Consider the following 65648-nt stretch of genomic DNA (forward strand, 5'->3'; position numbering starts at 1 on the left):
CACATCAAACACCCATCATACTCTACTGTGTTTACACATTGCCTCGGCTGACACATCAAACACCCATCATACTCTACTGTGTTTACACATTGTCTTGGCTGACACATCAAACACTAATTTATACTCTATTGTGTTTACCCATTACAGGTTCCCTCGCATGATACATAAAACACCCATTATTCTTCACTGTGTTTACACGTAACATTTTTCATATCCTGAAACATAAAACATTAACAATACTCGATTGTATTAAGTAAGAGACAAAATTACGCCATGACCAGCAAGCTTGGAGCATTTGTCCAAGAGCCCACACTCGAAAAGAGTTGTTCAATGGGTATCTAAATGATATTTAAAGTAGCATGATTTAATTTACACGATCCGTCAGAGCTTTGTTAAAACAGAAATAATTCGTTGATTGAAATTTAAAATAATAACATTTCTTACAAACTGTCTAATATGTAAGACATACCTTCACATTTTACGTATCCGTCGCCATGGTAACCAGTGAAACAGACGCATTCATCCTGTTGACATATTGCATTATCCACACACTTGCTTTTCCCACAAAGCTCTAAATGAATTGTTCATTTGTAGTTCATTCAATATATTTCATATATAAATTGTTCATGTACAGTACACATTGACATTTTTGAGTGTTAACGCGTCAAAACATTCGCAGTGAGACTGTTTTCGAATTGACAATGCTTCTGTAATAATGGTTTTCTAATTGGCAATGCTTCTGTAATAAATGCTTTTTAATTGGCAATGCTTCTGTAATAAATGTTTTCTAATTGGCAATGCTCCTGTAATAAATGTTTTCTAATTGGCAATACTTCTGTAAACAATGTTTTCTAATTGGCAATGCTTCTGTAATAATGGTTTTCTAATTGACAATGCTTCTGTTATAAGGGTTTTCTAATTGGCAATACTTCTGTAATAAATGTTTTCTAATTGGCAATGCTCCTGTAATAAATGTTTTCTAATTGGCAATACTTCTGTAAACAATGTTTTCTAATTGGCAATGCTTCTGTAATAATGGTTTTCTAATTGGCTATGGTTCTGTTATAATGGTTTTCTAATTGGCAATGCTCCTGTAATAAATGTTTCCTAATTGGCAATGCTCCTGTAATAAATGTTTTCTAATTGGCAATACTTCTGTAATAAATGTTTTCTAATTGGCAATGCTTCTGTAATAATGGTTTTCTAATTGGCAATGCTCCTGTTATAAATGTTTTCTAATTGGAAATGCTTCTGTAATAATGGTTTTCTAATTGGCAATGCTTCTGTAATAATGTTTTTCTAATTGACAATGCTTCTGTTATAAGGGTTTTCTAATTGGCAATGCTTGTGTTATAATGGTTTTCTAATTGGCAATGCTTCTGTATTAATGGTTTTCTAATTGGCAATGCTTCTGTAATAATGGGTTTCTAATTGGCAATGCTTCTGTTATAATGGTTTTCTAATTGGCAATGCCCCTGTAATAAATGTTTTCTAATTGGAAATGCTTCTGTAATAATGGTATTCTAATTGGCAATGCTCCTGTAATAAATGTTTTCTAATTGGCAATGCTTCTGTAATAATGGGTTTCTAATTGGCAATGCTTCTGTTATAATGGTTTTCTAATTGGCAATGCTCCTGTAATAAATGTTTTCTAATTGGAAATGCTTCTGTAATAATGGTATTCTAATTGGCAATGCTCCTGTAATAAATGTTTTCTAATTGGCAATGCTTCTGTAATAAATGTTTTCTAATTGGCAATGCTTCTGTGATAAATTGTTTTAATATTTCATTTTTGTTAAACTTCAATAGAATTTATTTTCTGATAAAAGCTTTGAATTTTGGTTCAAGGAAAGCTATACATTTTAAAATGTATCTATTGAAAGATAAATACATTAGAAATGATAAAATTATATATTTTCCAGATTTTAAATTAGCATTGTAATTGCAGATCTGTAAGCTATCAAATAAGTTCTTATCTTCGTACTTTAAAAGCATATGTAGATACTTACTTTCACAAATATTATAACCGTCCCCTACGTAACCATGGTTACATCGACACCGGTAATTCACACACTTGGCGTACTCGTCACATACTTTGCCTCCACACACTCCCATAGCTGCATTGGCGGAGAAAAACGCATCAAAAGTTTTTCGGATGGACGATAGGTATACAAAGACATGACAAGAAAATGTCTAAGTCTTCTTTACTATTGTTTTTGCCACAGTGAATTTCTGCGTCTTTGTGAGGATACTGCTCTTGTGCATTGATACATATACCTATAAAAACTGAGCAATATAAAATGTATGAGCAATAATGTACAAAATTTGCTTATTACATGTAGGTCTTCATGATATTGATAGGGAAATTTAAAACTTTATCTATGAACTCACGTTCACATTGGATGTCTGGGTTACCATGAAAACCGCTAATACAGACACATTTCCCATCCCTACACACCGTATTGTCAGGACATTCTTTTGTGCCACACAGAGCTGTCAAACAAGATATTGAACATATTATGAGTATAACTATAAAATAAAAACTACCGGCTTGAACAAATAAGTATCAATTAAATAAATATGCCTTTTGATAGATTAAAAAGGAATTCCATTATAATATTCAATCAATATTCATTCCTTCAACAAGATAGTTATACATATATAGGAATTCCTCGGGTATTTTTTTTTATATCTATATGTGTGCTCCATTACACACAAAAACACCCATGGATAATTTCGCGGAAGCGATGAATACGTATATATGAATAAAGTGTTTAAAATCTTGCATTTTCAGTTTATTGATTTTAATTCCGTCAAGCATTGTCTTATTTCATTAACACGCAGCTTATATTACCATTGATTCCGATAGTAGTAATGAGTCACACATGATGAGTTAATAATTTATTTTATTTTTCATTCCTTAGACGTCACCTGAAATACTTACCTTTACAACGTCTGTATCCGTCTCCTAGGTAACCTGATCGACACACACATTGATAGTTTTTACACTCTGCGTAGGGTGCACACAGTCTACCGTCACACGTGCTTTCATCTGCAGTGAAGTATTACGTCATGAAAAACAAATTATCTTATAGCATGATCTTTCTTGAGAATATTTGTCCATTTCGTATCTTTGAAATATTTACTTGTTATTTCTTGAAAACCTTTACAACTTAATTAAAAATTATTTATTTATGAAAACATTAAATTTCGTAAAAACAATTATTGCTGACAAACTTATTATAATGTGCTATTCTGATTTTAATATCAAAGTTGTCAATTTAAAATGTATATCAAATTGATACATACGTTCGCACTTAATATATGGGTTGCCATGGTAACCATTCTGACAGGCACATTCGTTGTTTTCACAGTAGGCATATTGAGCGCATTTCCGGTCATCACATAAAACTGAAAAATATCAAATTTTGCTTTTACAAATATTGGAGTTGATGATAAATTTCTTTTTAAATGTGTAGTCCTGCTCCTAACAGGACCTCCTGAAAACGAACAAAACAGAGAAATTTAGATACATAATTACATGTCTTGTTTCATAAAATTATACTCACTATGGCATTTTTCATATCCGTTTCCCGTATAGCCTTCGTCACAAACACATTGGTAATTGTAACAGTGAGCGTACTGGCAGCATCGCTTTCCTCCACACGTACCAAGGGCTTCACGAGAAAGTTACAAATGTTATATTTTTCAAGCAGAATTTATGATGATGTTTCATATTGTGTAAATCATTTATGTCAAAATGTTATAGACATATTGTGATATGAATATTGTATTAACTTTTGAATGGAAATGAAAAGAAACAGCATGATTTTTATTTCAGAACTTAATTTTCAATATGGTGCAAGTAACGGATGTGGAAACATAAAGAACATATTTATCTTTGTACCTTCAGTATGAAATACATGCAACTCTCGTGCTTCTATAATTTGGCGGTAAACATCGTAGAATGTGCCGAAAGTGTTTAGAAAACATCGAAGATTATATCCTAACATATCTCATTCTAATAAATACGTTTTTCTTTAAACCGATGACATGGATATGTGTTTTATTTGAAGTTAGGAATCTGCTATGTGTTCTTACGTTCACATCTGATGGAACCATCTCCGTGTAAACCCCCACTGCAAGTGCATACATCATTTTTGCAGTAGGCATTCGGCTTACACAACTTCCCGTCACAAAGCTCTGCAAAGTAACAAAACGTACAGGTATCTTTCCTTTTAATTAGTAACTTACATGTTTAAGCATAAAAAAAACACAATTGACAAAATTAACGCAGTATTAAGCACACATTATATACATGTATGTATTTTTGTAATAGTTCTATGTAATTTTTTCCTACATATTTGACGTTTTTATATTTGTTATGTTACATTGTAACTGTTAACAATGTAATACATGCAATTCCTGCTATGGACATTATTCTTTGTGTATAGGTTCCAACCTCCAACCCCATTTGACGCTGATGCTGAGACAAGTGTATGCCCAACTTTCACAAACGTAAGTTTCTGATGTTGTGACAATGTATGCATATAAACCTTCCCAAACGTACGTCCCTGATGTTGTGACAACTGTATATAAACCTTACCAAACGTACGTCCCTGATGTTATGACAACTGTATATAAACCTTCCCAAACGTAAGTCCCTGATGTTGTGACAACTATATATAAACCTTCCCAAACGTACGTCCCTGATCTTGTGACAACTATATATAAACCTTCCCAAACGTACGTCCCTGATGTTGTGACAACTGCATATAAACCTTCCCAAACGTAAGTCCCTGATCTTGTGACAACTATATATAAACCTTCCCAAACGTACGTCCCTGATGTTGTGACAACTATATATAAACCTTCCCAAACGTAAGTCCCTGATGTTGAAACAATTGTTAACATATAAACCTTCTCAAACGCAAGTCCCTGATGTTGTGACAACTATATATACGTACCTTTGTACACATTTGATATGACAACTTTAACTATATATCTAACCCCACATTTAACGCTGTTGTATCGTCAACAGTATAAAAGTACCTATCGATGTATTTGACGGTGTTGTTGTAACAACAATATAAAAGTACCTACCTACACATGTAACAGTGTTGTTATAAAAACTGTATAAAGGTACTTACCAACACATTTGACGTAACCGTTGCCAGTGTAACCTTCCTTACACGTGCAGTGATAATTTACACAGACGGCGTCTTGAGCACAGATTTTACCACCACATTTAGTCGTTGCTATTTATTAAATAGAGCACATTTCTTTATAAATATGGTAATTTATGCCATATATTTCATGCAAATACTAGTAATCAATTTGACATGAAAACACTGCATGTTATTTTCTTCGGTGTGATTTTAGAAATAAGATAATTTTTGTTAGAAGTGCCAATAGCGTAATACAAGGTATTCATGTTCTTGATAGTTCTGCTGGTAATAGATTTAACTCTATCTATATTTATAAGATGAATCTCTTACGTTCACACTGAACCTGCGGGTTACCATGGTAACCCTCCCTGCATTTGCACACGCCATATTCACAATCAGCATCGTCGGCGCACTTCTTGCCATTGCAAAGAGCTGTGGAAATACATCTTTAACTCAATACATGCTAAAAAGGTATTAACTAGAAAGCTAACATGTTAGCACGTCAACAGTTTCAAACGTTTACCTGATGTTCAGAATTATTAATGTAAAGTACTTAATCAAACATCAAAGGAAAGAAGATATGAACTGTTCATTTAATTTGGTTTTCATCTATTGTTCGAGTTTCGAAAATCAGCTGATATATTAAATAAACGTACGGTAGCACCGGCTGTATCCGTTACCATAGTGACCGTCTTTACACCCACATTGATAATTACGGCACTCGGCGTTGACAGCACACCTCCTCGAACCACAGAAATACACAGCTGATAAAAAGAATGGAGTATGTGGAGAGACAGAATACCACAATGAAACGATTTTACAGTAACTCTTCATTGTCATTATGCTCTTATTACTGGTAAAAAATGTCAAAACAATTATCTATAAATTTCCCAACAGGTTTCCATTAAATAGTGGTGGTTAACCGTAGTATTGCAAACGAAAATGAATAAAAGTATTAGCTAAGCTTGTTGTAAACATCTTAACTAAGAATGTTTCTTCACTTGATGTCCTTAGGGGAGGCATTCCATAAAGTAATGAAACGTTGAACTTACCTTGAAAATGTTCATAAGACCGGCCCTGAGGAACGACATAATTATTGCAACTAATAATTACTGTTCAGAAACCAAACAAAACGTTTAATATAAAAAATAAGGTATCAAATCATACATACGCTCGCATTTTATGTAGCCGTTTCCATGGTAACCACTTAGGCATTTACAAACATCCCCCTGACATCTCGCGAACTCGGCACACGGTTTACCGTTACACAATGCTGTGAAGGGAAATCCATGGACATTATCATATATACGTTGTTGATTTAGAACAATAATGTAACAAGTTTTTCCAACTTATATTAATCACACTTGCTGACAAGGATGGAAGCGTGCAGAGGCTTTTAATATTAAAAGCCTCTATTATTATGTAACGTGTGAGGGAACTGGCGATATTGATGCATGTATAATTTTAACTCAAGGTTTTTCTGATAGTAATTATAGAAATATACAAAACAGAGAACCATTAGTAAATCAAAATTAACGCATGATAAAGATCAAGCGTTTTTGCGATATAACAAACATAACTGAAAATAGATCATTTGACAGCGTTTTTTCGTGGGAAAAATAGCTTCTACTGCAGCAGGTCTTTGTTGTACTTTACAGTGATAAATGAATATGTATTTGTGACGACATGAGCGACATACGTACATTCACACTCCCTGTATCCGTCCCCCACATAGCCCTCCTTACAGATACAGTTGAAGTTGATGCATTTGGCGTTAAGCACACATGTCCTGTTTCCACACTGTTTCAAAGCTGTGGATTTAAAATGGTTAGTTTCCATGTGTTGCCTAAAGAATACTTTATGTAATTAACAAACACCATTTTCTGTTTGACGACTTCTGTTTCAATTTTGAACATAAGTAGCCAATGAAAATTGAAATAACAGTTTTATTGTTCTTTCATTTTAAGTCAAAACAACTAAATTATCACAAATTATTTAGACGTAGAAAAAAATGAAATTGCTTAACCAATCTTAGATTAGGATGCAGCATTACTATTAAACAACCCCGTTTCTCGTATAAGAACTTGATTGTAAATAAAGCCTTGAAGTGCTTACGTTCACACTGTATGTACCCATTTCCATGGTAACTGTCCTGACAAATGCACTGGTCCCGAAAACAGTAGGAGTAATCTACACAGACGCGGCCCGCACAAAGTCCTAAAGAAGATCATGTTTATTGTAAGTCTTTATTTCTACTTCCAAATTATAAGGCTATTGACAATATGTACGATCTACCCAGTACAGAATAAGATATCTCAAAGGAAATTAATTTTATCAACACATGACACATTATTAATGAAAATTATTTTTAATATACTTTGCAACGTAGATATGATTGATATGGGCATTGTGAACAAATGGAGTATATGAAACAATTGTACAACATAAAATGCATATTTGAGATAAAATGATAGTTTGGGGATTGAAATGATTTATATAGTCAGGAAGGATTACGATAAACGTACGTTTACATCCGACGTATCCGTCGCCATAGAAACCCGGTCGGCAATGACACTGGAAGTTGATGCACACCGCGTTGGTCACACACGATTTCCCACCGCATGTTAACTCAGCTGCCAGATAGATCCACAAATAATTAGTTTTAAAAATGTCATAAATAGCTGGAGACAAAAAAACTCGCCATGAAGTTTACGATATATGCAACAAAAAATAAGACATATATAAAAAAAATTGTAATGTACTGAAACAAACAAAAACAAATCATCAAAAAAAAATCTTTATTGCAATGATATAAGGGAATTCTGTCAAAATTCTCTATATGCGTATTCAAAGAAGTAAGCAAGCTATTTATAACATTTTAAAAATATGTTCATTTATTAAAATGATAAACTCACGTTCACATTTGATGAATCCGTTGCCATGGTAACCGTCCGTACATTCACATATATCATTCTGACAGTAGGCGTTGTCTACACACTTCTTACCGTTACAAAGTTCTACAACAACAACTCCATAGTAAAACTAATTCCGAATGTTTTACATTTGAGTATATTTTAGTATGTGTTACATGCATAACTGACTGTGATATTTTATACTTGTGTTGTATTGTTGTTATCCATTCTGTTAGTGAACCCTTAGGTCTGTTGAATTGGAAATAAATAAATAAACAGATACATAAATACCACATTTACTTATAAACGTCTAAGTCATCTAGTTTCTTACATGACGTTAAAGCTAAGTCACGTATCCATAAATATAGATAGAATGGCAATAAGATACACTCATTACGTACATAAATAATCAAGATTAGAAAACAAACACTGTCTACCATACTTACCAATACAGTTATCGTATCCATCGCCGTAAAACCCAGTCTTACAAACACAGTGATAGTTTATACACTCCGCATTTTGACAGCATACTTTGTTGTCGCAGACCCCTATCCCTTTAGAAAGACGTCATTGTGGAGATCAAAGATACTATATTTTATGTAGGCAATGATGCTGTCAATGAGTTGAACACGTTTGTATACTTAGGTTCTCATTGAAAAACAAAATGATTACATTTATGTAAGAGAGATAAATAGTTCAAAGTTTGCATATACTATTTATTGTTGAAACTGATTATATAATAGCTTGTATCATATATAGTTTTACGCTATAAACAACCACTATAAATAAACAACATGGTCGTGGTGTTGAATGTAGATAGATGTTGACGTTAGTCTGGTTATAGCTCACAACGTAAAGGTATTCCTGTAGTTTGGTCCTAATTTGTTTGTGATTTTTCGTCTTGACAACAACTAATGTAATATGAAGAATACCTTAGACAGACACACGAATAGATAGGGTAGGGGAAAATATAAACATAGTACAGATCACCAGCGGTGGGGCAGCACTTCAGTATCAATGTTTTCTATGTCATTTACTTAGAAGACACCGATTTTACATTTAGCCTCAAATTAATGACCTCTTAGGTACATGTAGTGGCATATAGTAGCTGGTGTATTATTTAACGAAACCCTGGAAGTTGGTCAGATAGGGGTCGGGGTGACGGTGATTCGGGTTTGTTCTTGTTATTGATAAATGAAATTGACAGGGATACACGTTTTAAATGTGCAATTGCAAAAGTAATAAGTATAACAGATTGGGTTTTTCTTACAAATAATGTTTATGTCATATGTAATAGTCTACCAGTCTTAGTAACAATCTTATTATTTAGAATTATTCATAATTAGCAAAAATACACCCAAGGACCAATCAGAATTAAAAGTCAATAGGAAAACAACAACAGGAACTGATAGACATCAAAAAGTAACACCATTACCTGACAAGCATGCCATGTTTATAGATACGATGTAAGTCTTCAAACATCTTTATCATAATGTGAGTACTTACTGTCACATTGGTGATATCCATTGCCATGATAATCTTCCTCACATTTACATTCGCCATAACGACAAATAGCGTTGTCAACGCAACGCTTACCATCACAGAGTTCTGTGGGAATTAGTCAAGTCAAAGTGTATACATTATATCAGAAGGAATATGGATCCGAACACATTTAGATTTCAATATTTGATAATAGATTTGTTTAAATGTGGCTCGGACTAATTCTTAATATAGTTCCAAAAGTTACAGTTGTTCAGAATATTTTTTATCAACATTGTATTGCTAACCTAGGTGTTCTACAAATTAATACGCGTTTCAGAATTATGTACATCACGATAGTTTTGCTGCTTATAGTAGAATATTGCTACTATAACGAATGCTAATAACAAATCAGCTTAGCAGTCTAAGAGATTTATAAGCTAAATGCAAAGAAGATATCTTGAGAGGTTACTGGTTTTGTTTTGTATTAATATCGATATTTCACCTTGACAGTGAGTATATCCGTCTCCAAAATACCCCCTTTTACAGACACATTGGAAATTAAGGCACTCCGCACCAGCTGTACACTGCTTAGCGCCACACATTGTCAGTGCTTTATTAATAGAAGAAACGAAACCATGTCAAACCAAATGAAATTCCAAATCTTGTTGTTATCTGAATCAGCATGTATATGTCGGAGTAAAAACTTAACGTAATTAAATAACACGCAAAAACGCTTCCATATCTGCCTTTACAGAAAATTATTCATTGGCATTGTGTCATTTTCGACTATATTTGTTATGATATCGATTCCTACTATATTTTATACTTACGCTCGCATTTATAATAACCGTTCCCATGAAAACCATAGTCGCATTGGCATTTCTGATTTTGGCATGAGGCATTAGAAGAACATCGCTTTCCGTCACACAATGCTAAAAAGCAAACACCGGTACGTGCAAATGTATAGTGGTTCTGAATGGAATGACATTTTAAAGCTAAAACACACCCGTGAGGACAAAATTCGACCTCAAAGTCAATTCAAAAAGTGTACACCATCTATTACTCAGTGATTTGTCGAATATGATATTAATTTACCAATATGGATGTAGAAGAGCTTATGTGCAAACAATATTAAGAAATTGAGAAAAAAGGTTGAAATCGAAGCACAAAATTTATAGGAGAGAACAACAACTGAAGCCATATTAAATTTTATTAAATGGTGGTGAAAACTTACGTGAACAGAGCTTGTACCCGTCGCCCGTGTAGCCGTTCTTACAGATACAGTTGTAGTTAATGCAGACTGTATTGGCACAACAAGTCTTACCACCACAAACACCCAAAACTACAAAGCAAAACCAAAAATTTGTTTTGTGATGAGTCACTTATTGCGATGCTGATAAGATACTGTTCAAAGAAAATCACAACATATTAAAGTGGACATACACCTGTTTCTTCTGAAATACTTAAACATTAATATTATCAATAAGATGCGATACTTGCAGATATTTAATGGATTCAGCTTACAGGAAAGAACAGAAGCAGTTTGGGCAAATTATGCAGTATACTTGAATACAGACCATAACACAAATAACGTCATTTGATTTTTGTCTATATTTTGTCTGTGTTGACGATCTACCTTCACATTCAAGTAACCATTGACAACCTACCTTCACATTCAAGTAACCATTGACGATCTACCTTCACATTCAAGTAGCCATTGACAACTTACCTTCTCATTTTGAGTAACCATTGGCAACCTCTCTTCACATTTTGAGTAACCATTGGCAACCTACCTTCACATTCAAGTAACCATTGGCAACCTACCTTCACATTTTGAGTAACCATTGGCAACCTACCTTCACATTTTGAGTAACCATTTCCATGATACCCTGAGTCACAAACGCATCTTCCTAATACACATGCGGCGTAAACGGCACATTTCTTCCCATTACATAGAGCTGAAATGAAGATAGAGAAATATCAATAAAATTAATGTAAGAAAACGACAATACATACAATACAGTTAAATACATTTCAGGTAAAACCGCTTGGCACCGGCAAAGGTTCAGATAACTCTCTTTACCAAATAGTATAAGGGGTCAGATTCGTTCGTATGAATTTAAAAAAATCCGTGCATTTAACACCAAATGGGAGAAAATCAAAAAATAGAAATAAAGAATGAAATATAACCATGTAAGACAAAAATAAATAGTATGCTTTCTTTACAAACATTACCGTTTAGTATTGAAGATGTAGCCTGAAACAAAATACACTTCCTGTAACCATGACTCATTGGACACAACAAAATGTAACATCATCGAGGCAACTGTGAAGATTTTTTATGGACAGTTAGTTTTCGATTCGAAAGTTTTATGTTATCTTAAAGAATTGAAACCTGGACGTTGTAAGATACTTACGTTCGCAGTCGTTCACGCCGTCCCCAAAGTAGCCGCCGTTACACAAGCAATGAGGCATACCATTCAGCAGTCCACAGGTGGCGTGATCGTGACACTTCAACGGGTTAGAGGTCTGCTGCAGAAATGGCTTCCCGTCTACTAGGACACAAGCGGATATAAACCGACAGTCCGCGCTTGTAATCTTCTTATTCAGCTGTAATGACAAATGACCATTCTTGTAAATTTAGTACTTAGAACATATGACATATATCGCGATACTCAGTAAACACTTTTCGAAAACCCATATTACGAATACACTCATTACGAGCATGCTTTTTACGAATTCACTTTTTACGAACACACTTATCACAAATAAACTTTTTATTTAACACGCTTATTACAATTACCTTTTACTGGACAAGTATATAACGAAAACACCTTCAACAAACACGCTAATTACGAAAACACCTTCAACGAACACGCTTATTACGAAAACACCTTCAACGAACACGCTTATTACGAAAACACTTATAGCGTGCTTATTATAAATGCACTTTTAACGAACCTAATTATTACAAATACACTTTAAACGAAGACATTTGATACGAATATACATTTTAATGGACAATATGGGCATGCAAGCGATACAGGCCAATTGGGCCTATTGTATGACTAGTTAACAGATTAATGATCTCTTTCAAGTTTTGGATTTTTTTTTAGAAAATAGCACAATGGCATATGTCTACACAAGGCGATGTTGCTTTGAGGAAAGAGTCAGCATATTGTTTTCTTGCCGCTACGAAGTAGCGGAAGCGAGACTAAGGTGTTGGTTCTAAATCTGTTTTCTGGTATCATCTAGAACACATGTTATTATATCCTCTGACTAATTTCATATCCTTCTGACAAATTTTAAAGTGTTAATGCTACATTAACACTTTAAAATTTGTCAGAAGGATATGCAATTAGGCAGAGAATATATTAAGTTGGAAAATCAGATATCTAGAACAGATTTTTTGATATTTCAAATATACTTTTTCAAGACCGTTAACCTGCTATTTTATTAGAATTGAAAAGCCACGATACTTTCAAAAGCAATGTTGATAGATAAATGCTACTAACGGGTAGGTATCCGAGGGAGGACGAGCAGCCACACTGGGATTTATGGACACAGGTGTCTCCACTGAGCACAAACCCTTCCTTACACTGACACCCTTCAGTCGGAGGTACATGACAAGCAGAAGAGTCTGGATCCTGGTCAAGACAGGTCGCTGGACAACCGCTCACGGAGTAGCTGTATACCATATTGGAGGAGCAGGTCACACCTAATAAATAAGTGGAAACAGCATCAGATTCTTCTTGTTTATTTACTATCATATTATAGCGTTAACAAGACCATTTAGTTCATGCTTTAACTAAATGTTTGCCAGGATATATCAAGTTTCAACTATAATCCTAACTTGCTTAAAGTTTATATTATTTTAAAACAATATCTTAAAATGATTCTTAATAATAACTCATTCACGATATGATGAGTTGATATAACATTTTGTGATTTTGAAAACGGTTTCCAATGCTCACTACAGAATTCTGGTTTCCTCCAGGCGCTGTCGATCCCGCGGGATTCACATTCCGTAGCAAGCCCCTCCAGTATATTGCAGACGACCTCTTTTATCCGAGTCTCGTCAGTATAGAATGAGCAGACATCATACCTACATGACTCGTACATCTCTTGGGCAACGACAGGGTAGTACGCCAAACATACCCGGAAAGGACTCACGTGACCAAGTTTTGGGTTCAGGTACCCACAATATCGATTTTCATCCACTTTGGTTTTCATGTCTTCAGGACAACTGTTCTGTTCGATTTCCTCTGTCTTACAACTGTAGGTAAAAGAGAGTTGCATATGATATCATGTGTAAATAATTATATATAAAAAAGTAAATTTTTAGCAATGTATATGAGAGATTCAGACATTGAAAGATTTAATGCTCTCGCTTATTGACTGATTAAAGAAATAATGGAGAACTGCCCACTATATATAAGAGCGTCCAAAGCATGTTAGAATATGTTAAAGCGTAATAGAAAGGTAAACATCCAGACGACCCAACCTATTAATCATATGTAACAAATACCAAATAACATTTCTCGACCTTGACGCTTTGTATTCAGTCTTAATGTCCTGCAGCAGTCATCTGCAGATATGCAAAGACATCAATAAATGGAATATTCTTGATTTCTATTCGAGGAAATGATGTAAATGTGTTTTGTTTTTAAATGATGCCACACATTTGTTATTTCATTAAGATAAATCAGTCATCTTGTTACCTTTCTGACGGTTTGTCAGAATCGTCCTTGACCTGGTAACTCTGACCAATCAGCTGATACCTATTGGGCATAGTGGACACGTCCTCACCCTCTCGTGTCCTGTAGTCGTCCCTGATGCCATTACAGTCCCCACACAGACCAGTTACCTTCGGACCAAAACTCCTTGGGATTTGAACATACACCTGTGACCTGCCATCCCATGCGACAGTAAGTCCACACTTAGTGGTGAGGCGGACGTATTTACCGGCGTTGTAGATATGAAGGTTACCGGATTCTAAGGAGACGGGAAGATAATTTCTGATGCCATTGATCTACAATATACAAACATACTACAAAAACTGTTTTGCCCATGCCTTACCAAATAAATGCAACTATAATACTTTGAAAACATCAGCTTCAACAGTCTACCATTGGAATTCAAATTCAAAACATAATGGGAAACACAAAACTCCAGCCGCCACAAAAAGGTTTTAAAATGCCCAGGTATGGTTATGATCTTTTATTCCACTAATCACACCGTCAAAATGTTTCCATCGAATCCACGGAAAATGTGCTGGTCATCAGAAAGAAATAATGATAATAAGATAAGGTGGATATGTTTTAATTCCTGACGGATAGCAAAGTGGAAAGTGTCTTTTCAGTCCTTTTTCGTAAAATTAAGAATTGATTAATAACTTAAATGTGACATTTTTCATATAACCAACAAAAATGAATATCTAACAAATGACTCACGTATACAACTTTGTTGACGTGTAATCTAACTTCGAAGCCGTATATTTTGACGTCTACCAATCTTGCGAAGGATACTCTTGTATTTCTTCCTCGTCGTTCATTCTTGACCTCAACATTAAACTGACAAAGATCATTGACGTCTGTGACCTTGACAAGCGTATATTTACAGATGCCTTGAAAATGAATCATCTGTTTGTCGAACGTCCGGAAGTGAGGATCACCGGAAACAGTACAGGTACAGGAAGCTGTAAAAATTGGACCAAACAGAATACAGACGCTCAAAGATAGGAACCTCTTCTATATAGAAACAAAGATATCTTCATCCATATATGACAATGCAACTGATTTAATCAAACTCCATCCATTTGTTTATCATATATCTTTATACTTCATATTTGCATGTTATTATTTCAGTTATGATTTCAAAACTGTAAAAACTGGCACATGGTTTACCTGTTTATATGATATATGGATCTTTTTTTTTAACAACGTCTTTTTAAAAAAGTAAGATAAATTAAAGTCACTTCGTCTTTTCTCTATATTGCTATTTTACATTAAATACTATAAGGTCCTTTTCATTGTATTGCATTTTCAAAATATATAATTGGTTTATATATGATCATAACCATGAAATGGTATTTAGTTGGAAGTTTGCTATGGTTAATTGGTTTCCTCTCCGAGCTTATATCAAATAGTATGAGGTCAAAAGCAATAAAAAAAGTTTGTATAAAGTCCATAGCGTCTTACGTGTATCACGTCCATAGCGTCTTACGTGTATCAAGTCCATAGCGTCTTACGTGTATAAAGTCCATAGCGTCTTACGTGTATAAAGTCCATAGCGTCTTACGTGTATAAAGTCCATAGCGTCTTACGTGTATAAAGTCCATAGCGTCTTACGTGTATAAAGTCCATAGCGTCTTACGTGTATAAAGTCCATAGCGTCTTACGTGTATAAAGTCCATAGCGTCTTACGTGTATAAAGTCCATAGCGTCTTACGTGTATCAAGTCCATAGCGTCTTACGTGTATCAAGTCCATAGCGTCTTACGTGTATAAAGTCCATAGCGTCTTACGTGTATAAAGCCCATAGCGTCTTACGTGTAGCAAGTCCATAGCGTCTTACGTGTATAAAGTCCATAGCGTCTTACGTGTATAAAGTCCATAGCGTCTTACGTTTATCTTTATCAGCAATCTTAAAGTATAGATGTCTATCGTATGGAAGATTAGCCAAAGACATACATGGGACTGCACATTCAAAGTTTGGGAATATATGCAGAGTGGCAAAATATTCAGAGTTCCAAAATGAATTACTCTGTTTCTTCCTTCTAGGACTCATCAGTGAAGCTAGGGGAGAACAGTTGGACTCATCAGTGATCTAGGGGAGAACAGTTGGACTCATCAGTGATCTAGGGGAGAACAGTTGGACTCATCAGTGATCTAGGGGAGAACAGTTGGACTCATCAGTGATCTAGGGGAGAACAGTTGGACTCATCAGTGATCTAGGGGAGAACAGTTGGACTCATCAGTGATCTAGGGGAGAACAGTTGGACTCATCAGTGATCTAGGGGAGAACAGTTGGACTCATCAGTGATCTAGGGGAGAACAGTTGGACTCATCAGTGATCTAGGGGAGAACAGTTGGACTCATCAGTGATCTAGGGGAGAACAGTTGGACTCATCAGTGATCTAGGGGAGAACAGTTGGACTCATCAGTGATCTAGGGGAGAACAGTTGGACTCATCAGTGATCTAGGGGAGAACAGTTGGACTCATCAGTGATCTAGGGGAGAACAGTTGGACTCATCAGTGATCTAGGGGAGAACAGTTGGACTCATCAGTGATCTAGGGGAGAACAGTTGGACTCATCAGTGATCTAGGGGAGAACAGTTGGACTCATCAGTGATCTAGGGGAGAACAGTTGGACTCATCAGTGATCTAGGGGAGAACAGTTGGACTCATCAGTGATCTAGGGGAGAACAGTTGGACTCATCAGTGATCTAGGGGAGAACAGTTGGACTCATCAGTGATCTAGGGGAGAACAGTTGGACTCATCAGTGATCTAGGGGAGAACAGTTGGACTCATCAGTGATCTAGGGGAGAACAGTTGGACTCATCAGTGATCTAGGGGAGAACAGTTGGACTCATCAGTGATCTAGGGGAGAACAGTTGGACTCATCAGTGATCTAGGGGAGAACAGTTGGACTCATCAGTGATCTAGGGGAGAACAGTTGGACTCATCAGTGATCTAGGGGAGAACAGTTGGACTCATCAGTGATCTAGGGGAGAACAGTTGGACTCATCAGTGATCTAGGGGAGAACAGTTGGACTCATCAGTGATCTAGGGGAGAACAGTTGGACTCATCAGTGATCTAGGGGAGAACAGTTGGACTCATCAGTGATCTAGGGGAGAACAGTTGGACTCATCAGTGATCTAGGGGAGAACAGTTGGACTCATCAGTGATCTAGGGGAGAACAGTTGGACTCATCAGTGATCTAGGGGAGAACAGTTGGACTCATCAGTGATCTAGGGGAGAACAGTTGGACTCATCAGTGATCTAGGGGAGAACAGTTGGACTCATCAGTGATCTAGGGGAGAACAGTTGGACTCATCAGTGATCTAGGGGAGAACAGTTGGACTCATCAGTGATCTAGGGGAGAACAGTTGGACTCATCAGTGATCTAGGGGAGAACAGTTGGACTCATCAGTGATCTAGGGGAGAACAGTTGGACTCATCAGTGATCTAGGGGAGAACAGTTGGACTCATCAGTGATCTAGGGGAGAACAGTTGGACTCATCAGTGATCTAGGGGAGAACAGTTGGACTCATCAGTGATCTAGGGGAGAACAGTTGGACTCATCAGTGATCTAGGGGAGAACAGTTGGACTCATCAGTGATCTAGGGGAGAACAGTTGGACTCATCAGTGATCTAGGGGAGAACAGTTGGACTCATCAGTGATCTAGGGGAGAACAGTTGGACTCATCAGTGATCTAGGGGAGAACAGTTGGACTCATCAGTGATCTAGGGGAGAACAGTTGGACTCATCAGTGATCTAGGGGAGAACAGTTGGACTCATCAGTGATCTAGGGGAGAACAGTTGGACTCATCAGTGAAGCTAGGGGAGAACAGTTGGACTCATCAGTGAAGCTAGGGGAGAACAGTTGGACTCATCAGTGAAGCTAGGGGAGAACAGTTGGACTCATCAGTGAAGCTAGGGGAGAACAGTTGGACTCATCAGTGAAGCTAGGGGAGAACAGTTGGACTCATCAGTGATCTAGGGGAGAACAGTTGGACTCATCAGTGAAGCTAGGGGAGAACAGTTGGACTCATCAGTGAAACTACGAGAAAAAAGTAGGACTCATCAGTAAAGCTAGGAGAGAACAGTTGGACTCATCAGTGAAGCTACGGGAGAACAGTTGGACTCATCAGTGAAACTACGAGAAAAAAGTAGGACTCATCAGTGAAGCTAGGAGAGAACAGTTGGACTCATCAGTGAAGCTAGGAGAGAACAGTTGGACTCATTCATCAGTGAAGCTAGGGGAGAACAGTTGGACTCATTCATCAGTGATCTAGGGGAGAACAGTTGGACTCATCAGTGATCTAGGGGAGACTAGTTGGACTCATCAGTGAAGCTAGAGGAGAACAGTTTGACTCATCAGTGAAGCTAGAAGAGAACAGTTGAACTTATCAGTGAAGCTAGGAGAGAAAGTTGAACTCATCAGTGAAGCTAGGGGAGAACAGCTGGACTCATCAGTGAAGCTAGGGGAGAACAGCTGGACTCATTCATCAGTGAAGCTAGGGGAGAACAGCTGGACTCATTCATCAGTGAAGCTAGGGGAGAACAGCTGGACTCATTCATCAGTGAAGCTAGGGGAGAACAGCTGGACTCATCAGTGATAGAGGGAAGAACAGTGGGACTCATCAGTGAAGCTAGGGGAGAACAGTTGGACTCATCAGTGATAGAGGGGAGAACCGGGGGCCTCATCCGTCAAGCTAGGGGAGAACAGTTGGACTCATCAGTGAAGCTAGGGGAGAACAGTTGGACTCATCAGTGATAGAGGGGAGAACAGTTGGGCTCATCAGTGAAGCTAGGGGAGAACAGCTGGACTCATTCATCAGTGAAGCTAGGGGAGAACAGCTGGACTCATCAGTGATAGAGGGGAGAACAGTGGGACCCATCAGTAAAGCTAGGGGAAAACAGCTGGACTCATTCATCAGTGAAGCTAGGGGAGAACAGCTGGCCTCATCAGTGATAGAGGGGAGAACAGTGGGACCCATCAGTAAAGCTAGGGGAAAACAGCTGGAATCATTGATCAGTGAAGCTAGGGGAGAACAGCTGGACTCATCAGTTATAGAGGGGAGAACAGTGGGACTCATCAGTAAAGCTAGGGGAAAACAGCTGGACTCATTCATCAGTGAAGCTAGGGGAGTACAGTTGGACTCATTCATCAGTGATCTAGGGGAGAACAGTTGGACTCATCAGTGATCTAGGGGAGAACAGCTGGACTCATCAGTGGTAGAGGGGAGAACAGGGGGACCCATCAGTAAAGCTAGGGGAAAACAGCTGGAATCATTGATCAGTGAAGCTAGGGGAGAACAGCTGGACTTATCAGTGATAGAGGGGAGAACAGTGGGACTCATCAGTAAAGCTAGGGGAAAACAGCTGGAATCATTCATCAGTGAAGCTAGGGGAGAACAGCTGGACTCATTCATCAGAGAAGCTAGGGGAGAACAGCTGGACTCATCAGTGATCTAGGGGAGAACAGTTGGACTCATCAGTGATAGAGGGGAGAACAGTTGGGCTCATCAATAAAGCTAGGGGAGAACAGCTGGACTCATTCATCAGTGAAGCTAGGGGAGAACAGCTGGACTCATCAGTGATAGAGGGGAGAACAGTGGGACTCATCAGTAAAGCTAGGGGAAAACAGCTGGAATCATTCATCAGTGAAGCTAGGGGAGAACAGCTGGACTCATCAGTGATCTAGGGGAGAACAGCTGGACTCATCAGTGAAGCTAGGGGAGAACAGTTGGACTCATCAGTGAAGATAGGGGAGAACAGCTGGACTCATTCATCAGTTAAGCTAGGGGAGAACAGCTGGACTCATCAGTGATAGAGGGGAGAACATTGGGACTCATCAGTGAATCTAGGGGAGAACAGATGAACTCATCAGTGAAGCTAGTAGAGAACAGTTGGACTCATTCATCAGTGAAGCTATGGGAGAACAGCTGCACTCATCAGTGAAGATAGGGGAGAACAGTTCGATATCCAAATACTATTGAAACAGAAAGTGAAAAACGTAAACCCTCTTGATAATATGCACAAATTGCAGAAGTACTGGTGAATTTCAAACTAGGAACGAGTAAAGATTATATATTAAGAGACATACATTACTCTAATGAGATAACTATGACCAACAAGGCTACTGCAAGCCTCAAGGACTAAGACATCCACCAGAAGAATGTTTCACCCCGTATCTTGAAGGATGAACATTAGACACACACGGGACTACACCTTTAATCTTTGATAATAGATCCAGCATGCCAATAATGAACAAAAAAACTAATGTTGGGAATTTTAACAATCCGTATTAATCAAGCAACTTGAAAGATACTTTTCCAAATTATAGAAGTCTAGGTCAGTAAGGTAAACTGTTTAAGAGTTACTCACCTTCACAAGCTCTGTTGGGGTTCCCGATGTAACCTTTCCTACACATACACTTCCCCGCCACACATTCCGCGTTTTTACCACAGCCGTATCCGCAGGCTGAAGACAAATAATGCAAAGGTTCCTTTCATTATGAAATATGCATTTTTTTTGATAACGCAATCTTAAAATAAAGAATGTGTACAACATTCCTAACTACAGACATATCATTTGAAGATTTCATTGGAGCAGATACCACCTCTTCATATATGATTAATAATGTATCTCTATTCATGACACGTTAAAGTATTTAAGTAAAACGATGGATCCTAAATATCGTGAAATTATTATTTCTTGTCAATGAGGTATTTTGGTTGGCCTACCTCCAGATCGTAGAGTGAAACACACTTGAAAACGTGCCCTGCATCCGTCTTTAACCCAAACCAACCGTCCAGTCGGGAAGAAGCCGAAGGACTGGCGGTATACACAGGCCGCCCTCGATTCTCTTCTAGCCAGTGCCATCGTGATTATGTCCCCTGGTGCATTGTCTATACGGCAGGTGGCGTGCTTGTAAGACCAGCTGCTACAAGCAACCTCTTTACAAACCCTGTTGGTGTCTTAAAAAGTAATGTAAACCATCACGATATCATCTATTTTACCAATTTGAGAGAAAAAATATAGCTGTTTGGGCTAGCAAGGTCATTTTTGCTCATGTAATGGAATTATAATTATACTATTCCGTCAGTAGTGTCATTCTGATAGTAGGTTATATTATTTTCTCTCTAAAACGAGCAACAGCAATACTTATCATCACAACGAGGCCTTTGGTAGGATGATACGCTTGTTCATTAAAACAATAAAAAAATATTGGAATCAATGGAATTAATTTTTTATTATTAGTTAACATACCATGCATGCAGATAGGCGTTGCCTATGTTATCGTGATCGTCTTTCAAAAGTACATTTGTTTTGCTAAATGGATATGCTCGTTGTGTTTGCCACATTAAAAAACCGTCAGATAGCTTCATTGAATAGTATCTTTTATGCAAATATAAAGTACAGTTTTAAACATGTTAATAACGCTAAGAACAGTCATTTGCGAATTAAAGGAGTGAATACAATGAATGACGAAATGTGTGTAAGTGTTTACAGAAAAAAAATCCCCAAAATTTATAAAAAAAAAATGACTAAAAGAATATCATTAAATACATCCAATGAAACATTATAGTTTATAATATATGTATTATAATCAATAATTTGAAACTTACCAATCGCCGACGTAAGTCCAAACGAGAGAGAACATAGGGACACCAACAGAAACACGTTCATGTCTGCTCTTAGCGACTGGTTTCTGGTGATGTGAAACCTCCGTACTATTTTTATGAGAACCCTTATATCTCGGTGGCCATCCTTAGTGAATCACGTGCGTTCACACCTGTGTACACCTGTCTACGCGTAACCTAGTCATGTGAAGTAGGATTACATTGGTCTTACAACGGCACTTAGGGATTTCTTAGTATCATATACGTAATTTTTTGTATATCGTTTATTTGAAGAAAAAAACACACTTATTGTTATGCCTTTTTCCTTCTTGTTATTTCAAAGTTGCTTGACTCTTTCAAAATATTACAGTAAATTTAACTTCTATCACACATTGCTTTGTTTTTGCAATATCTTTACTGAGGATATTGTTTTAAAATCGTGAAGAATACTAAGTTTTTTTACTTTTAAATGCAACCCCCCTGTGGCAATAAGAATATATAAGACGGCATATGCACTTATTTATTTAAAGCATTGCAGATGACTTTTTTGTCTCTTAATCAATATAAAAAATCATAACATAATTTTCTATAATATGTTCCATCGTCAAGTACAAACATAGATACGGCGAATCCTGTGCTTGTCTGACAGTTTCGTTTATAGCAAGCCTTCAAGCAAACCTTCTCAAGTACCAAGAACTGTAAAAGCTCGTCCAAAACATTTCAAAAATTTTATTTTCATAGTTTTTACCTTCACACAATGATTGATCATTCATGAACCTACAATATGCATATCAAATACCACTATTCTGATAAAATATTGATCGTAAATATCTATTATAAATTTTAACACTTTCATCAAATATTGCGATTGGAACTTTCATCATTAATAGTACAATTTAAAAAATGTACTACAATTTAAATATTTCATTTTTCTCTTTTTAACTTCCTGCATGAAGGTTTGACACCTCGGGACTCCATGCAAATTATTAGCATCCTAGCAAATTTTATGGAGTTACTACTACTACTACTACTACTACTACTCCTACTACTTCTCTAGCCTGTATATATATAATGTATCAACAAGGAACCTCAATGTCACATTTGAAAGCTTTGTTCACAAATTTTAACACCTGTTTCAAAACTTCAACTTGTTGAATTTTGGTTAAAATACTCTTACAATTGCTAGGAATATAACTCTATCAATGCATAGAATTTGTATTTTCCTTACATACAATTCAAATTTATAATTCACGTTATCTTAAATAAGAACATTTTCTTTCTTACTCCTTTATGACCATTATTCTTCGTCTTAAAATAAAGTACTTCAAAAGTCTAGCACGACTGATTATATTTCTGATGTGTGTTTTTTTAATAACACACAATTCGATATTAAGTAAAAGTATGATTTTCCGCTTGAGTGATCGTTACATAACCTGATATAAACCCGTCTGATGAAATTGTTTCTTTTTAATAATCAATGTTTGTTGATATATTCACATGTGTATTCCATGCAATTCAGTGTATTCTCTCGCATGAATTGTTTTAACAAGCCGATCAATAATCTGAAGGTATATTATACTCTTGTTGTAGTGAATCTTAACCACGCTTGACTTAGTTTGAATTAACCATATGTCACCTGATATTGTAGACAGCCACATTGAACCGGTACGATAACTGTTAGTGAGGGACCACACACACATCCTATGTAGTGCTATGCTGCCCCGAACTCATCAGTGTAAAACACAAAGTAGATATAATATATTCAATGCTTGCCTTGCTAATCCGAGAAACGTGCAGGTTTACAGGTAAAATATAGAGGGCCATTTTTACTGCATAAACAAGATTTCGCTGCATAAGAAAATGCTAACAGTGTTTGCACATAGCATTGTAAACCTCTACGGTGACATTACACATAGCATTGTAAACCTCTACGGTGACATTACACATAGCATTGTAAACCTCTACGGTGACATTACACATAGCATTGTAAACCTCTACGGTGACATTACACATAGCATTGTAAACCTCTACGGTGACATTACACATAGCATTGTAAACCTCTACGGTGACATTACACATAGCATTGTAAACCTCTACGGTGACATTACACATAGCATTGTAAACCTCTACGGTGACATTACACATAGCATTGTAAACCTCTACGGTGACATTACACATAGCATTGTAAACCTCTACGGTGACATTACACATAGCATTGTAAACCTCTACGGTGACATTACACATAGCATTGTAAACCTCTACGGTGACATTACACATAGCATTGTAAACCTCTACGGTGACATTACAATTAGTTTAGCTAACAAATCGAAGATTTGAACTTCATATAACATTATATATATATATATAAAAAAACATAGAAAAATATATAAAAAAATATAAATTCAAAAATAGTCCAATGCAAAATTTTATTAATTCGAAGTCGGAAATGTAGAATGTCTATCGTTCAACTAATGACATTTAGCAAATTAGTTCGTGTTATTTTGATCACTGAGAATCGCTATTACATGTACGCATATTATGATATGAAATAAAAAGGTCCGACCGAAAGTCAACCAACTAGTGTACAGATACCATTGTATTGTCATTACACATAAAACAGATAGAAAGTGATGATAACTTCCCGTGACATGTAACAAAGCTATGTTTATAAATTACCACAAGTAACTAGTGTACAGATACCAATGTATTGTCATTACACATAAAACAGATAGAAAGTGATGATAACTTCCCGTGACATGTAACAAAGCTATGTTTATCAATTACCAAGAGTAACTAGTGTACAGATACCATTGTATTGTCATAACACATAAAACAGATAGAAAGTGATGATAACTTCCCGTTACATGTAACAAAGCTATGTTTATCAATTACCACAAGTAACTAGTGTACAGATACCATTGTATTGTCATTACATATAAAACAGATAGAAAGTGATGATAACTTCCCGTGACATGTAACAAAGCTATGCATATTAATTACCACAAGTAACTAGTGTACAGATACCATTGTATTGTCATTACACATAAAACAGATAGAAAGTGATGATAACTTCCCGTGTAAATAACTAGCTGGTCATTTCGAATTTGTTACAGATAGTTGCAACATATAATTGTTTACATGTTAATACTTTTTAGCAGAATATTTGATTTGTGAGTATAAAATATAATTAAATATGTTATCTGGTAAGAGTACATTGTTTACAATATATTCTGTTTGAAACAATTACTAAACAATATTGGTATATTTTATATCAATACGCAGTAGTTTGTACGATTGACGACTATAGGAAGGGTACAGTGTCCTGACATTGTCCCTGTGTTATCCACTCGTCATCAGTACATTAATTCGGATCGCTGACCACGATTGTTAAATAACAATAGCAAAGCGGTGCAGACAAACCCACGTGGTGTGTCTACTTAAGATGTACACTGATAACCTACTGGTTAACCGTATTGTCTATAAGACTCGTATACATATTATATATTTATAAACATGGCTTCGAAAGGGTGTCCACGATGTAAGTAGTACCTTTCATTCACTCAGAAATTAAACCTTACGGCATTTATTGTATAAATAAGACGATTGGTTTTTATTTTAATTACAGAGCCAAAGTAAATACCAGTGAATTTAATTTTTGCAAAGGTTTTATACTACAGTCCAGTGTAGAGGAGTCCCATTCCCTCCTGTATTGGTTCATTTATTAATTTATTTACATGAAATGATCTGTATATGGACATTGATGACCAATGCTATCTACAATGGTTCTGTAGGCTGACTGGAGAGATATATGGATAAATAAAACGAAAAGACGTCTTCACTGAACATAACACGTTAGCAATGGGTTCCGGTAACACAAAGTAAGTATAATCAGACCCTTTTTGCATAAACGTTGATATGTGTTGATTTGAAAATGTTGTCCCTGTGTGTTGACACTGTGTAGTATGGTCTGTTTTAAATAAACAAATATAGTCTTAACATATCAATGGTCATTAATTAATGGTCAGTGTGTTTACCTTAGTCTGCGGGGTTATACGTATTACAAGATTACATTAAGCAAGTGGTGTACAATGGGGAACTTTTGCGGTTTTCGCTGATACGATGCAACCAGGATAATTACCGCCCTCGATAATTTATACTTTATAATATCACGATGTAAAATTAGTACCGCAGGAACAATATGAAACATTTCAGTTCAATAAGAATGCTTGTCAAATAAATGTCTGATTTTCGAATATTATTCTAATAAATATGAGTTTTATTATCCTTTCAGACCAAAATCACGAGTGAGGGGAGGTGAAAAGAAGAAGAAGGAGGTAGCAGAGCTACAGGTGATAATAAAACAACTTGGCTTCTGGACTGAACTCGAAATTCTCTACTACCAAATATGTGACCGAGTGGAGGAGGTTTGTGATTTCTTTCTACGCCATTATCAGGAAACAAAATATCCCATTTGATTTAACAATGCTATTCAAACTGTGGTAGGAACCATGGCTTTAACCATATTTTGACCTCAATTATTAGTCATGAATGAAATATACCAAAATGCATGTACTCGTCTTGATACATGGGAAGTATTGTTTCAAGAACGAAATTACCAAGAGGTTCTATAACGTTTTAGATCATTGGTTTTCATAATAATTAATCAAGTAACGGCTAAAAGATCTCAATAGAATAGTATGATACTTTTGACGTCATATATTAAACCTCGATGACTTTTTCGGCACATTGATTGACAGTTTTGGCAACATATCGAACACAACTGTAGTACATACTGCCCTGTGTATTGTACCCAATAATCATATGATAAATAGTGTAAGGGCCAGGGGCTGGAAATAATGAGCTGTGAACCTAAATATGATAAAGAGATTTGCCATGTTTATGTGCTTTGATGTCTCTTCATAATGTTCCTTGTGTATAAGTACAGTTGCATTGTGATATATGTAGTACGTTTAAACATGCTCGCTTTAGTAATTTTTCTTTTTTTTAATAGTTTTTAGTAATCGGTACTCATTTCACACAAATCGTTGGAGTGTAAAACCTTATTTGTTATATATGTCTATGTAGCATGAATGATATTCTAGATTTTTTTGTGATATCAGCATGACGACACCTTTTTGTATTTTTTCTTAAGAGATGTTCGTCTTTTCAAAAGTCAGCATCATGTCCTTGGGAATATCATTTACCGTTATTATTACGCTAATATCTGATCGTACAAGACAATTCAAGGAATATATATGTATATTTGTATAAAATGATTAAATTTACAATAAATGTTTGTGTCAAAAGAAAAGGTAGAGAAGGAGTGATTGCCTCCATGAGGTCATCAATGCATAACAATTATTGAACAGTTGTAATAAGCGTCACGTCAGCTGATAATAATCAGCCTATAATGATGTGTCAATGAGGCAGTAAAATATAGTTCATCCATCCCCATATAGTATGTTTATATGTGTGTTTGCTGTATGAACTGAAACGTTGTGCCTACGTAATGTAATGCCGTTAATAGCGGTGATAAATCTTTATCCACGCGTGAATATACAAAAAAACTAAGGTGACCCCAACCTCGTCTGACGGATCAAATAGATAATGAAAGATGTTTGTATTGGAATTCCATGAACGGAGAAATGATCGGTGAATCGCATGTTTTGCAGGAATTGCTGCACCTTTTGGCTTTGTCACTGGTGTTTTGTTGGGAGTCAACTGTCTCTTTACGTCGCTATGGTATAATGAAAATTGTCTAATCTGGCATCCTGTTGAAAAAGTAGTTCGATATTATATTGGATTCGAAAGAATGTTGGAACATATTCCATTCCGATATTTCAGCTTATAATAACATGCTGGTTTTAATTTCTCGTTTACAGATGGAACATGGTTGGCCGGTCGTGGAAGGTTTGAAAAAGGCCTTTCAGGCATTTGAGAAACAGATCCAGGCTAAGGGATGGAAAAAGAAGTTTGTATCATCAACCTCCTATCATCGCTACCAACGACTGAAAAATGACCTAATACAAGTACGTGGCTTTGATCAGTCAAAGTAACCATCCCTTGTCTATACGTGCGTTTTTGTAAGTATTTCTTAGCATCTGCTTTAAAAGAAACCAGTTCTTGAGACTTGATCTTTTTATCACCTTTTTTTTTATTGCTTTGTCTAAAGGAGAACGAAAAAAAGCGGTTTTCATGAGCAAGCGTTTTGTATGCCGGTAACTATTATGTAAATCAGTAGTAATATATATATGTATGTATGGAAGATATTTGTAGGCTTGGACGTTTAATTAAAAAAATCACTTGGCGGTTTTAAGGAGTGAGTACACTGGCTACGTCTTTGTTTTCATTAATTACACAATTGATGTATTTTTGACAATGGTACTTATTTAAATATTTCATAGTTTTTAATCTGACAACTACTTAAGACCGTCCGTGCAAAGTTGTATATCGGTATCTTTGAAGCACATATATGTATTATAAGGCGAACGTTTCTGCTTGTGGAAATTATCGCGTTGTGGTCCTTTAAACTGATCGCGATGAGGAAAGTTTCGCTTTCACAATAGTTCTGAAATGTTTACGTCTATTTAACTATAATCTACAATCGAATATTCGTGTGGTGATATCTTCTCGCTAATCTACTCCACGTGATAAACTCCAACATTTCCATACCTCGACAATTCTCACATTTACAGTATGTTGTACCTCTTACACCAAGAACATCTTTCAACATATCAAATTCTTATCTCAGGAAGAAAATATTATAAAAAAAATCATATAGAATTTAATATTATTTATAACAATTTGCTTTCTGATTATATATCCAGGCTGGTACTAAGAAAAACTCGAATATCAAAAAGCCTACTATCCCGAAAAATATGTTGAATAAACGAGCCAATAACGACGACATTCAAGATTACAGTGTGGTGTAAGTTTGAAATCACTTGTATTACATTTTGTTACCCAGTTGCTACTTTAGTTTTAATTAGAACAGGATGTTCTGCTTCTGCTAAGCAGACTGCTGAATTTGAAATATTAGAGACGATAACTATTTTCAAGAAAAGGAAATAATTTCGATTAAAATTCATCAATCAACAAACGTATTTTTTTCCATGAAAGCTTCTTTGCAGTAAATCAACAAGATTTCCAGAATGTAGTCATATTTAACGGTACAAAGCGAAACATATAAATGTTGTCTCGGGAGGTACCTTCAATCATTATGTAAACATTTGGAGTACTGTTAGTTTTTAAGACGATAATGAAACTTATGCGAACTTCCATTTGAATATATTTATTTATAAAGTGGCGCGTATTATTAACAGCCATCTGACTACATTTCAGGGTGGAACAACAGTTGACGCAGGCGCAGGCGGAGGTAAAAGCCCTCAAAAAGCAACTGGACAGGTACCTTCTCCATGCTATAGCACTACGTATATTATGTATTATGTATCGAATATTATAAATAATGCAGAAAGCAAGCTGAACTATTTTTACACACATAGAGAAATATATAAAACATCTTAAAACAGGAAAGGTTGCTTAGTCGTAGTATACGCTTTTCTCCGTTATTGGTATAAATATTGAGTGTTTGGTTGTGGTATAGTGCTATTAGATGGTAACATGTTAGTTTTGTTTTTATTTCGAAGGATTTTTTGTATCTTTTTAAATCTTCAATAGTAAACACACTTTGATAACGATAGTCTTTTTCTCTAAGTTCTTTAATGCGGTTATGGTAGTCAGTAGTGTTTGTTTTACTAGGTGTGCTTAAATTATTGTCAACATGTTTTGATCTTTTTTGTTTCCGAAGTCCTTGTTTGTTTAATCCATTTCGAATGATCCTTTTTCTTTACAAGACAATCCAACACCACACAGATAAAAGAAGTGTCTGTCAATAAGTAAGGACTGTATGCTCTGTCTCACTTGGTTTGAAATATTTATATAGATATAACAAGCTTGTAACAGTGGTGTGTCTAATATATAGGTAGTGTGCATTTGTATCTGTATGTATATCCATGCATGGTGATCCAAGTACTCATATCATCAACAGACGATTTGTCACAATGATCATATCGTTAAATATAACCTTTAAATGTTTAGTAGGTATATTGAGTCTTAGTGCAGTAGAAATGTAAATATTACAACATCAAACTTCTTATTTTATGATTTTTTATGTGGCGTTTTGGTCATAGTCTCAAATTTGTATAAAAGTATAAAGAGGACCAAACGCAAACTAATGCCCCACTATGTGTGATATTGATTCACACTAAGACATATCATAACAATAATTCACCAGGTAGGAGTGATATTGATTCACACTAAGACATATCATAAAAATAATTCACCAGGTAGGAGTGATATTGATTCAAACTAAAGCTTATCATAACAATAATTCACCAGGTAAGAGTGATATTGATTCACATTAAGACTTATCATAACAATAATTCACCAGGTAAGAGTGATATTGATTCACACTAAGGCTTATCATAACAATAATTCACCAGGTAAGAGTGATATTGATTCAAACTAAGACATATCATAACAATAATTCACCAGGTAAGAGTGATTTTGATTCACACTAGAACATATCATAAAAATAATTCACCAGGTAAGAGTGATATTGATTCAAACTAAGACATATCATAACAATAATTCACCAGGTAAGAGTGATATTGATTCACAGTAAGGCTTATCATAACAATAATTCACAAGGTAAGAGTGATACAAAAGCTAATATCAATGAAAATAGTATTTGATTATTTGCACAAATGTATCGAATTAGTAGAAGATTATCCTATAAAAATAACAGAGCAACAATATAAACTGATGTTTTCTTGTCGCAATAACGCATTTATCATCTAACGTTACTGTACCCTAATTATATCCACTCATTTAACGTCACTGTACCCTAATTATACCCACTCATCTAACGTCACTGAACCCTAATTATAACCACTCATTTAACGTCACTGTACCCTAATTATCCCCACTCATCTAACGTCACTGTACCCTTATTATACCCACTCATCTAACGTCACGTATCCTAATTATACCCACTCATCTAACGTTACTGTCCCCTAATTACACCCACTCATCTAACGTTACTGTACCCCAATTACACCCACTCATCTAACGTTACTGTACCCCAATTACACCCACTCATCTAACGTTACTGTACCCTAATTACACCCACTCATCTAACGTTACTGTACCCTGATTATACCCACTAATTTAACGTTACTGTACCCTAATTATACCCACTCATCTAACGTCACTGTACCCTAATTATACCCACTCATTTAACGTTACTGTACCCTTATTGTACCCACTCATCTAACGTTAATGTACCCTAATTATACCCACTCATCTAGCGTTACTGTACCCTAATTATACCCACTCATCTAGCGTTACTGTACCCTAATTATACTCACTCATCTAACGTCACTGTGCCCTAAATACACCCACTCATTTAACGTTACTGTAACCTAATTATACCCACTCATCTAACATTACTGTACCCTAATTACACCCACTCATCTAACGTTACTGTACCCTGATTATACCCGCTAATTTAACGTTACTGTACCCTAATTATACCAACTCATCTAACGTCACTGTACCCTAATTATACCCACTCATTTAACGTTACTGTACCATAATTATACCCACTCATCTAACGTTACTGTACCTAACGTCACTGTACCCTAATTATACCCACTCATCTAACCTAACTTTACTGTACCCTAATTACACCCACTCATCTAACGTTACTGTACCCTGATTATACCCGCTAATTTAACGTTACTGTACCCTAATTATACCAACTCATCTAACGTCACTGTACCCTAATTATACCCACTCATTTAACGTTACTGTACTCTAATTATACCCACTCATGTAACGTTACTGTACCCTTATTGTACCCACTCATCTAACGTTAATGTACCCTAATTATACCCACTCATCTAGCGTTACTGTACCCTAATTATACTCACTCATCTAACGTCACTGTGCCCTAAATACACCCACTCATTTAACGTTACTGTACCCTAATTATACCCCCTCATTTAACGTTACTGTACCCTAATTATACCCCCTCATTTAACGTTACTGTACCCTAATTATACTCACTCATCTAACGTCACTGTGCCCTAAATACACCCACTCATTTAACGTTACTGTAACCTAATTATACCCACTCATCTAACATTACTGTACCCTAATTACACCCACTCATCTAACGTTACTGTACCCTAATTATACACACTCATCTAACGTTACTGTACCCTAATTATTCCCACTCATCTAACGGTACTGTACCCTAATTATACCCACTCATCTAACGTAACTGTACCCTAATTACACCCACTCATTTAACGTTACTGCACCCTAATTATACCCACTGATCTAACGTCACTGTACCCTAATTATACCCACTCATTTAACGTTACTGTACTCTAATTATACCCACTCATTTAACGTTACTGTACCCTTATTGTACCCACTCATCTAACGTTAATGTACCCTAATTATACCCACTCATCTAGCGTTACTGTACCCTAATTATACTCACTCATCTAACGTCACTGTGCCCTAAATACACCCACTCATTTAACGTTACTGTAACCTAATTATACCCACTCATCTAACATTACTGTACCCTAATTACACCCACTCATCTAACGTTACTGTACCCTGATTATACCCGCTAATTTAACGTTACTGTACCCTAATTATACCAACTCATTTAACGTTACTGTACCCTAATTATACTCACTCATCTAACGTCACTGTGCCCTAAATACACCCACTCATTTAACGTTACTGTAACCTAATTATACCCACTCATCTAACGTTACTGTACCCTAATTATACCCACTCATCTAACGTTACTGTACCCTAATCATATCCACTCATCTAGCGTTACTGTACCCTAATTATACCCACTCATTTAACGTTACTGTACCCTAATTACACCCACTCATTTAACGTTACTGTACTCTAATTATACCCACTCATCTAACGTCACTGTAACCTAATTATACCCACTCATCTGACGTCACTGTACCCTAATTATACCCACTTATTTAACGTTACTGTACCCTAATTATGCCCACTCATCTAACGTTACTGTCCCCTCATTATACCCACTCATTTAACGTCACTGTTCCCTAATTATACCCACTCATCTATCGTTACTGTACCCTAATTATATCTAACGTTACTGTACCCTAATAATACCCACTCATCTAACGTTACTGAACCCTATTTATACCCACTCATCTAACGTCACTGTACCCTAATTATACCCACTCATCTAACGTTACTGTACCCTAATTATACCCACCCATCTAACGTTACTGTACCCTCATTATACCCACTCATTTAACGTTACTGTACCCTAATTGTACCCACTCATCTAACGTTACTGTACCCTAATTATACCCACTCATTTAAAGTCACTGTATCCTAATTATACCCACTCATCTAACGTTACTGAACCCTAATTATACCCACTCATTTAACGTCACTGTACCCTAATTATACCCACTCATTTAACAACACTGTATCCTAATTATACCCACTCATCTAACGTTACTGTAACCTAATTATACCCACTCATCTAACGTTACTGCACCCTAATTACACCCACACATCTAACGCTCCTGAACCCTAATTATACCCACTCATTTAACGTCACTGTATCCTAATTATACCCACTCATCTAACGTTACTGGACCCTAATTATACCCACTCATCTAACGTTACTATACCCTAATTATACCCACTCATCTAACGTTACTGGACCCTAATTATACCCACTCATCTAACGTTACTATACCCTAATTATACCCACTCATCTAACGTTATTGTACCCTAATTATACCCACTCATTTAACGTCACTGTATCCTAATTATACCCACTCATCTAACGTTACTGTAACCTAATTATACCCACTCATCTAACGTTACTGGACCCTAATTATACCCACTCATCTAACGTTACTGGACCCTAATTATACCCACTCATCTAACGTTACTGCACCCTAATTATACCCACTCATCTAACGTTACTGGACCCTAATTATACCCACTCATCTAACGTTACTATACCCTAATTATACCCACTCATCTAACGTTACTGAACCCTAATTATACCCACTCATTTAACGTCACTGTATCCTAATTATACCCACTCATCTAACGTTACTGGACCCTAATTATACCCACTCATCTAACGTTACTGGACCCTAATTATACCCACTCATCTAACGTTACTATACCCTAATTATACCCACTCATCTAACGTTATTGTACCCTAATTATACCCACTCATTTAACGTTACTCTACCCTAATTGTACCCACTCATCTAACGTTACTGTACCCTAATTGTACCCACTCATTTAACGTCACTGTATCCTAATTATACCCACTCATCTAACGTTACTGAACCCTAATTATACCCACTCATTTAACGTCACTGTATCCTAATTATACCCACTCATCTAACGTTACTGGACCCTAATTATACCCACTCATCTAACGTTACTATACCCTAATTATACCCACTCATCTAACGTTACTGTACCCTAATTACACCAACCCATCTAACGTTCCTGTACCCTAATTATACCCACTCATTTAACGTTACTGTACCCTAATTGTACCCACTCATCTAACGTTACTGTACCCTAAATATACCCACTCATCTAACGTTACTGTACCCTAATTATACCCACTCATCTAACGTTACTGTACCCTAATTACACCCACCCATTTAACGTTACAGTACCCTAATTATACCCACTCATCTAACGTCACTGTACCCTAATTATACCCACTCATTTAACGTTACTGTCCCCTAATTATACCCACTCATCTGACGTCACTGTACCCTAATTATACCCACTCATCTATCGTTACTGTACCCTAATTATCCCCACTCATCTAACGTCACGGTATCCTAATTATACCCACTCATCTAACGTTACTGTACCCTAATTATACCCACTCATTTAACATCACTGTACCCTAATTATACCCACTCATCTAACGTTACTGTACACTAATTATACCCACTCATCTAACGTTACTGTACCCTAATTATACCCACTCATCTAACGTCACTGTACCCTAATTATACCCACTCATTTAACGTTACTGTACCCTAATTATACCCACTCATTTAACGTCACTGTACCCTAATTATACCCACTCATCTAACGTCACGGTATCCTAATTATACCCACTCATCTAACGTTACTGTACCCTAATTATACCCACTCATCTAACGTTACTGTACCCAAATTATACCCACTCATCTAACGTTACTCTACCCTAATTATACCCACTCATCTAACGTTACTGTACCCTAATTATACCCACTCATCTAACGTTACTATACCCTAATTATACCCACTCATCTAACGTTACTGTACCCTAATTATACCCACTCATTTAACGTTACTGTACACTAATTATACCCACTCATCTAACGTTACTGTACCCTAATCATACCCACTCATCTAACGTTACTGTGCCCTAAGTATACCCACTCATTTAACGTTACTGTACCCTAAATAAACCCACTCATTTAACGTTACTGTACCCTAATTATAACCATTCATCTAACGTCACTGTACCATAATTATACCCACTCATCTAACGTTACTGTACCCTAATTATACCAACGTTACATCACTCTTTGAAATATCGCAGTGACCAATAGACCTAATCTAATATATTGTTGATGTTTAAAGATATAGCATCGTACGAATTCGTTTAATTTTCATTTAACCGTAGAGATATTCACCTAACATGCATCGATGAATAGAATTGATAGATTGTGGTCTGAATCACACTGGTGTTTAAATAGATCAGAGTACCCAAATCCTCTGAAGCAAGTTATCGATTTTCGTTAATTTAATCCTTATTTTATATATATATANATCCAATATGAGCACTGGCTCCGTTAATATCATTTCGTGTCTGTTGAATCTCCGTATGGCATGATTTGTTGAAGTTGCCTGTGACTTGAATTGTGTTTGTATGAATATACCTTATGACGTTATTTTTAACACATTGCTTAAATAATATATATTTGGAATTATTTTATCATTTTGATTTTTATATGATTTTAACATCCTATTTCTTGAAATATTGCAAAAGTGTAAATGTTCATATTACTTCGAATTATGTATGTATATTGACTTACACTGGTGTTTATATATCCGTATAAGATATAAAGTAGTATAGCTCCCCATATGAGTTCATGAATATTGATTTACTATCCGATTTCAGAAACGTACATATACTGATATATTCCTGGAGTATTTTTAAGAATTTAATTTATACAGACTTCAGGGAGAACTGGTTGAATTCCACACCGCTAGACTAGAGGTGGATCGGTGGATTGATAAGCTCATAGACAAGAACAACACCATTCTCAAAGTCCATACATACATGAAGCCAGCTAATGATGTTCAAATGGATGACGTCATGGAGGAGGTCATGGAAGAGGTCAATCCTCTACCTTCTGTTCATCTACAGCGTAAACATGATTCTAAAGACATTCTAGAAAGCACACACCGATGGATGGAGTTCTTTACAACAATTTTACCGTGAGTTTTAATATGGTCAAAACAAGACATTCCAAATATTTGATTAAGAGTTCTCTTTTCAGCTAGAAATATTTCAATTAGTTTCAGAACTTACAGCAAGGTTTATTAAATGTTAACACCTGTTTCATGATACGTTTATCTACTTTTTATATTGCCACTTCAGGGAATACTACGAGATGAAAACTCTACAAAGCAGATATACAAAAGTTAAGGACTCTGTATTAATGTTTGGTCCTGTTCCATCGCTTACTGAAAGAACGGAGTATCAGATGGAGGAGACACCCCGGGGAAAGGGGATGAAACGAAAGAAAGTTGTGGTGGTACCTGAGGAAGACGAGGGGGACGGGCTGGTTCGTTTACTTGAAGAAACACAGGAACGACTACAGGAACAGGAGAATGCGATATTGTATATCTATCTATTCTTGACCGATATATTCGTTATGCTAACTGATAAACTTTCTAAAAATTAAACTTAAGATAAATATATTTGATGAAGTTCCAACGTTCTAAAGAAAAGGATCGATGCAATTTGAAATCATAACAGGAAAATACCATTTGGTATACATTTTGCCTTTAGATTATTATTCAAAATCTACCGTAGAATATATGATTCAAATATAATCAGCTTAGTAGGCAAGCCAAATATGGATTAAATGTTTCAGTTGTACTGTTACTGAAAACCTTCGTAAGGATCTATCAAATTCAGATACAGTCAAATAGAGCCTAACAGGTTAACGAAATCTGGCTGCGAATTGATCATCTGAATACCAAATATTCTGGTCAGGAGGATGATTTCCCTTTTCTCCATAGCTCTTTACAGGAGGATAATGAGTTTCTTCGTAAGAAGTTGCGGACAGGAGGTTACACCCAGCGTGAGGGTGATGATGATACTGGAGCCGGACCGAGTGTCCCTAGAATTATTCCTCCGCCTACCTTTTCAAAACAGGAGGAGGAAGATCGCAAAGCAATAATGAAGAGAAACCCTCGCAACGCCGAATATCTGGACGCTCTAATGACGTAAGTAGTAGTCTATGTGTATGGTAATACACTACAAACAAACTGTTGTTGTCTTGTAATCGTTTTGAAGGATTGCAGTTTTGATCAACCACTTTGCCATTTTTTTGAGATCTACCCTTCATGGAAGTTAAACAAACCTTAGTCATACATACCATATTATTGCGATATCAAGTGTTATCACATGTATTATAGTTTACTTTAAGTTTTTGTAAGTATTAATAGAGGAAAGGTTCATTTCAAATTCTTTTTTCAGTTTTTCTGACTAAAGATGAAAATTTGTTAATTATTAATCACTTTAGGAATGTCTTATTCCATTGACTGTAGGCAACCGTCGTTCCACCTCCCGGTAATAACACAAGCTATTTAGCAGCATGGCGCTTTATTAAAATCTTACTTGTGTAATGATTCCTCTATACACGAAATGGCTGAGTGTAGACTTTGTTTGGCTTTTTGTATAGTCTCACTAAATATTTGAATACGTGCTTCAATATTTCGTATAACTTGTAATTTGTTTTGTAACATGTAATATGTGTGATTCAGGCAAATGCAATTCTACAATCTATCCTGGGACTATTCCTTATCGTTATTTTTACTTCCGGCCGTATTACAGCAAAAGTTTCATTTTCATATCAATACGTATCATTTAGTATCAATAGCTATCCATAATCATGCATCGATGAACAATATTTTGACATTCACTTATTACATTAGATCTGGTCATTCCTAGTTAGCTATGCCCTTGGCCTGTATTACCAATAGCATAACCATTGCACGCTGAACTGTATTAAATATGCTTGCTGGTTTTATCAGGTCTATAATGAAATATTTACTGCTGTTGTGACGCTTGAAAAAGTTGACAGTATAATATGCTTGGTTTTGATGCTTTTGGCATGATGAAGCACTCAAACAACACACATACACACATAACTCGCATGGAGGCATGTCCTTTAATGCCATTATCTGTTATTAGGACTCTTAAATCAATAAATTAGGCAATCCAGCTCAAATTCTAAATAGATTTTAACTGATATTTACAAAAGGTTGGGTATGTCAAAATAATGCAAACGATATAGTGATCCAAATGACTTTTAACAATCCCGATTAAAAATTGTCTAAGTTAAGTCAACAGCGATTATCTTTCATCGTTGGATTGTGACATTGTATGAAGAAATAGAAGCTAAAGGAATGAAGATATATGCGACGTCAAACCGGTTTAATCATTCATTGTTCATTGTTTGTCTGCAGTCAAATCAAGCATCAGAAGTTGGTAACTCGACGTATAGATCGCCTGAAAATGAACGTAGTGAAAGTGAAACTCCATGGCGGTTATGACGAGAATGACATGGCGGGGGCCATGACAACGACGGAGGACGGAGCGGAGTTCGATGCTCTCATGGTCATAGAAACCAACAACCGTGTCCTGAATGAAACCATTCCGTAAGTATACCTCCATTTGTATTCAGACTGTGATAGAAAAATGTAAACTGCAGAACACCGATACACTTTTATCGCTTTGATAGAAACAGATTTTGTGAGAACTAGGCACAGATTTATTTCATATAGTTAATTTTCTTAAATTTTTTATATCAATATAATGGATCGTTTACAAGTATTGATTAAATTTAAACAATACAATAGCCAATAAGCAACCACACGCCTTGTATAGACACATTGAAAATGGATGGAATGTTGTTTTAAAAAAGGATGCAATGTCAAATACGTCTTTTTTTGTCAATGATTAAACAACAACACATTTCGTATTTAGTTATTTTTTTTTAGTTTAGTATCGGCTGTGTTTGATCAATTAAAATTTATTATTAATTGTCTTCACTTATTTCGTATGAAAAATCAGTGTTACTGATACAAACGTCCATTCAATAAATACAGTTATACTGTGGTTTGATACCACAAAACATACACTTTTATGTTTTCACGCATTCCTATGTTGATTAATTATTTGCCGATTCCGTTATTGCTGAAATATTTTCATTTCGATGTTTACTACTATATTTGGAAAAATCACAAATACCATGAACATTTTCCCCTGTTTTCAAGACGTTGACTTGTGTGCTAAGACATATCATTAATACTGATTTAAAATATGTTGGATATTAACTGATAGAGCTGTTCATTTGGAAATATAAATATTGCTGTTCAAGCTCCACACTTTCATATGTTTTCAACCGCCCAGGGAGCTAGAGAACCTGCTGATGTTAGCAACTGTCGGCCAGAAACTGCTAGAGACGGTGGACACGATGTACACCCACTTCTGTTCCGACATCCTTCGAGACAACGAGCGCCTTCTAGCACAGCTTGGTGAACAGGAACCAGATACAGAAAAAGACACGGCGTCCAACATCGTCACAAAGTACAGGCAGAAACTTGAGGACATTCAGACCACACTACTCAGGTAAAATTGAAATATTGCACATTATGACATTTAAACAGTTCCATTTGGAGTTCTGTGATTTGTACTTATTTTGGAAACATACTGATGCACCATGGAATATTCATGTCTTGCTTTGTTTCTGATTGACGTTTTATGTATATATCATTGCGAACAGGAACAGGGACGATATCGTACAGCTACAGAAAGAAAAGAGTGGGTTGGAGAAGAAGGCCAGCGAACTGCGGGAAACAAAAAAGGCTATGAGAAAGCTGGAGATAAAAGCAGAGAAAATGACCTCAAAGTAAACAAACCTAATTAGTACAATACTTGCTTTGGAACTACTCCATCAAGTTCTTTTCATGCATTACTAAGCTCATGTAATTAACATGGATGTATTTAGCTGTGCATAAGGCAGGTCATTATTGAGTTAAGCGATTGTGTTGCTCTTGAAACTTTAAACTGTCAATTTCTTTATAAATGATATGTCAAATACTAAATTTATACAAGAAACATTATTTACAAACATATAATCTTAAATACAAAACTCGTCTTTACCTCGGACTCTAGACTTGTGCGGAAGACCGGCACGGAGCTGGTGCGAGAAAACCCGGATGTAACAGATGTCGTAGGCTTTAAGAAAGGGAAGACAATATGGGACCGCTATAAAGACGCGTACGAATTTGAGTGGTATGACGCGTATGATTTGGAGAAGAACTACCTGGGAAAGCCGCCAAGGGAGGGAATAGACACACTTTTACAAATGCTCAAGGTATATATTGATGGTGTACCGGTATGACCCATACAAAATGGCTTTAATTCTGTTATAGGCATTGAATCAGGAGGTAACTGTCTTTACAAGCCTCTTTACTTTGAATTTTGTTGAATTTGATGGACCTATATTTTACCAGACTATCGGCATTCTCTGTGCACCGATTCTAGCGATATGATTTAATGCTTAATAATTCATCTATGCTTAAGTTTCATTATAGACATATTGATTATGCTTTGCTCTCTGAAACATTAATTTTGAGAACTATTATTTGTTAGTGTCTACGATAATTAAGGATCCTAATACCACTGCAAAAAGACTGTAAATATGTATTAGAAAGTATTTCTCATCATGTTTATAGCTCCGATAAATACTTGCTGAGAGGAAGACCATACCTTTAGGGATTGATTTATGAAATAACAAAGATACAATCAAACAAATTTAATCGACAACGGGGCTAAACCAGGTTTCGAACCCCAAACCCCTTGCTCTAACCGAATGAGCTTCCTGATCAACGCACTTCCTAGCCGAACTGTGCAACAGTAAGATCCAAAACGAAATCAAGGAGTGGTTTTTGTAACAATAAAACACAGTGCAGTGGAACAGGGATCCTTAATGACTTGATCACAGTGTTTTAACTCGTTGATGGTCCACATGTTTTCCCCGATTTGTCTGGGGAAATTATGTTTGGTGCAACATGTGGTAGAGAAAACATTTTTTAAAACAACTCTTTTCGCCACTTGTTGGTTTCCGTTGCTCATGATGATTTGTATTTGTCTGTTGACGCTTTGTTATATAAACATATAGCTGTACTTAAGCATCGGTATTCATCAACGCAAGAAGCATGACGTCTTACATCCTATAGATGAGTGTTAGGGTACTGGTGTCAAATACTAATAAATGTGCCACATGTGGTAGAGTGCATATTTCTGAAGCAACTGGTTTCTCCCCTGGTTAGTTTTAGTTTTCTTGGTGCTTTGTATTAACGCGTTGGTATATGTAGACATTTCTGTGGTTAAGCATCGGTATTCATCAACGCATTAATACCATTAATGAGTGTCAGGGTTCTGGTGTTGAATACACGCGTGTCAAGGCATTGGTATTCAATACAGTTTATTCCATTCATGTGTAGTGGTATTCTTTTAATTTTAGGATTGCTTCGAATATTGCAAGAAGGAGGCTGACGACCAATGGGAACAGATCAAGATAGCGCTATTGTGGGAGGCGAAGATCGTAAGTTATATATGACGTATACTTTTGGTGCTCCATTTTATTCAATTTCAAAAGTCAAATGTAAATATCACACAAACTAATAACGTTAAATGAATTTAAGGAAACTGTATAAATTCAGACCTTGTTGATGTTTTGCTATTTAAATACAGATTTCCAAAGTTTTGATTAATCATGTTGGAAACATAATGTCTCATCGATATTGTTTATTGGACTCTTAAAGATTAGTATTGAGAGATGCAATTCACTAATTTGATGAAGACAAATTCATACTTGAGCGCATTACTGTACAGGACAAAGGGGTGCAAATGTAGAGGAGAAACATTTCAACTGATTAGAAGAACCAATTTCAATATGTATTTGTTTATTTATAACAATCAAACACAATTCAAACTTTCGTTGATTCTTCAAACCTGAAATGAGTTTTATGCAAATGTTTGTTTTAATAGATATGAAGTCGAGACAAATACTTTTACACTTGTATTTCAAACCATTTCAAATTTAGCTTTATATAGCATTAATGATTCATCCTGAATTGTAAATCCACCATACAGAGCGATGGACAAGAGGTAGTATATTATTTAGCTACTTGTGTAAACGTTAGTGTCTTGGATTAAAGAGGACAGTATGGTGAATTGGTGTGATTCAGTGAAGTTGTACACATGATGTTGCAATCTACTGTTCTGTTTTTTGATATCACAAAAGTTTTATCGTATTTGTCGAGAATTGTTCAATCTACAACATTAATGATTGTGACGTAAAGTTAAAGTAGCATAGCACACACAATTCAATCAGTAGTATTGTCTTCAGCTATCTGTTAAGCATTTACAGATTGTTCTCCTTATACAATGCAAATACTTTGAAGTAGTTTCATTATAGTTTATGCTTTTGAACAATTTTGAGAATTTTAAGTTTTGATATGAACCAATAAACAAACGTGTAAGTTCTTGAAAAGATTTCCCTACGAGAAAAGCTAAAGAAGACAAACGGTGAAGCTGAAGACGTATGACATCATTGTGTGTGCCTATGATACTGTAAGGAGTGTTATGATAACTTAGAAAGTCATATCTTCTGCAAACTTGAGTTTGTTAAAATGAAGATTAAGTCTACACGTTTCGATGTTTATAACTTGACTTCTTTTTTTCCTTTCTATTCATTGTATAACAATGTCACGAATTTCAGTTTTAATTTATCCCCAGGTGGTTGAAATCGGTGATGGGTTTAACACACTGTCTTGTAGATGTTGTTTGTGTCCAAGTAGATAGAAGGGTTTTGTTGTATATTTTCATGATTCAGTTAGTCCCTTCGACTCAACGTTGACGGACTCTATAATAATGGTTTTAATCATCCGTATATATATTTATTGATGCAATACAGAGTTTAGTATAATAGATTTTGAAAGTCACTTACTAGACCAATTATGGTAATTACCTTAAATTTCTTTTTAAAAAAAAAGCACTAAATATTATTCTTGGTACATAGTACATATTAATACCATACCCAAATACTTAACTTTTAAAACATCGCTTTTTGCAGGAAAGAGATTTTACAGAGCAGGATACTAAATATCTCCTGAATTTGCGCAAGAATTATATTGGATCCACGGATATCATCGAAGATGTAAGATGATCAAATTGTTATATTACTTATCTGTTTAATTTCACGTAAAGTATATAGAATCTAGTTTTGGAAAAAAAAGATTTCTAAACAATCATTCTAGTGTATCGCCCTCGTTTTCTGAATGATACATAGTTAAGTGAACATAATAAGCTTCTGTTGTCATAATGAATTGAACATTAAGTTTCTTCATGATTTAAATATTTACAGAATTTAAGTTTATTTTGATTTCAGTTTAATGGCTTTTGTGTGTATAATTAAGGATTGTTTCTAAAAGTGTTCTGATGCTATATTAATGTTTTAACACAGCATTTCCGGGAGAAAGGGATGTCTTCTGAATACCAGAAGGAGGCCAGAGACGACAAGTTCAATCCTTACATTCGAAAACTCGTGGAACTGTGCTGGTTCCTGGTGCTTCAGGATCCGCCTATGCACCTTCACTGGGACATCAAATACGCCGACTTCGTGGACAGGGACATGTACGATAACTTCACACTGAATGGGCGACGGTATGACTTCATCGTCTGGCCTGCCATGCTTCTATACAAGGACGGACCACTCCTTTCTAAAGGCATCATACAGCCTATCTTTCTGGACTAGGTGTCGCTGTCATACAATACTTCACCCTAGGCTCGAGACGGCTATCATACAAACACTACAGACACGACTATTTAACCAAGACTCGAGACGGCTATCATACAAACACTACAGACACGTCTAGTTAACCAAGACTCGAAACGGCTTTCATACAAACACTACAGACACGTCTATTTGTGTCTTTATATCATACAGTATGTCTTCCCGGAATGGGGTGACATCCCTACAGCCTTTCTCACGCGACTCATGCTAGTTAGCACGTCACTAATTTATTGTCACTGTTACTGGACGTAATGGTCTTAAAACATCGTAATACTAGTAGTCTAGTGTACGATATTATCGGTATAAATACCATGTTACACTTTTTACACCGTTTCTTAATTTCTAAGTTGTTGAGGAATAAGAGCTTACATCAATACCTACCTTTCTCTTTACAGCCTTGAGCATGGCATCCACCATCACCCTCCCTGATGAACTTCTTTTTATTAAAACCCACTTGTCCTGTGAACTAAAGTTTCATTTATATATTTCTTTCCGCAAACATACATACATATCTTCATATATTATGGATTGCTATCATCTTAGCATACATGTCTTAAAAATCACTACAATTATACAAATAAGTGAGCAACTATTTAAAAATGACCAAGGAAACAATAAGCAAGCCAAACTAAGTAAACATTTACTACACAGTGTGTCCACTGTGTCCGTTTAGGACACATCGGTTGTCCTAAAGATCAACAGAATAATATCTCATATAACATAACGTATCCTTCTGTAATACGATTGGTCTGGATACACTAATGTATCATGGGATAAAAATCCTTGTATAGAAAAGAAAGTCTGATCTCAATTGAACATGATTGTTTATCATTAAGTTAAAACATACTACATAAATGACTGGATATTATAATGAAATATAAAACCAAACCATCAGTATCAGTTTTGTTTTGTTTTGAAGATAATTTAAATTAATGGGTATTCCCTTTCTCTGCTGGCAGAGTAGAATGTGTCCGATTACTTGAATCCTCAGAACAAAACACATAATACACTGGTGTATTCTGGTCCTTAAATTGTACCTATGATTTATATATACATATTTATATACTCGTAATATGTGTGCCTATTTCACAAATACTTAGTACATAGTTTCATTTCTATTTTGTCATGTTGATAGTAACCGTTTGAAAGGTTGATGAAAATTCGATTCAGGTTGAAGTTAATTGATATAGCTTTGAAATGACTTCTTGTAATTAATTTTAATTGATTTAAATCATTCTAATTATTTCTCAATTTTTGAAATTCGGAACGAAATATCCAGCTGATGTTTTTACTATTTTTATTACATTTTACAGTGTTCATTCTTTGGGGGGGAAAAACAAAATCGAAAAAGTCGTATATATATGGTACAAATACGACTACCACGTCAGCATTTACAAGAATGACTTACCAGTCTGTTTTGGAATGCATCTTTTGTTATACAGACAAGGATGTGGTATGCTTACCAGACATTCCCAAAGTCCATACCAAGCATATCTTTCTAATGTTTAGTGATCATATATTATGTAAACAGATTTTAAATAAATATAAACTAGTAGACCTGAAGTTGAAACTACTGTTGCCTAAACCCCATGCACTGATGTTGTGCAAAAACACATGTTTCAACTGTAATGATAACATTCGAGGTCAATCGAATGTTATACGATATTTCTTGCAGTTGTCAATAACAAATATTTTCTTATTTGATTTCAATGCGATAACTTTGATCGATTTAAGGAGTTCAATTACAATATAACAAAAATAAAAGAAACACAAATTAAGTACGGTATATTGAAGCGCGACAATTTGGGAATAAAATTATTCAAATTTGGAAGTATGTTGTCATTTTCTTTTAATGATCATGCCAAGTGTTATACGATATAGTTTACTGCCGACCATGATCATGCCAAGTGTTATACGATATGGTTTACTTCCGACCATGATCATGCCAAGTGTGACACGATATGGTTTACTGCCGACCATGATAATGCCAAGTGTTATACGATATGGTTTTCTGCCGACCATGATCATGCCAAGAGTTATACGATATGGTTTACTGCCATGATCATGCCAAGTGTTATACGACATGGTTTACTGCCATGATCATGCCAAGTGTTATACTATATGGGTTACTGCCGACCATGATCATGCCATGTGTTATACGCTATGGTTTACTGCCGACCATGATCATTCCAAGTGTTATACGATATGGTTTACTTCCGACCATGATCATGCCAAGTGTTATACGACATGGTTTACTGCCATGATCATGCCAAGTGTTATACGATATGGGTTACTGCCGACCATGATCATGCCAAGTCTTATACGATATGGTTTACTGCCGTGATCATGCCAAGTGTTATACGACATGGTTTACTGCCATGATCATGCCAAGTGTTATACGTTATGGTTTACTGCCATGATCATGCCAAGTGTTATACGACATGGTTTACTGCCATGATCATGCCAAGTGTTATACTATATGGTTTACTGCAGACCATGATCATGCCAAGTGTTATACGATATGGTTTACTGCCGACCATGGAAACATTTATATGACTGCGTATAACTTCACATATCAATTATAATACATAATTATGGATATTAAATGAACGAACGATCAATCGATATCCTTTCTTTCTTCTACATCGTGTTTTCCTCTTGTGTATTTGAAGGATATATTCGTAACCGTTAAAAAATGTCACTCTGAAAAAGGTTCATATAACGAACTCGTTCAGTGTCAGAATGTTTGGCACTGTGTACCCTTATGTCACATGTATCTTTGTGACATGGAGATATTCTTTCTTATGGTTGAATGTTCGATTTATTCATTATGGAATGACCAAGGGAGATATTTTATAGGGTTTGTTAACCAGCTTATATCACTTTATTTTATTTGACTGTGATATGATATTACCGTAGGATCAATTATAAAATATGTTCAGTTATGAGAAAACAAAGTAGGACCTGACAAACTGTAATTTGTAAAAATTTAAATACATGGTCTTTTATTTTGTTGATAATGTTTCGGAAATGAAAAAAATAATAAAGAAAGATATGGTTTCGATATCAATATTGAGTCTTGTAAACATAAAGAACACAGTGTAAATAAATAAACAATAAATAAATAACTGAATCCTAAATGAATGTAATACTCGGTCATTGACATTGGAATGAATATTACAACATAACGTACAATTACAGATGTGAGATCGGTAGAGGAAGTGAACTTGCTTTGTTATTATTTTTTTTTATTAATGTATCTGTTTGTATCTACGAGTAACAGTGCAGGCGGCCTTTTTATGAACCAGGAAGTACCATAGAACAAACATACGTGTAACACTACATACGGCTTTTGTTTACATATGCGGCCGTTTAACTACCTAATACGTACGGTGAATCAATAAAACAATAATAAAATGCAGTTATATTTTCTTGTAGATCAGCCATAGCTTGCAAACAATATATGACGGTAACATTTGCACTTTAAAAGTTGCTATTCTGCGTTCGTTCTCCCACAATTATTATCACTTTTTTAACAGATATATTTCTCGAAATATATCGTAAATCGATACTTTTATTTTTCAAAAAAAATAAATCAAACAGATTGTTAAACTACCCAAATAGTACTCGAGGCATTCCTGAAGGTTAAACAGCATACATATAAGTTTTGCCTGGTTAAAATCTAATCGAAAATAGAAGTGTGATTTATATTACGCTCCGTTCGTTGCGCAGGATTGACATACGGAGAAAACGGACTGGGTCTAGTGACCCAATACCATTTCATATCCGATCAATTAGAAACCCGATTATCGTGATGAAAATCCAGTGCGCTAACCGCAGCGCAATCCAACCATCTCGTATTGGCAGTTTTAGGCAGTGGTACAAGGATCATTGATACTGATGTTATAACACAGAATGGTCATCTTGACTAATTGTAGAACTAGGCATGAAAACCACATCAGACCACTAGTGGTAAAAAGTGAGTTCAAACTGACCGGAACAGTCAGTAAAAACGGAACCACTAATGGTCAAGATTTGAATTAGAACTGACCGGAACAGCCAATACATACGGAACCACTAGTGGTCAAGATCTGAATTAGAACTGACCGGATCAGTCACTACATACGGAACCACTGGTGGTCAAGATCAACCTATTTCCTATGACCTATTATTAAATAACGGCCAGTTGAAAAAGACAACACATTACAATGTATACTGTTTAATTGGATCATTTGTGAACGAGATCAGTATCGTTCTTAATGATAAATACAACCACCATAATGCAGGACCATGGACGATCATGATACACAGTCTTAGCCGTGGCTATGAAGCTCCTATCGGGAATAACGGTGGCAAAATTAAACCAAAATAAAATTATAATTAGACACACCAAATCGAAAATTTTAAAGATATACTCGCTATCACACACGACAACGCATCCATAAAAACGGAGTTAAATTCCATAATCCACCGTCATCAGTGATCTTCTCGGACACTGCAGCAATAAATCGGTAAGAAAATGGACAATGGAAGTGTCGTGGTCAATCTATGCTACAGCTACATCTAAAACGAAATAAAGGGACAATTACTGCATATACGAAAAAAACAGAGTGCTGGGGGACAGGAATCGTTAATATGCTCAGGCGTCTTACTTCTATCTAAAGAAAACATTATTTAAACAGGTACAAGCCACGATACTGAGGAATTTGTTATCTAAATATTGATAAAAATTACTTGGTATATGTTGATACTCTAAAACCTGTCCTAGTACACACTCGTCATTGTGCGGTTTATCTTTGTCAACGTACCTGTATAATTAAATGTGCACAAAATGTTTACTACGACCTTCGATCAGGCAAGGCAACACCAGCTAAGAGTATATACACATTCACAAAACACCTGTAATTACCTGTTTTACGATAGAGATTCATACGATATAACTTTTCTCAGAACCGAGTCTAAATATAGCGCTAGCTGTTCTGTATATCAATATACGACTTACAAGGAATTCACCATTATAAACATATCCAGACTACCCGGTATAGGTGGATGGGCTGTTTAACCGGTTGTGGACTGTTTACAGATATTACTAAAGGTAACTGATTGGATTTTGTACGTAATGTGCGTATGAGTTAAACACGAGTGTTTCAGATGAGACATAACGATAGTTACATACATAGTCTTTATTTGATAACCTAGTTCATATTTTGTTATAGTTAATTGCATAATCTGCCCATTAGTAATATTAGTAATGCCCAGGAAGTAATATTAAATCAGTTTATCAAACAAGTCCGTTCAAGAGACTGCTTCTGTCTGTATTGTGTTGTTGTTACCCGACAACCTTAATGCATGCACAATATGTAAATGAAGATATACTTTTTAACTTTAAAGTTCTTTAATAAACTTACATTTGCATAGATTAAAACATGAAAATTTTACACATGTACGTTAATTCAAGACTTCACAAAATGTGTAGGTTCTAGACTTTTTGGTAAGCTCATTGATATTAACCGGGAACATGATATTTAGGTAAGCTCATTGATATTAACCGGGAATATGATATTTAGGTAAGCTCATTGATATTAACCGGGAACATGATATTTAGGAAAAGGAAAGAGCTTACCTTTTACCGGATTTTAGTTTCAATTTTAAATGGCATGTCTTACAATATTGTTAAGGGGCAAAACAAAAACAAACAAACAAAAATATAACAAAAAACAATAACTTTACTAGTTATCAATTTGAAATTATTAATTACGTCTTTAATTTTTGAAATTCCTATAATTATAGTTTCGCGCACCTCCCCTTCTATAACAACAGTAGTTTAGACCGATTATAATTTCCAACTTGTCTGCCCCTAGCATCACCGATGGGTCCTACATGGACGAAACAGCTGTATGGTGCAGTGTAGTTAATTTTTGGCATGCCGTGTCTATAACCAAATAGTACAGGTGCTGTCGCATGTTTGTGTTTTTGGTTCATCTTACATTGATATGAAGACCCTATATTGATATCCTCTTAGTAATTAAACAGAACTAGACGCACATTTCTGCAGACATGAGTTCTCAAGAAAAGCAGAAACATGAAGAACCTCTAGCCAAAGATCTAGACAACAAAGACAATGGGTAAGTGTTTATATTGAACATGAAATTTCATATGTATAAATTGTAAAAGAACAAATCGATCTGGACAAATAAGTCAATTGATATACAGTGTATGAATACATAATTTCCAAGCGCACATCTGTTGATCTTTGATACCGTTACTGAGTATAGTATATCTGTGTTGGTTAATGGCGATTTCTAGTTGTTCTCGATAGTTATTTCTGCAGGACCGTAGTTGAGGATATTATGGTGTCGCTAAACTTTGCCGTTTGACAATCCTGCAGGTGTTATAAAAACTTTGGAAAGGTACGACACCTTCAGAGGAAACCATACATCTTTCAACGTGTTATTTATGAAGTGCGTTATTCCTGTCAGAAAAATAAGCAAATATTTCGCTTAGATAAAAAATATAGCCCACAAGGTTGGTGATAGATGCATACAAAATTAGTAAGAAGAAGGTCTGCTAATATCCGAATGCTACAACTAAATAATTTGGTATCGTGAAATTTTGGTGTGTTCAATAATGGTTTTGGCTCATTCACTCCAAGCGCCAAATAAACCAAATACCACATCAAAACATATCCAAAAGTACGGTATGACATTTTAGTTTACTCTCAAGTTCGGTGTATAATCTATGATAATTGATATTAATTTATTTGACAGAAGAAAATAGCCAGGAACTGATATGTTTATTTCTATTATACCCCCTAGTCAAAGTTCCACTTCGAATCCGGATAAAACTGAAAGTAATACCGAGCAGAAAAATGAAGATTTGGGAAGTGGCAACGGTATTGCTCAAAGCACTGATGCGCAACATGAAATTCCAGCCTCAAATAATGGAACGACACGATCTGAACAATGGTATATTTTTATATAACTTGTACTTAAAAATCTGAAATTTCTCCAGTAAAAGCTTTGTACATGTATGTTCCAAATGAATAAAATTATGAAGTTGATTGCAATAATAGAATTATAGTTTTTGAGATTTTAATACAACAGAACAATTAGATTTTATACCTATCAATATACATTTCACTGTAAGCTTACTTTCCTCACCAGCAACACTCAAAACAACACAGATCTGCTCGCAGAAGTCCAAAAGATACACTTCCTGATATGTGAACAGAAGGGCAGCCAAACAGATGACAGCATTCTATTAATACAGGAATCGCAAAGGTAAGACAGTTTATGTATATGTATTGCGTTTGATTTCTAAAACCATGATTTATCGTTCTCAGGGTCATAAGAAGTCGAGTTTATAGGGAGACAGAAAAAATAGAATAGGTAACAGAAATAGAGATATACCAAATGTTTCAAAAGGAGTTGCTGCAGATCTATTTTGATCTGTTCAATGTCGTTTTAGCAGAAGACAGGAAAAATTCCTACGATTCTTTCCTTGATGATACAAATGGTGTATGATTAAGAACAAAAAACAATCTTTGATGATTTAAGACCGATTTTTTTCTGTTTGGTACATGTAACAATATCAATGTGAAATATATATATAAAAAAAATCACAGTTTAAGATTAAGATTTTCGCAACATTAACTCCAAACTCAAGGAAAATGTTTTTCTAATAAACACACCTATGTAAGTATTGTAACTTATGTTTAAAAATATTTGATATTATCCAGAGTATTTTCGGAAATGCTTGACAAGATAGAAAAAAGTGTGGAAATGCCAGCCCAATTCACAGGGGATACAGAGAAGAAACACAGAAAGAGTGAGAAATCAGCCCAAAAAAATAACGAAGCAGCTGCTAAAACGACAAGAATTAAAACCTTACTTTGTTATCTTGATCAGAAGCGTGGAGAAATGACAAAATTGAGAGAAGAGTATGTTTATTACCTATTTGGTGTATATTACATATGTTACTGACAAAATACTACAATTATCATAAATAATACTTAAGAATTTATTATGAATGCAAAAACAAATTCGAAATGAAAATAGTTTATTATATAGAAGGCACGAGGGTTCACAAAAAACACACCAGATTTCATGCTAAAACTAGTTAGACATGCACATCCTATTTCTAGCGACTGCATCAACATTAACTGTAAAACGTTGGAATAATGCGCAGCTACTTATTGAATCTAAGTACCTATGTTTTAAATAATATAGCACATAAAACAGTTCTTTTTCAATAAATTGATAATTAAGAACAGTATCTGAACGCATAATCTTAGTTTTCTGCATATATACCGTTGTATAATGGAGACCCTGTACCCTTTTATTACAGAGTAGAGAAGACACAGAGCGAATTAAACAAGTAAGTAAACAACTGAAGGAGACATGAATATGGCAAGCTTTACTCGTAATGATGTGTCTCTTAATATTTATATAACATCACATTCTTTGTTAATATAATCCACCTTAATCTATTATTTCTACCCATTTAAATATAGGAATAAATCTATATAACATTAATTAGCTACGTCCTAAGTGGAGAGTAGATTCATAATATGTAACAACTTAACTCCCTTGAGAGTTTAAGTTTTGCCAGACATTTAGCACTCTTTAATCTTTACTCTTTTTACTCTTTAATCAACATTTTCGCTGAAAACGTCCATCAAAACATGTCGCTTATATTAATATAAAGTTAAATTACATTTTTCAATAAATATTGCCTCGTGGGTATGATATTTTTCATCTATTAGATTTGAACAAGTTCATGCTGAGCGGACGTCCTGGTACAAAGGTCTACAGGAAGACATTCAAAAGCAGCACCAACCAACAATTGATATTCCAGAGGTCTTGTCTGAGGAAGAAAAGCGTGGATTTAAAATGTTCAAAACTGTTCTGGAAAAGTAGGGAAATACAAATATAATAATATTAGAACCAGGATTTTTGATAGAAAAAGTGCTGTTGTCTAATACTAAGGAAATACGAAGAAAATCTAAAATATATTAATATTGACAAAAGAAATCAATCTCGAAAGAAGATTAAATCATTTAATAAATATGTGCGTTTGTGGTTTGAAATTGATTTTAACTTAGTGAAATTCATGGTATATATTACTTGCTGGAAATGTGAGAGAATGCTACATATTGATTTTGGCTTTATTGAATAATATTTTATGCGTTTCTCATGTATTTAGTTGAAAAAAACATTAAACTGTGCTCTTTGTTGTCTCGCAGGAAAACTGAAAAAGTTGAAAAGCTGGAAAAGGAAATGAAAGAGTTAGATCAAACGTATGTACTAAGATGGGTTTTTTTTTTTTTTTTTCATTCAACAAAAACTGATATGAACTCTCCAAAGGCTCCATAATATGCTGGTAAATTTTAGAATTAACTTTTGTAAACTGATGTTCATTTGAGATTATATCCTAAACCTGATTGCCATTATCATACATCTTTAAAAATGTACAATGTGATGATCTGCCATTGATTGCATTAACCATAGTTTTATGTCCGTTTTTTTTCTAGGCAAGAACAAAGATTGAAAACAAAGGCAAAAGAAATGGACAAGTTACGTGAAAGGTATTCATTGCTTGCACAATATCAGCTTCAATTACAACTTAAAAATAATTACGATTTGAATGACCTTTAATGTATATTACAATCTATCAAAATAGTTTTATGAATTATCTCATAATGAAAACATAAAAAAAAACATGCTGAATGTTACCGCACATACATTCAGTATTATAGTATACATTTTAGGTCAAAGGGAAGTATTATTTTGTTTCATTTAAACAAATATCAGGATGGACTCACCATTGGCTCGATAAATATTCTGGTAATTTTTATTGCATTTGCCTCATGTATATAGTTTAAGTCTCGTGTATATAGTTTACGAAGACAATAAACGTTGCTCTTCGTTGTTTCGCAGAGAAGCCGAAAAAGTTGAAAAGCTTAAAAAGGAAAAGAAAAGTTTAGAACAAAGGTGCGTACAAAGATGTATTGTTTCTTTCATTCAATAAATATCGAGATGAACACTCCATAGGCTCTGGTATTCTGGTAAATGTGAAATTCAACTTTTGTAAACAGCAGAATATGATAATCTGCCATTGACTGCACTAATTTTCTGTCCGTTGTTTTATTTTTTAAGGGGAGAACAAAATTTGAAAAGTATGGAGAAAGAAATGGACATGTTACGTCAAAGGTATGGTATGCATTGCTTACACGCTATCGACTTCAATTACAGCTTAAAAATTACGGACTGAATAGCTTGTAATGAATATAAAATTCTCACAATGAAAACTCAAACAAAAACACCCATTGTTATCATACATGATGTCTTTCCCAAATACTCACTGAACGGATTTGCTGTTGTGTATTTTGCATTGTAACCTAACCCTAAACCTTACCATGCAGGCTGAGCAAGATGGCTGGTGCGAAACTAACAGAAGGAAATCCTAGCTTTACAGACCTCAATGATCCAAACAGACCATTGAAACTCGCGGAACGATATACAGAGCTTAACGACAATGAGTGGACAGACGCGTATGAGATACTGACAGGAGACAGGGGGATCAAACGAAAAGATGCTATAATTATACTACGAGATATCGTGACGGTAAGAAATACAAACACACGTAAATAAAATTGGAGGAAAATGTATTTCTTGACTGGGAACATAAAGTCTTTAAAATATTATTCTGTTTAGCACATTTTTGTGAGCAAATAAAATCCGGGTTCATGTGTGTATAAAAAATTATTGAGGTCCCTCGGTGGAGTTGCATCTCAAATAGGAATAATACAAATAAGTATATTTATCGACTTCGATTTTGATAGGAGAATTGGACTTGGCATGCAAAAATACATTTATAGATATTTAATTACGAAGTTATCGCATTAAGAACGAGACTTTGACTTGATTCATGGATTGACAATGTTTTTTTTATTTTTCACTGTTACATGCAAGGATTGTTATAATGAATGTGTCCGACTTGCCGAGGAACAATGGAGGTCCCTGGCAAGGATTCTTACACAGACAAGAACGGATACAGCAGATGAAGTAAGATTTATATATATATATTTACGTTTACTTTTCTACTGAAATTTGATTCAATATACTTATTAAATTTTCCAATTTTTAGACTGTTATATCCCCTCTTGAAGATTGTTTCTGTGTGTTCTGTTATTAACGTTAAAATCAATTTACAACAGTTATTTATCTTACCAGAATGACGTAACACAATGAATGGTATTAGACTTGCACAACTCCGATATTTATGAAATTAGCAAATTAGCACTGAATGTAAATCTAATGATTTCTGTTGAAATTTATGAGGTTCATATATAAATGATTTTTAATATAACTTAGTGTCAATAATGCCTTGATTTGAAGGCAGAGTGTTAGGGTTCAATACAGAAAAGGGGTGATGCCTTAAAAACCCGTCTTTAATACATTATAAGGGTTTTAACCTTATTTGGTATGAAGCATCCCTGGATGAAGACGGTTAATGTTATGACCTCTTGCGTCCATCTTCACATTTTTATCAAACCAATCTATTTGGCTATTGAATCATCCTTCATATGGTATTGTTTGGGTTGAAATGAAATCGAAGTGTTATAAGTATCGTTGTTTGATTCAATTAAACTCCCTAAATGCTATTATTGTTTCAAATATCGGATATATATTTAAAATCCTATCTTGTTAGGACAAAGCTAATTACGTTTGAGCGAGTCAGTCCCTATGGGCTCTTGTTCATCTTTTTATTGTGCCTAAAATATAGGTGATATAGATCAAATCTTCATTTTACTGACAGACTCTGAAAGAGATTGGTTTTCGACAAACCGAATTCAAGGATTTGAAAAACCTCAGAAAGATGGCAGCTACCAAAGCGTCAGATAAAATCACTGAAAAGGTATGGTAGACCATGTGATAGCCTGTGGCACAAACAATTAGAAACGATGCACAGATGATGCGCAAACATTGCAATCGATGATTGACAATGTGTTTGACGTCACGCTGTGTTCGATAGATATTTAGGAATTATGTAATGAATTGTCATCAACACGAACGAAAAAGTCCAGTACCATTTTATATCACTACTCCAACTCACGGAATATTCGATACCCCTGATCCTTTTACTTTCCTAAGAAAAAATATTGTATAAGTTTGCTATACTAGTTACCATGATAACTGAGACTATATTTTGATCATAACCACGTGAGACACGTGTGTACAGTGATTGCACTGGCCAACATCCTCTATACTACAAGGGTGTGGAGAACTTAATCGCATATATGTCATAGCAAACTTGGAGGATCAGTGTGCACCACATTGTGGATGAGAGAAGGATGGTTCGATAATTTGATGTTCATCAAACGAATAAAGTCTGAGCGTAACGGTAAAATTGACCGGTTTTGAAGTCATGTGTCCATCCTCTGTAATCTTCAAAGGACATGTATCAGCCCAGCGAGTGTTTTTTTGACCTGAAACCAATCAAATAGCTATTTAGATATTTGTTATTTAAAAAACACATTATTTTTCGTTTACGTTCCTATTTAAGTCAAATTAATCGCCCATGCGACATAAAATCAAAACGATTCAATTGCGATGTGATATATGCAAATGAATCGATGCGAACGACCAAACGGTGCGCAGACGAAGCTCAACGATGTGCAATCCGCTTTTTCAGTACTGTAAAAAAGGGTTTATTGTATTGTGTTACACAGCCATGATAAAAAGATCGAATGAAAACAAAAGTCTGTGCTTCATGAGAAATAACTGTATGACATACATTTGACCTATTTTATCCTGGAATATTTCAGAACAGAAGGGAGCAGTCATTAAAAGGGATAGTTATAATAAAACATCTGGCTTTTGACAGCAAGGAGCAGTCATTAAAAGGAATATGTATATTAAAATCTGGCCTTGACACCAAGGAACAGTCATTAAAAGGAATATGTATATTAACATATGGCCTTGACAGCAAGGAGCAGTAATTAATAGGGATAGATATACGTAAACATCTGTTCTTGCCGACAATGAACAGTCGTTGAAAGGGATAGTAACACGTAAACATATGGCCTTGACAGCAAGGATCAGTCATTAAAAGGACAGCAAGGAGCAGAAATTAATAGGGATAGATATTCATAAACATCTGTTCTTGCCGACAATGAACAGTCGTTGAAAGGGATAGTAACACGTAAACATATGGCCTTGACAGCAATGAGCAGTAATTAATAGGGATAGATATACGTAAACATCTGTTCTTGCCGACAAGGAACAGTCATTCAAAGGAATATGTATATTAACATATGGCCTTGACAGCAAGGATCAGTCATTAAACGGACAGCAAGGAGCAGTAATTAATAGGAATACGTATATTAAAATTTTGCCTTGACAGCAAGGAGCAGCAATTAATAGGGATAGTTTTACATAAACATCTGGCATTAAGGGATCGTTATGCTAAAAACGCTTACGGCCCAAAAATATATTAAATGGCAGCAGCTCTTTTGTTTTTGATTCAGATTGTTGACATTCATATTTTTATCGAACATTTTCACATTTTCTTGATTTATTTGAACCATACTGTTCCGACGACAGGACTGCGCCTGAAATGAATATTCGATAGTATAACCTTCCTCTTTCTCCGATAAACATTTTGAATTCGCACAAAAATGTCACTGTCTTCAAGAACGCGATTGCACATGTTTAAAATATAATATATTCCATCTCAGTATGTCTTATTGGCTTAATTAAGTGTATGCTACTGCCATTAATGTCCAGTTTTCCAGATACATTTGAATATTCAAAATTGTCGCTAAATGAAAGAATGTCACTGATCCCAATGTCTTCTTATCGAAGTATGCTGCTGCCATCAATATAAGTGAGTATGATTGTTGTATTGTTGTATTGTTGTTGACAAGGTGAAGGAAACTCTCCTCGAAAGATTGGAAGACAAACAGAAGATGCAGCAGCTGAACCTATTCATAGAAGCGGGTATCCGTCTAACATGGGATATGGCAGTTCATGATCCTCCTGTCTACATGTATTGGGACCTAAAACAAGGAGACCCTCCCAATGATAAGTTTAAAGTTTATACAAAAAGTGGCAATAAAGTTAGGTATGTCGTCTGGCCTTCCCTCCTTCTACACAAAGACGGTCCACTTCTCGTAAAGGGTGTCTACCAACTCTTCACCTAGGAAACACACTGCTATGTTGTGTGAAGATATAAATTCTCAAATCAAACAAGTAAACCAAATGTTTTCGGATCCAGACTTAAAACTATATCTTTGAAAAGTTATAGTTAAAATGTAGTTGAATTTGGAAGATTTACATGCTATTTTTATCTGAAAACAAAAGATATCCGTCGCAATATCTATATGTTACAAATTATTTTTAAACAAAATAAGAACATTATATGTATGATAGATAAAAAAACCTTTTGCTATATATTTTGTTTTCAGCATTGATGATTTATTGAATGTATTGTTTTGTAAAAGCCGTCAGTCAGTAACGTCAAGCTAGGTATGTTTATTTTATTATTCCGTTTATCAGTAATATACTTCTTGTAGCAAATGTTAGTTCAACTATGCATGTAGTGTGTTGCCTTCGTATTAATTGTTTGAGGACAGCTCCAAGAAACCTTTCATTCCATGATTTGACACGGGACATCAGGACACGTTTAATATGAGGTACAGGAAACGTTTAATATGAGGTACAGGAAACGTTTACTTTTCTGAATCAACATGTTTTGCCGAGATATGTTGTCTATTGGTATCGACGCCATTTTATTTACCACGACATTGCAATAAAACTTGTGGAATTACATGCGTTTGATTTTCTGAAGAAATCTTTCAAAAACATCTATCTTGTTTACCGAAATATACTTTGGTATTCGTGAACTAACGTCTGATTAATTCATTGAATATGTGCTGTGATTAAGCATCCTATCCTGAATACACTATTGTATTTGTGAGTTTATATGGTATATTTCTGAAATCAGTAGAATTGTGTGTTAATATTTTCTAGATTATAATTCCAAATTATCAAATAAAATATATACTGAAACTGTTAATGCAGATAGACAAAAATATGAAATCCTGTGTTTTATACCTGAGTTCTTAAGGACCCATCTAGATGAGAAATGACGACACAAAAATACAACTAAAAACACATGTGTCTAGCATAGGATCGAGGCTCCTTATATAGCAGGGTTATTTAAAAATGTTGTATATTAGATTTTAAATGTCTTTATCAACGACAGTTCTATCAACTGTCAAACACGAACTTACTTAAAATTAAGAACTCTCTTATCGTACATGTATCTGTGAAAGGCAAGAGGAAATCAATAATAGATTGAAAACAATAGTAAGACATTATGCAAACAATAAAACACCCTTTGGTTTTGCTTCATACACGAGCTTCAGTTCAAACTTCTGATGGTTACATAGATTCAGAGTGAATAATATAGTTGAAATGTCTGTCGAGTTCCATTGTATCACCCTTCTGGCCTCCATTACAGGTATAACGTCACAATATAAGTCAGTTTTAAGGATGCTTATATATTCCACAAAATGGCGGCTACACATCTCGATCAAGTAAATCGGTAAGCGATATTAGAAAATAACCCTAAACCAAGGATATTTATTAACATACTATTTTTGCAGTTACGGTATAAATTAACTGCTCATATCTCATACGGATTTTTAGGGCACATAAATCGAAAGTCAGAGTCTCTTGCGCGGGTTTGATGTTTGAGGAAATGCTTCATTTAGATTGGTTGGTTGTTTTCTTCTGTGCAATATCTTATCGATCAATCTTACCTGGTGTGCTATTTGTTCAATCAATCTTACCTGATGGGCTTTTTGTTCGACCAATCTTACCTTCAGTGCTATTTGTTCGATCAATCTTATCTGGTGTGCTATTTGTTCAATCAATCTTACCTGATGGTCTTTTTGTTCGACCAATCTTACCTTCAGTGATATTTGTTCGATCAATCTTATCTGGTGTGTTATTTGTTCGATCAATCTTATCTGGTGGGCTATTTGTTCGATCAATCTTACCTGGTGTGCTATTTGTTCAATCAATCTTACCTGATGGGCTTTTTGTTCGACCAATCTTACCTTCAGTGATATTTGTTCGATCAATCTTACCTGGTGTGTTATTTGTTCGATCAATCTTACCTGGTGGGCTATTTGATCGATCAATCTTACCTGGGTTGTTATTCGTTCGATCAATCTTACCTGGTGTGCTATTTGTTCAATCAATCTAACTTGGTGTGCTTTTTATTCGATCAATCTTACCTGGTGTGCTATTTTTTTCGATCAATCTTACTTGGTGTGCTATTTGTTCGATCAATCTTACCTTTTGTGCTATTTGTTGGATCAATTTTACCTGGTGGGTTATTTGTTCGATCAATCTTACCTTTTGTGCTATTTGTTTGATCAATCTTACCTGGTGTGCTATTTGTTCGAACAATCTTACCTTTTATGCTATTTGTTGGATCAATCTTACCTTTTGTGCTATTTGTTGGATCAATTTTACCTGGTGGGTTATTTGTTCGATCAATCTTACCTTTTGGGCTATTTGTTTGATCAATCTTACCTGGTGTGCTATTTGTTCGAACAATCTTACCTTTTATGCTATTTGTTGGATCAATCTTACCTTTTGTGCTATTTGTTGGATCAATCTTACCTGGTGTGCTATTTGTTCGATTAATCTTACCGTTTGTGCTATTTGTTGGATCAATCTTACCTGGTGTGCTATTTGTTCGATCAATCTTACCTTTTGTGCTATTTGTTCGATCAATCTTACCTTCAGTGCTATTTGTTCGATCAATCTTACCTGGTGGGCTATTTGTTCGACCAATCTTACCGGGTGTGCTATTTGTTCGACCAATCTTAACGAGTGTGCTATTTGTTCGATCAATCTTACCTTCAGTGCTATTTGTTCGATCCTGGTGGGCTATTTGTTCGACCAATCTTACCGGGTATGCTATTTGTTCGACCAATCTTAACGAGTGTGCTATTTGTTCGATCAATCTTACCTGGTGTGTTATTCGTTCAATCAATCTTACCTGGTGTGCTATTTGTTCGAACAATCTTACCTTTTGTGCTATTTGTTGGATCCATCTTACCTTTTGTGCTATTTATTGGATCAATCTTACCTGGTGTGCTATTTGTTCGATCAATCTTACCTGGTGGGCTATTTGATCGACCAATCTTACCTGGGTTGTTATTCGTTCGATCAATCTTACTTGGTGTGCTATTTGTTCAATCAATCTTACTTGGTGTGGTTTTTATTCGATCAATCTTACCTTTTGTGCTATTTGTTGGATCAATCTTACCTGGTGGGTTGTTTGTTCGATCAATCTTACCTTTTGTGCTATTTGTTTGATCAATCTTACCTGGTGTGCTATTTGTTCGAACAATCTTACCTTCAGTGCTATTTGTTTGATCAATCTTACCTGGTGTGTTATTTGTTTGATCAATCTTACCTGATGGGCTATTTGTTCGATCAATCTTATCTGATGTGCTATTTGTTCGATCAATATTACCTTCAGTGCTATTTGTTTGATCAATCTTACCTGGTTTGTTATTTGTTCGATCAATCTTACCTTCAGTGCTATTTGTTTGATCAATCTTACCAGATTTGTTCCATCAATCTTACCTGGTGTGATATTTGTTCGATCAATCTTACCTTTTGTGCCATTTGTTCGATCCATCTGATCTGCTATTTGTTCGAACAATCTTACCTGGTGTGCTATTTGTTCGATCAATCTTACTTGGTGTGTTATTTTTCTGATCAGTCTTACTTGGTGTGTTATTTGTTCAAGCTTTCTCTCAGATGCGATGTTTGGCAAATTCTTCACATGTATTAATTGAGACTGCTGCATTCTGATAGGTTTATTGCTATATCAAGAAATTATTGACAGATATTTATCTAATTCCATGTGAAAATTTCGGTTGCATAAGTTAGTTGTAGCAATATTATAATCGTTGACGTGTTTTATTTAACGACTCAGCAAGCCGCGTAACCTGACGCAAGAACTATGAAGATTAGTGGGAAATTTCGTCCAAACTACCAACACTGTGAACAGTGAATAGTGTGTAGATGTACGAATATCTTCTGTCGGATGACGGCAATAATGGTCATTTACATTGAATGAGAGACAACTCGTCTACATATGGCTGACAGTTCATCCTTTAAAATTTTCCTCCATACACAAATTTGTTTATTTTATCATGTATCAGAAATTAATCTTTTTCAAATATCTATCATCTAAGTCCAAGGACGGGTGCCACTTGTAGTACAGGGCACGCCTGTTCTTACGGAACGCGTGGCTTCTTCTAAATTTTTCTCTTATAGGAATGCATGCTGTCTAAGGACATGGATATATCATTGTGTTATTTAAGGACTTTTCATCCAGATTCAGTCACGCCCCTGTATTTTTAACGCAAAGATCAGTAAAATTCTCAAAACTACACAGCCCATCGATATTACTGATAATAACTAACGAGATTTACTCATCATTTCAAACTGTTTCAGTTCTATCCCAGTCTCTCATTTTCGTTAATAAGTAATCCGCCGACCGCCCATCCTCGCGTTGCATACGACCGAGAATGCAACACTAACTAAAGACAACAATAGGTGGACTTAAAAGTGGAAAAGATTAACGAAACACAAATACAGCTGTGATTGCACCTCTAACATTTGGTAATGAGTACACGTACAGAAGGCCAAAAATAAATCACACTGTATCACCCAGCTGGTTCGTCCCTTCTCGGGTTCTTTGGTGATGCTAGGTACCAAAAGGTTGGGTATCTAAATAATCTAAACTACTGTTGAAAGAAAAGGCCAGGTGTGTAAACCTTTTAATCATGAATTTAAAAGTTGAGAAGAGTACTGGTGAATTTCAGAAAAAGAGATAACTGTGGACATCAACATGAACACAATATTTGTCCTTAAATTAAAAGCATAAAAAAAACATTCTCGACAGGAGCCGGACCAATCTCGTTAATTAGTGTTCCATTAAAGATTTTCGGATCTAACTTTTTTAATTTCATCCAATTCCAGTGAAATGGGAGAAAATGCTAACTGGAGGATTAGCCACCATTCAGTCTGAGTTTCAGAAAAACAGTACTGCAAATGATGACAACAGATCCACCTAAACTAGACATACATCATGAATTTGGAAACACAACCAAACATATTCAAACATGGTACAACCAACGGACATAATACAGTATTATACTTCATATAGTTAGGTAACAGTATTCTTTTTATAGGGAAGATCGACCACAGGTACTAGCCTCGTTTGTCAATACACCTATAATATAATGATTATATTAAAGGTGTATTGACAGACGAGGCTAGTACCTGTGGGTGTATTGACAGACGAGGCTATTACCTGTGGGTGTATTGACAGACGAGGCTAGTACCTGTGGGGGTATTGACAGACGAGGCTAGTACCTGTGGGTGGATTGACAGACGAGGCTAGTACCTGTGGGTGTATCGACAGACGAGGCTAGTACCTGTGGGTGTACTGACAGACCAGGCTAGTACCTGTGGGTGTACTGACAGACGAGGCTAGCACCTGTGGATGTATTGACAGACGAGGCTAGTACCTGTGGGGGTATTGACAGACGAGGCTAGTACCTGTGGGTGTATCGACAGACGAGGCTAGTACCTGTGGGTGTACTGACAGGCGAGGCTAGTACCTGTGGGTGTACTGACAGACGAGGCTAGCACCTGTGGATGTATTGACAGACGAGGCTAGTACCTGTGGGTGTACTAACAGACGAGGCTAGTACCTGTGGGAGTACTGACAGACGAGGCTAGTACCTGTGGATGTACTGACAGACGAGGCTAGTACCTGTGGGTGTATTGAGAGACGAGGCTAGTACCTGTGGGTGTACTGACAGACCAGGCTAGTCCCTGTGGGTGTACTGACAGACGAGGCTAGTACCTGTGGGTGGACTGACAGACGAGGCTAGTAGCTGTGGATGGATTGACAGACGAGGCTAGTACCTGTGGGTGTACTGACAGACCAGGCTAGTACCTGTGGGTGTACTGACAGACGAGGCTAGTGCCTGTGGGTGTACTGACAGACGAGGCTAGTACCTGTGGATGTACTGACAGACGAGGCTAGTACCTGTGGGTGTATTGACAGACGAGGCTAGTACCTGTGGATCGATACCTGCATGCCTCTTTTATTGATCATGTGGACATTTGCTGACAAATGCAGTCTCAAAAAATAATGAATTTATTTGAGTGGGTTAATACTTTTGACGACAGGAGATTTAATGAAAATATAGAGGATCTGTAATAGTTTCCTGTTGATTACCATACAGTTTTCACGAGTATGGCAGATATCAATTGCGGTATATTGCAATACTCGTGAAATACATATTGTATTTTACGGGAAAACAATTACATTTTCTAAAGACTTAAATTGTTTTGAGCACAAACAAGAATTGAAACATTTATTTTGCAAGTTTTCGAAAACGTCTGTTTCCTTTGTGAAGCAAAGAGTGACCGGTGTATTGACTTTAAACCGCTGTTTCCGGGTGGAAATTAAATTTTCTGTTTATCACATTTTTCAAAAGTTCGAATTGTGGTTTTTTTGACACTTTGATATTCTTTTGTTGGTTTATGAAACAACTAAGGCGTCGTCGTATTGGAGATAATTTTATATTGGTATTGTAACGTTATGCCTCTGTACACCTTATCCCCGATGTTTTTAGTGATAGGTAAGAGTTATTTCCCTTGTTATGTTTGTCATTGAGATAGTTAATTGTTAATTACTGGATAATCGTCATGTATAATTTAGGTTTAGTTATTTCAGAATTATAAGCGTATGCACCTTTTACATAATTAAGCATTAGGTTAGTGATAGGTCTTTATGTGCAGGTTTGGACAAGGTTGTAAAATTAGTAAAGTTAGAATCATCTGTGTACTGCTGTATAAGTCGGCGGCCGTATGGTGGTCGGGGGGCTCCAACCGTGGCAGCCAGGTCATTGTGTTGCGAGCACGGCTACTCTTTGTAGTACTTGTACCGGCCGGTCCACTTTACACTGAGTTAGCTGGAGCGACAAACCACCATACCCTGCCGAGGGCTGCGACTAGTCAGCCGGTACTACTCCTTAGGGGGCTGCGACCAGTCAGCCGATTCCTATATCTTACCGGGAGCTTTCCTTAGCCTAATAGCCTTGTCCAAACCTAACTATTTCGCCGCCGGTAGGGGAGATTGTACCAGGGGTTCCAGTTTGTGCCAATAAACCTGTTGACTTTCCTTTTGATTTCTTGTTCTCCTTGGCTCGGCCGGGCCGGTAGTCATAACAGAACCCACCCACAAGTGTCCTTAGTGGGGCACGGAAACGTGGCGTGTTTCGGGGCCCGTTCTGCCAACGCTACCAACTGAGGCAGACCCCGCACACGTTACA

The 65648-nt window shown here is 35.8% G+C and overlaps 3 protein-coding genes across 6 annotated transcripts in view; 2 read left to right on the forward strand and 1 right to left on the reverse strand.

Annotated features, from left to right (window-relative positions):
• Positions 1-13260, reverse strand: part of LOC110466960 (zonadhesin-like) — a 42332-nt gene extending 29072 nt beyond the window's left edge. Inside the window, exons 1-22 of the mRNA XM_021523790.1 lie at positions 13078-13260; positions 11980-12172; positions 11419-11520; positions 10797-10904; positions 10393-10494; positions 9587-9688; positions 8527-8634; positions 8084-8185; positions 7694-7801; positions 7284-7385; positions 6872-6979; positions 6340-6441; positions 5825-5932; positions 5499-5600; positions 5151-5258; positions 4102-4203; positions 3570-3677; positions 3310-3411; positions 2945-3052; positions 2392-2493; positions 2010-2117; positions 470-571 (exon numbers count right to left, since the gene is read on the reverse strand). Of these exons, the coding sequence (XP_021379465.1) occupies positions 470-571; positions 2010-2117; positions 2392-2493; positions 2945-3052; positions 3310-3411; positions 3570-3677; positions 4102-4203; positions 5151-5258; positions 5499-5600; positions 5825-5932; positions 6340-6441; positions 6872-6979; positions 7284-7385; positions 7694-7801; positions 8084-8185; positions 8527-8634; positions 9587-9688; positions 10393-10494; positions 10797-10904; positions 11419-11520; positions 11980-12172; positions 13078-13260 (2470 nt within the window). The remainder of the gene's footprint in view (positions 1-469; positions 572-2009; positions 2118-2391; positions 2494-2944; positions 3053-3309; positions 3412-3569; positions 3678-4101; positions 4204-5150; positions 5259-5498; positions 5601-5824; positions 5933-6339; positions 6442-6871; positions 6980-7283; positions 7386-7693; positions 7802-8083; positions 8186-8526; positions 8635-9586; positions 9689-10392; positions 10495-10796; positions 10905-11418; positions 11521-11979; positions 12173-13077) is intronic.
• A 12173-nt stretch (positions 13261-25433) lies between these two features.
• On the forward strand, positions 25434-45955 carry LOC110467039. Of its 2 annotated transcripts, XM_021523908.1 has the most exons (18): positions 25434-25455; positions 25709-25795; positions 26209-26341; positions 27800-27946; positions 28745-28845; positions 29259-29321; positions 29771-29812; positions 36273-36536; positions 36700-36942; positions 37347-37553; positions 38799-38990; positions 39745-39963; positions 40118-40243; positions 40510-40711; positions 41864-41944; positions 42496-42510; positions 43478-43561; positions 43868-45955. In XM_021523908.1, exons 2-18 carry the CDS (start codon positions 25776-25778, stop codon positions 44156-44158), a joined length of 2430 nt encoding a protein of 809 aa, XP_021379583.1. In that variant the 5' UTR covers positions 25434-25455; positions 25709-25775; the 3' UTR covers positions 44159-45955. The 2 variants fall into 2 exon arrangements, with proteins under 2 accessions (XP_021379583.1, XP_021379591.1); XM_021523916.1 differs by lacking the exon at positions 42496-42510.
• A 3249-nt stretch (positions 45956-49204) lies between these two features.
• LOC110467053 (reticulocyte-binding protein 2 homolog a-like) lies at positions 49205-59031 on the forward strand. 3 transcript variants are annotated; one of them, XM_021523927.1, is made up of 15 exons: positions 49205-49292; positions 50253-50322; positions 51013-51162; positions 51361-51477; positions 51936-52136; positions 52544-52573; positions 52962-53111; positions 53442-53495; positions 53730-53783; positions 54136-54189; positions 54355-54408; positions 54621-54822; positions 55171-55263; positions 56018-56116; positions 58128-59031. In XM_021523927.1, the coding sequence occupies exons 1-15, from the start codon at positions 49247-49249 to the stop codon at positions 58401-58403; spliced, it is 1650 nt and encodes a 549-aa protein (XP_021379602.1). In that variant the 5' UTR covers positions 49205-49246; the 3' UTR covers positions 58404-59031. The 3 variants fall into 3 exon arrangements, with proteins under 3 accessions (XP_021379602.1, XP_021379613.1, XP_021379621.1); XM_021523938.1 differs by having other exon boundaries at positions 49218-49292; positions 50220-50322; XM_021523946.1 differs by having other exon boundaries at positions 49220-49292; positions 50231-50322.
• Positions 59032-65648: the final 6617 nt, after the last annotated feature.

This window comes from Mizuhopecten yessoensis, unplaced genomic scaffold (assembly GCF_002113885.1).
Source record: "Mizuhopecten yessoensis strain PY_sf001 unplaced genomic scaffold, ASM211388v2 scaffold1721, whole genome shotgun sequence".
Lineage (NCBI taxonomy): Eukaryota > Metazoa > Mollusca > Bivalvia > Pectinida > Pectinidae > Mizuhopecten > Mizuhopecten yessoensis.

What these genes read in the sequence shown, in the direction of transcription:
- LOC110467039 (XM_021523908.1), top strand. Translation starts at nt 25,776, where the DNA reads ATGGGTTCCGGTAACACAAA. An exon ending in ATTCAAGATTACAGTGTGGT is followed by an intron (nt 28,846 to 29,258) that starts GTAAGTTTGAAA and finishes ACTACATTTCAG; the next exon opens with GGTGGAACAACAGTTGACGC. An exon ending in GAACAGGAGAATGCGATATT is followed by an intron (nt 36,943 to 37,346) that starts GTATATCTATCT and finishes TTTTCTCCATAG; the next exon opens with CTCTTTACAGGAGGATAATG.
- LOC110467053 (XM_021523927.1), top strand. Translation starts at nt 49,247, where the DNA reads ATGGGCTGTTTAACCGGTTGTGGACTGTTTACAGATATTACTAAAG. An exon ending in CTAGACAACAAAGACAATGG is followed by an intron (nt 50,323 to 51,012) that starts GTAAGTGTTTAT and finishes TATACCCCCTAG; the next exon opens with TCAAAGTTCCACTTCGAATC. An exon ending in ATGAAAGAGTTAGATCAAAC is followed by an intron (nt 53,496 to 53,729) that starts GTATGTACTAAG and finishes TTTTTTTTCTAG; the next exon opens with GCAAGAACAAAGATTGAAAA.